A 72089-nucleotide genomic window follows, 5' to 3' on the forward strand; every position below is an offset into this window, starting at 1 on the left:
CTGGGACGGTGATGTGGGTGTCATTCAAAGTATACTGAAACAACTGGGGTGTTAATGACTGGTTGGTTATTATTTCAGCCCTGGTTGTGCATTTAACAAGTTGTGAGAGCCTGGGAAGAACGATGTTCATCTGGGTGAAATCAGGAATTATGAGCAAAGCATAAAATTAACATAACACACCTGAATTTCTGGCCAAACTATTGGCAGTCAAGTTGCATTGTGGGTAATATAGATGCTAGGCTTTGATTAGGGCAAAGAATGCACAAGATGAAAAAGACAGAAAGAGATCTTTGGTTCTACTGCATCAATTTCTTTTTAAATGAGTAAGGCAACGTTATAGTTTCATGGCAATCCATCCAATACCTGTCAAGATATTTAATTCAAAAGCAACGTCAACCTGTTGGTGTCGCTGGAGGAAAAGCCAAAAGAATCACCAAAGGCAGTGGGATCCATCATCTTGAGACCATGATTATAAGTGTTTATATTCATGCAAATTCATCCAATATTTATTGGAGATATTCCAATCTGGATAAAAGTGGCAGACCAGACAGACATTGACATTTATAGATCCCAACAGACTAAATGTTTGTTGTTATCCACTTTACATTTTGGTATATGCATTGTATTGGTATTTTTAGACTTTTATGTTTTTACTTTATGTGAGTGGATTATGTCAAGTAGCTGTGATAAGATAGGAACAGTGTTTGGTGGTTATTCTCTCTATATTTGCCCTTGACTCATATGTGTCACTGTTTTATCACTATATAGAATACTATGATCTCTACACACGAGACTCTTACTCATAAATATTACTGAAGTTCAAAGCATTATTGGAATCCTTGTTTTTTTGTAAGCATTTAAACTCATCTTCAGTTTAGAAGAAAACAAGGGCCAGGGTTTAACATTTGAACAGAGACTTATTCAAATTCATCTAATGCATTTAGTTTTAAGACTGAGGGAGGGAAGGACAAACACACACACACATACTGTAAATAGGGAAAATGTGCAAACTGCGGATCAGTAGTCAGAGTCAGATCTCTTTGTAGCGATGCAACACTGTCACTCAGGCAGAAATCATTTGTGGGTTTTCTGCAAACATAAACGTTTGTAGTAAATGTTTCTACTAAATGACAAGCCATGCCTTGGCTGCAGGTTGTATTCCACTCACAGCAGGTTCAATCACTTGGTTAATGAAGTGTTTCTATTTGGCATAAAAACAATGAATAGGTAAAAGATAATTAGAGATTAAAATACAAAAAAAAAACAACAACATTTGAATAAAGTAATAATGAAAATGCAATTTTGTAATTAAATGATGACTATTAAAAAAAATAATCAAACACTGTCTAAAGATGGTGGTGCAGGCCTCACATATGAGTTTTTTCTAAAGAGAAATTCTGTCATAGATGCTAGCAATGTGATTGAAATATTGGATAACATTACCTCTTTGGGTCTAAAACAATTATTTACTATATTTACTTACTTACTGAGAAGTTTAGAGGGCAGATCACACATTGTCACAAGCTAAATTCAACCACTGGATGAATCTGCTAAAATTTATAATTTACATTTTATTTAGTAAAAAAGTAAAATCTTATTTTGAAAAGCATGTGGTTAAAGTGTGTAAAGTAGCAGAAAATGTAAATATTAAAGTGTCTAAAAGTTGTGCATTATTTGACCTCTCACTGCTGGTTTAGTTGTCTCTATCCATCACATAAGACATCGAAATCTAAACACAATGTGTCTTACTATACTACTCCCTAATTTTTAGCAGTGTGGCACGGAATTAAATATTTATGTTTTTATTAGGACTTCTTTATATATATGATGCTGCCAACATTTGTATACACCCCTTTACAAAAGACAGTGGTTATAAGGAGCTGTATGTGAGTGTCATGGAGGATGTAGGCCACACACATCATTTGTTGGAGCTGGAACCGTTCTTTTTTTGTCTGCACCAAAGAGCCAGAGGAGTTTAACTCTTTAACCATCTGATGACCCAAATAAGGAGTGAACCCCTGCAGAGCCGAGGCTAAGCTGAAGGACTGACACACTGATACACTGGATGTAACTCCCCCCTCCCTCCACACACACATTAAAACACAATTTCACAATGGGCAAACACACACAGTAATACATTCAAATCTTTATTGATCCATAGTTCAGATCACTGAACAACGAATCAATGCTAACAGCTAAAATGAAATCCAAATTTTGAGTTTTTGAATGACTGGGGCAGTTTGAGGTCGAGGGAAAGACGTCTGGGAGGAAGGATATTTGGGAGAGAGAGTTTTAAGGTTGTAGGGGGATTTGGGGCTGCACGGGGGGTGTCTGGGTTAGAGGGGTGGGAAGTGAAGACAGCAAGGCATGGGTGAGGAAGGGGTGAGGCCAGCAGTGTGAAATAGAGTGTGGTGATGACACATGAACATGATCCTGTCAGCTTTTGAAACCGTCCTTATAAAGAACAGAAAATAAAATATAATGTAGGTTAATATAATTGATAGAACTGTCAATGACTTCAGACTGGTCTAAATGTTATTTTAGCAGTATTTTGTATTGACTCTGAAAGTGTTATTCACAATCTCAAAGGGGGAAATAAAAAGCCCTGCTTTTTTGATGCCACTTGAATAAAACATAGCAGGGAGAGAGGACGAAGGGTTGAGAGAGGAGGAAAGAAGAAGGAGGGAGCTGAGAAGATGAAGAGAGAACAGAGAGAAAAGAAGGACAGAGGAGAAATATCTCAGCTCTTTACTGTAGTTTTGCTGACAGCAGTGGTTTTATATCCAACACTTGTGCCTGTTTGTGCTGTTTCTGGTTTTCCCAGTGCAGGTACGCAGTGATGCAATAATACATACCAGCAGAATATATATGAAGTTATTTATAGTATTTAAATTACTCATGAAATCATTCTCCATCCATCTTATTTCTCTTGTAAAAGTCAGTTTACTTCCTAAATGTTCTGTTCTCTGTTCAGAGAATTAGTTTATTGATTTGTAATGTTTTTTTACAAGTTATTCCACTTTTCCCAGTTGACAAAAATCAGAGTAAAATCGGGTTCTTGCTGCTCCAGTAAATAAAAAAAAAACCCCTAACAGGTCGGACATAGCATGGATGTACAGCGCCATCTAGTGGACTAAAGGCTGTTTTGCAGCTTTAATGTGATTTGAGCCATTTGATCTCTTCTGCTTTATTGATGTTATTGGTATTAAGTATTAATCATATTGACATTGCAATAGGCATTTAGCTGCACAATCACTCAGAATAAAGTAAAGTAATTACATTAAAATAATATTAAGGTTGCACAGAAAATACATCAGTACAAACAGTACCAGCATCACATGTGTTTGTGTAATTACACAGAAAGTACAACAACAACAGAAGAAGTAATTACAAACTAAAGACAGTCTGTGTGTTACTTCTGACCACTGCTGGTTTACAACACGTCATCAGAGTCAGACAGCAAACTTTCTGTTACACTGCAACATTGTTGTACACATAGAGTATACAGTCGTGGTCAAAAGTTTTCAGGATGACACATATATCAATTTTTTACAAAGTCTGCTGTCTCGGTTTTTATGACGACAATTTGCATATACGGAATGTTGTGAAGAGCGATCAGATGAATTGCAATGAAAAATAAACTTACATTGTGAAGAAAGTTTCAGGGCGCCCAAGAAAGTCCGGCAAGCGCCAGTCGTGAGAGCTTGTGAGTTAGTCCTCAAGAGGCGAGAGGACAAACAAAACAGTCAGGATGTGGCCCAGAAGTTAATTGATGCCAGGGCAAATTACAGAGATGTTGCAGGTTCAGCACTGCAAATATTGCATCAACTTAAACTTTAGATAACTTTAAAACTTATGAAATGCTTGTAATTACATGTCAGTATATCATACTAACATCTGACAAAAGATCTAGAAACACTGAATCATTTTCAAAAGTATCAAGTACTTTTTCTGTGACTGATATGTTATTATTATATATGACATATCATTAATACTGATGTGTCACTGCATTTTTTATCAAGAAGAAAAAAATTATGTCCTGATTTGTGCTATTTGTGAAAAATTTGAATCATTTTGCAGCTCTCCAGACCTCAAACAGTTTTTTAAATGATACCATATGAAAAGTTTAAAGGGGAAATATTTCTCAAAGGTTTGGAACAACTGGTTTAATCTTTAACAAAGTATTGTCTTTTATATGCTGACCACATGTTGTTTTTAGGTAAAATCTTCATCTGCAAAGTATTAACTCCAGCTGTCACGTCAGAGTAGTGGAGTAAAGAGTCTCTCTAAATGACGGTAAAGTCCAAGTAGAAAGTAAAAAAGTCAAGTACTTGGAAATTGGAAATAAATCACAAAAATACCAATTTCTTTACTGTTGCGTGTTAATAACTCATAGCTGATCACAGATTGATTAATATCAGAGTTGATGTTACCCAATATGAGCATACACCAACGTCTTTAAGGCAGAAATTGACATTTTTTTCCTCTTTATTTAAGTTTATTATTTTTTTAATATATGTTTGGTTAGTCACTAATCTAAATTGAATTATTCATTATTTTAAGTTTATTCTTCATATAAAAAAGAATGGACATGACTGAAAAACAGTACTTTTCCTCCGGTGTAATATAATGGACTCAGTAACACACACACACATAAATACACACACACATTCCTTCGCTCACAGCCTCTTACTCTTTTTCTTTCATCGTTCCATTCATTCTGGTTTCCTCTTTCACCTCCATGTTTGTCTGAGCGAGCTTCTGGTGATGCACGCTTCATTGTTGAATCATTTGTTGCTCCCTGTTTTTCAGCACCTCTCCACTTGTTACATTACTTCATGCAAGCAGAGAGAACACACAGACGGACATACATGAGGGTGACAAATGTAAAATTTCCTCCTGGATGGGATGAGGAAACATACGAGTGTGCCTGTCATTGTCCGACCAACAATCACACTGTAGTGAAAGACAGAACATTAGCGCTGGCTTCAAAGAATCGGAGTGAATGTAAGACAAACACAGACGGGAAATGATGCTTTTGTTTCTCTGCATGTGAAGGTTGATAAAGAACACTTTCAGTCTGTTAAAACAGTTCTGAAACGTGTACGTGTGTGTGGGTGTGTGTGAAGACAAACACTGCTACATTTTCACGAGACACACGGTTGACATGAAGATGAAGAACCTGACCAGCATCTTAAAACATGTGTACATAATGCTGGCCATTACACCAAATTCCTGTGTGTTTGCAATAGTGTTTATTGATGCTAATAACAAAATAACACAAAGAGCTAGCTGCTTTAAATCTTTATACATGTCACACATCATCATCTCATCACATCGTCTATATTTAAATTCAAAGATTTTCTCACAATCTCACCATATTAAAGGAACAGTTTGACATTTTGAGGAAAAAGCTTTTGCGTTAGAAGAGTTATAAGAAGATTGCTATCAGTAGTAGCTGGTTAGCTTAGCTTAGCCTAGCACACAACATTTTGAAACCTCAGTTTTTTGTAGAAACTAGATATAATGTGTTTATTAGTTGCTAGTAGATAACTGTTACTTTTCAACAGTGTCAGGCCAGTTTCCAGTATTTATGCGAAGCTAAGCTAAGCTAGGCTAAGCTAAGCTAAGCTAAGCTAAGCTAAGCTAATCATTGCTGGTTCTAGATTTGTTTTTGGTTTTTTAAATATTAGTCATATCATGTCATGTCGTAACGTATCTCAGCAAGAGAGCAAATGCTAATCTAATCTAATCTGTGGCTTATTTTTCCTCAGATTTATGATAACAAGGCGAAAGTAATGTAGTGATGATGGTGATGATATGTCTGACTTAATCTCTGCTGATGTTACTCATCTACACGTTTTCATGTTATGTCTTCCATTCCTTGATCAGCTCATTTTTTCCTTCAGCTGATCGAAGTCCCTGGAGATGACTGGAGCAGAGAACAAGACCACTGAGGGGAGTCACACACACACACACACACACACACACACACACACACACACGCGCGCGTGGCTCAGTTTCACCACACAGACATGCTCACACCCATAAATACATACAGATGAAGCACTCTGCACACACACACGCTTGCTTGAAGGCAGTGCTGCTGATAGGTGATCTGAGCTCTGTGTCTCATGTGTAAAATCTATTAGTATTGTGCAGCCACAGGAAGTAATGCTATTTCCTGTGTTTTACATCTGACTGTATTTATTGATTTATTACGATGGAAATGGTTCAGCAGTGAAGATTAAAGGAGCACATGAAGGATTTGGAGGTTTTCCTGACGCACACACACAACATCGTCCATGTGGCAGCACTAGATGATGGAGTCGCTCAGTATAATGTATTGTGCAGTCAGACCGTCACAGTGTGATCATCTCTGTGGCTCTTTGTAAATTCAGTTCTATAAGATTGATCTAGAAACAGTTATTTTTCACAATAAAAGTTTATGGGCGTTCATGAGAGTCAGTCACTGATAAAATAAATGATTGATTTCAGCTCTTTATAGCTCTCATATTATCTAGTTAGTAATATATCAGTAAACAGTTCAATCTATTTCTATTTTCCCTACGAAGTTTTTTTATTTTTCATCAGCTGATTAAAGGTAAACGAAAACATGATTTAACAAATTAATAAAATAAAATAAATGTTAATGACTGATTTGAGCTTAAAGTATAAATCCTGATATTTCTTTACACTCTTATTCATCTTATTGTCTCATTTCTTCAGTTACAGTTTTGACTCATCTGATTATTATTGTCTTTTGGACTCTGTACATTTTGTCCCACCCATCAGTCATTGTACAACAATATTCAAAATTGTTTTCTATTTTCATTTTTAATTTTAGATCTGTGTCTAATTTTGTGATCTTGTGTCTGTATTTTTCAAACAGATCTTTTTTTAAATATTAAGTTGCAATGAAAACTTGTTTCATTTGTCTGAAGTCACAGTCAGTCAAAGTATAAAGACAAGAAATGTTTCAAAACTCTGTGTTCTGGTTAAATAGAGTAAACAAGTTTTCCAGTGAGTTAACTCAGCATTCGTCTCAGTACAGCAATGCTAGAGCTAATTCTGATGACTGGACATCAAGCTGAGTTCAGACTGAAGAAAAATAGATTTTTAGAGGATGTACAGTATGATATATAAGGATAATATAAATTTGCATTTAAACTGACACACACACAGATGTGTGCATTAGTGGATCAGCTCTAACCCACATTTGCATAAATCATCCACCACCCGAAATAATTTTTTTCCCATTCAAAGACCTGCACTCATATGGACATTTCACTCCACCTCTAATGGTCCCTGCAGGCGTTATTGCCTTTTAAATTGTGTCAAGCAGTGCAAGCTTTCCAGATGATTCATTTCTTGTGTTTTCAATTGACGCATTAGTGTTTTATGATTTACTTCAACGATTACAGCGGCTGCTTTCAGTCATTTTTGAAGTTGGCAGTAACGTCAGTGCAGCAAATATATTGAGACATTTAATCAGATGGAAAATTGTAGCTCTAAACTTGACAGAGGAAATAATATGAAACATATATCTTTTCTTGTTTTTAAACAGCACTGACGGAGCTCAGGATTTATCAGGAGAACAAACTTCATTGTATGAACCTGGACCATGTGTCTGTGTGTGTGATCTTTTGAATGTGTACAAGAACACAAAACATCAACTGACCTAATGAGTGTATGCTGCTGTGCCTTGTGCATAAGTGCACACAGCGTCTATCTTAAGGCGGGGATGATTCACCCTACCTGGAATGTTCATTTTTATGACCTGGCCTGTACTCGGATGTAATTGCATCACTAGTGTGCGTGTTTCTAGCTACAGCAAACATCTGTGATGTCCGTTCATTGTTAGTGGCCAAAAAACATAGACTGCAGAAAAAAAATCAGTAAAATGAAGTAAATATTTTATAATCAACACCTTAATCCTTTTCTTGTTTCCTTGTCATCAGGACCTGCAGAACAGACTGCAGCTTAGTCTATTGATTTAACAAAGGGTTCTGACCCTTGGCATGATCACTCAGCACACACACACAAACACACACACACACACACACACACACACACACACACACACAGGACAACTACACAGGTCTGTAATGATTTCATCATGTAGCAGGATATCCTACCACCACAATATAAACACTCAAAGAGGGTCCAGGGGTCTCTCCTTACTTCCTTCCCCCTGTATCCCTTTCTCCTTCATTCGGTCTCCTCTCGTCTCCTTTGCTCTCTGAACCCAGGACATGTTTAATATTTGAAACGTGACAGCAGCAGCTGTAATGTTTAAATTATAAAGTTATTTTACCTTAAAAAACTAGATCACAGAACAAAAGATTGTTAAACGTTTGTTTAACAGTGTGACACTGGTATTAAAAACTGAATGTGTCACGGTGTTAAAGAAATGAAAGGTGCTACACTGGTGGGGCTGTGTTGGTGTGTTGTATCAGGTACTGGTGAGATGATGTAATACAGCTTAACCCACCCCCCTGAAAATCTTGTCTTTAGTGACCTCAGGTGGTTTAACTTCCCACCTTGCTGCAGTGATGTATTGACATACTCATACATCACTGTAGGGCAAGTTATTAAAGAAATATCACAAAAGGGGGGAAATATACTAATTATCAGCATTACTGTGTTTTGGATGTAAATAATCACTGCCGTGCTGATATTCAGTATAACATCACAAGCTTGAGTGGTATATTGTTTTTATACAACAGTTCTACACCATGTATGAAATAACAGTAATAAATGACAACAGAACAACAGAATTACTTGTTTGTTTATTTAATCATTTGTTTGGCTCCAACAACACAAATAGTTCTGCAACAGACCAGCTGCTTGCTATCATCTATGTAACCAGTGAAAGATTATGAAATATGAGTCTTTTTCTAACCTTGATGTTTCGATGAAATCAAAATCCGATCAATATTATCTGTTCACCAAACAGGAAGCAGAAAAGTGGGTAGTTACTTTTGTGATGGACAAAAAAACAAAAACAAACGTTGCACACACAACAGACAATTAATTAGCAGTGTTTTGAGTCAGTGTTTAATTCAGTGTGTATCTGTAAAAAAAAGTTTTTTTATCTTCATGGATGACTTTGATGCAGAATTGACAGGAAAACTGTCAACATAAGACTTCCTCGATCTCATGTTTCTAGAGTGTGTTTCTAGAGTGTGTTTTTATGGACATGTATGGAGTTGTTAAAATGCAAGCAACTGCCAAACATCAACGCCAAAACACTGACTCACTACAATTCACATTACAAAGTAATCTACCAGTCATGTGCATGGTTTTGGTCGGCCAACTGAGTTGCACACAGAGTTGAGGAAGACTCACTTGTTGTCTGTGTCTGCACCCTCCCTCTGTCTGATTGAAATGAATAAGGGAACTTTAGTCTTGTAGTCCTAAAGAAATCATTTGATTTGGTGAATACGCAGCCTCTTTGCTCCTGTTAACATGATGTACGAGAGGAATTCTGCCTGCAGCAGACTGGCTTGGAAAACCATCATTATTCCTGCAAAGGATTCATTTCCCAACCAGAGTGAACACCTGAACACCTGCTGTTTGGATCTAGCTGGAAGTCATCTTACTTCATTCACAGTTTACACACACACACACACACACACACACACACACACACACACACACACACACATACACACACACATATATATATGCAGTCAGGACAGTCCTAACTCGCTGATCACTCGCTGATTTTGGGTTGTGTGTGCATGTGTGTGTGTAGGATCATGTGGACTTGTTGCATGTCTGGATCAGGCTGTAATTTCAGGGCTTGGTTTGTATTGGCCAACAATGTGAATAAATTACAGAGAGGTCTCATTCCTTCCAGAGAATCGTCTTCCACTCTGCCAGACGGACAGGGCCTCACACACTTCCTCTCTCTCCCTCTGTGTGTGTGTGTGCGTGTCCCACTTGGCCTAACACCTCCAGACAGAGACAGGATATTGATGTCAGTTTCATTTTGATGGCAGTAGACTGAAGGTATTGATTTGGACTCATTTTCTTGGTCTCCTCTCTGATAATTTTGGAAAGTAATATTTTGCTTGTCAATTAGTCAGCTAAGACAATGCAAGCACTCCTTCTTGAAACAAAGTGCAGACAATAACACAAATGTACATTTACTTTAAATCACATGACCACATTATAAATTTTGGTGACACTAATTCAGGGAATGTAATATTAGTTCCACGTTCCAGTACAAGAAACCCAAACAAAGACATGTTCATCATTTACTTTTTCTTTTATTTCATCTCTGTTTCACTGATTAATTTATCCGGCACTTTGATATTGGCATCCAGTCTTCATAGTAATTACTTTTATTGTCTTTGATTGACAACACCATAAACACAAGTTAACAACAAGAGTTCTAATTTATTTTTGACCTGTTATTCAAAGCAACCAAGTGTTAAATTCTGCATAACTTTAAGCTTTGATATCATTTCAACAGGTGAGTTTTATTAAATCTTCACTCTCAGTGCTGTACCAAACGTGTTTTTTGTACCAGGCTGTAAACATGTTTATTTCTGCTGTGAAACTGGGCAGTTTAATATATGGGTTATGAAGATTGACTCACTTTTTGACAGATTTGACAATAAATGCTCTGATAAATGTCAAAAATCTTTGACAGATTTGACAATAAATGCTCTGATAAATGTCAAAAATCTACTTCAAGCTCCACATTAGCTGCTACTAAAATAACACACTGAATGTCTCATGGAACTGTTGACAGTCACACTGCATTGTGGTTAATGTAGGCTCCTGGTGACACGGGAAGAATGTGTTGAATAATAATAATAATAGCTCCACCTGGATCTTTATATATATATATATATATATATATATATAAGATCATAATTCTAAATCAGTGGAGGACACTTCTAACTGAAATGAGAACATGCCTACTCACATCCTTGAAAACATTTGACAGTGAGTTATTCCACTTTATTTTTCTCTCCACTCGTATCTCCAGTAACTCATCCAGCCATAACACCGAGATGTCCCACATAAAGAGAGAGAATAAAGATAACACAGAATGCAGGCAGAGATAGCTGTAAACCAGAAATGTGACAGTGTGTGGCCAAGAGCAACACACAAACACAGACACGCACAAACACACACACACACAAACACACACACCCTTATTTTTCATTGAAAAGTAGCAGCATGTCCTCTGTCTGAGCCTGTAGAAAGATTATCTACAGTGGCTGCAGTGATAGGCACACAGACATGGTAAGAAGTTCAGAAAGCAGGAAAGTGACATTTGAAGTTATCATTGAACAACTATTATATGAAAAAATGGGATTAAAGCTAATTCTGATAGAGTGCATTATCTAGTAACTTTTCTATTTAATTCATTTAATGCATATTTAATATTGTATGTGCATCCATTCATCCATTTTTCATAACATGGGTGGCTGGAGCTGATCCCAGCTGACACTGGGTGAAAGGCGGGGTACACCCCGGAGAAGTCGCCAGTTCATCGCAGAGCACATAGAGACAACCATTCATGTTCACATTCATTCCAATGGGCAATTTAGAGTCACCTTAACCTGCATGTCTTTGGACTGTATGTGGAAGTCGCAGAATCGGGAGAACAGCAAACTCCACTCCATGGAAAGAACTGGGAACCTTCTGTGACCTCTGTAACCACTACACCACCATGCTGCTGTTGTACATGTACTCGTTCCAAGCAAATCAAATACATGGTTAGTTGTTTGTTGATAGATTTAATTATAATAATGATAAAAAGCTTCTTATGATGATGATGTGTATGTGCGTCAGGGGGGTTCTGACTGTGTCACTGCTCAGTCAGAACCTACTGGCCTATTGTTTGTGCACCACCCAGCCAACTGACCGGACGTTTACCTCCATTACCTCGCCGTGTTTACCTCCACAGTGGGCCCAGAATAACCTGTCACTCAGCAGCCACTATTCACCCATTTCCTCCAATAGCGTGACTCTGCTGTACGAGGGGGCGGGCGCTGAGTTAAAACAGGATAGAATGAGGAAAACAAGATGTGACAGAGAGGAGGGTTTCACAAAGGACAGGAAACACAGAGACATGTCAAAGAGAACAGGAGGGAGAGATGGAGGGAGAGATAGAAGGAGGAGAGAGGAGATGGAGGGGGGGCTGAAAGAGAGAAGTGAGAGAGAGAGGGAGAAAAAAGAGAGGAGAAAAGAACGGGTGAAGTGATGAAGAACGAAATAAAGAAAGAGAAAAAATGTTCTTCCTTTGGCTTTGATGTCCACTTTTAGACACAAAGTGGTTTGTTGTGATTATGATATGATTTAATAAACAGTGGTGGCTTGCTGTAAGCTCCCTGACAGATGAAGTGATGAAAGTTTTCTAATAACAGACGTGAGTCAAAGCTTTTGGTTTTGTCCAGGGTTAGTCATCAGATTGACAGACACAGCTTTGATCTCCTGCTTTGATTCTCAGCATCCAGTCCAGAGAACAAACTGAACAATATCACATTCATCTCATTATTTAATAAACATATTCATTATTATAAGTGAATAAACAAAAAAATCACAGAATAGTCTCCAACTGATATACGTTTTAATGTTATCATAACTGTTACCATAACTAATATGGTTGCCAAAATTAGGTAAATAAGTTGTGATTAAATGAAATTATCCATTGAGACAAGAGTTATGTGAAGTATAGATAGAGATAAGTCAGAAATAATAATTATTAAAAAAATGTATAGCTTCAGCCAGTCATTAACACAATCCATGTAATTTTTCAGAATATGTGACACCATATTTTATGGTGCTATTAAAATGGTTCCAAACATAGAGGTCAGGACCCTCCAAAGGATCACAGAATATATCAGGGGGGTTGAAAGAAAATTAAAGATGCACTAATCAGGTTTTTCATAAAATAAAAAATAAATTTAAAAAAAAGAGAAAAAAAGAGACAGATATTTCCTTCAGGAGTTGGTGGAGACCAAAAGCAGAGCTAAAAGAGAGTGAACGTTGGACTTATATTCATCAGGTGACTCCAGAGTTTTGCTTTTTTGCTGGATATCCACCATATTAACTTCATAAGGTGATGAAATAAAGTTGATTTGATCGTAGTGGACAATGAGCTTTTTCTTTAGTCAGGGGATCATTACTTTTTGGTTGAACTAATAGACATCCTGTGATGTTATTTTAAAGGGTCACGAGCCAAAATGTTTGTTAACCACTGATCTAGATATCCCTATCTAAATGTCTATGGTGTAACAGAATCGGAACAATATAAAAAAGATGACTAGACAACAGACAAAAGTCATTCCAAAGGCACATCTATAGACATATGAATTTCTTTTCATGGTTCCCTCAGAAAAATATAAATCAAGTAGGTACGTTTGTAGCATGTGCAAATGTGTAAATGTGCTTTACAGACTGCACACAGTTCAGACTCACAGATGGAGGAAGCATATGAGGAAATGTGACCGTACTAAAATAACCTAAAACTAAAATGGAATGTTTTGTAATTACTATAATATGGTCTTTAAGGTTTATTTGGCTTTACTGTAGTCTCAGTGTTGCATGTTAACATGCTAAAGATAAAGTATTTTCTACAGCTTGTTTGAAGTACACCATGTTTTGTAAAGAGTGACAGAGGTAGGAAGTATCTTGATGGGTATGGAACATACTAGCCAACACACACAGACCTTTAGTGGAATTTTTTGCCCTTAGCTCTCAGATTTATTGTAACATATCTGCGTGTGCCAGTAGAGGAATACAGAAATGGGATGAAAGTGGTCTGTCAACACCAACAACAGGCTTCCAGTGAGTTTGGAGTCTGATTTTTAGCAGTTAGCCAACCAGCTGACAGACAGGGCTTTGAAGCTGTGGCTTCAGCTCTCAGCACCACAGAAAGGCCTCTGGACTTATTTGGAAAGAGATTTGAGAAAAAATCTGTTGCTTTGAGTTTTACTCTTGAGACATGAGTAACATAAAAACTCTTTTTACATCCTCACATGTAAAACTATTTTTGCTGTCATGTACCATTAGCATCTGCATTGACATGTGAGTCAGTGATTAATGTGGAAAAATGAAGTCAAGTATCAAATTATGGACAAAACCTAAAGCGAAAATGTTTCAGCACGAGGTATATGAACAATGCACTGATGTGTTGTATCTACACACACTCTTAAAACACATTTGTTGTATAGACAGAAGGAGTACTCAAAGTACAGTAGTCATGTGATAAAAGAGCTGTATTTGTAGATAGTTGAAGCATGTTAAGGCTGGTAGTGTCGCATAGCTTGATGACACCAGATTGTGGGTTTATGTAAAAAAAACAAAACTGGATGCTAGCACTTTGACATGCAAACAACCTGAAGCACTATATTGGAGAGACTCTACTTGACTGGGAGAAGATCTGGTATTTCTCATTACTTACTGAAGACAATAATATATTGAATTTCATTTATATTTATAGGACTTACCTCACTCTGAGGAAGGGTTACCTCAGGAAACAGTTATCATCTCCCAACGGCTCTTTGTTTGCTCGTGCTCAGATGGACTCACAAATTATTTCATGCATACTGGATGTATTAGGAGTGCAAGGAAGTGAGGGTTTCTTGGGGTAAAGTTTGTGCTGTTCTATTCTCTATAAATATATAAATGCCTATAAATGCAGATCCTGTAGGCAAGGGACCAAGATTATGGCATCAGAAGAGTTCTGATTTTCTTTCATAGTTTGGATAGTACTGACCAAATGTAACCAATCAGCTATTGTGTGACAAGGATTTAGCTTCTTATGCTATTCTGACTGCAAAGAAAGTTGATCTTGATGTTGATCTCAGAAGCTAAATCTTCATCAGACATTAACTAGTTGGTTCCAACATTAGTGCTACTATCCATGCCAGTGTTTCTCAAACTTTTTACATTGTGTACAACCTCAGAAAATATTCTACTCTCCAAGTAACACCAGTATAACAGACATTAGAGAACAGTAAGCCAACCCTGTTCAGCTACAGACAGTTTATATAATTGTGTTTTCTCTGCATAAATCTGAAGTCAAGAACAATAAAAAGTTGATCACAAAAAGAAGGATTTCTTTACAGTAAGTCATTCACTTGTTGTTAAACTGCATTGCCTTTGTCTTTGTTTCAGTGTGAAATGTATATGACCCTGTGGATGTTGTAATGGCAAGAACCTTCAGCCTGCAGGTCCGTGGACTTTTATGACGATGTTGTAAAAACAATAAAATCTCTAGTCTACAAAGCTTCAGCAGACGAATGACAGCTCTATCCATAATTCATGATATGAGTGTTTGAGTTCATCAAAGAGTTTGTAAAGCCTGTTTGTGTTGCAATAAAACCACAGAGATCCAGAAACGTCTACTGACCACAGTACTCTCAGTAGAGCGCTAGCACGCTAGCTAGCCTCTGAGGAGAAAACACTGTTTCCTTTGGAGCAATGAGGGAGCTTTTCAAAACCCGCTGGCTGAAACAGAGATCCAGTTAGTTTTGACTGCAGACGACGGGTAAAGAAAACACAACAGAAGCTGATAATATCTCAGCAACCTACCATAACTGAGCTAGTCTTGCTTTGACCATTAACCCTTCAATGTTATGTCCCTTCATCATCTACCTCAACCTATTGCTGATCATGTTAACTATGTCCTGATGTCTCTAGAAGATGGGGTCAAAGAGCAACTGCCTCCTTTTCCTCTTTTTCCTTCATCACTCTTTCAGAGGGCCAATTTTATTAATCAACAGCAGAGCAGCCTTCCACAAATGTAAAAAGAAAAATGGGATAAATTAGAAGGTGAATCTATCTCAGTCTCGTGTCTGAATAAGTGCCTGTAAAAGTTATGATGGCAGTCTACATTGGAACTAGTAACTATTTCACTTTCAACACAAGTCTGAACTAAATGGTATCAGATTAGTGTAAAAGCTATGTGGGAGCAGAAGGTTTAATATACAGAGAAACTTGTCCTTCATACCAAGAACTCTTTTTTTTAAAAAACTTAATTATCATCTAATTTGCACAAAGTGAGATTAATAAACCAGGAATCATTGCCAATGTACAGCGATTCAATATCTACATCATCCTGTTGAGGTTTATTTTGCAATAATGAACAGCTCCCTGTTCATTATGCTGCTTATTACATGGCCACTTACTAAAGAAATCAATAATTTGCCATAAATATTGATTTAAAAGTGGTTTTATTGCCTTGCAGAGTCTGTGATCAGAACTTCTTCCATTCATGCAGACTGTAGAACTGACCAATCAGAATCAAGTATTGTATATATGAATAGAGACCTCTCAGTCTGACACACTGGACCTTTAAGTTTTAATCACCACTGACCCAGCCTGTAAGAGAACAGAAAACACCCTACTCCTTTGATATTTAAAACCTAGTCACCTTGTCTTCAGAAAACTCGAGCACACACACACACACACACACACACACACACACACACACACACACACACACACACACACACTTCAGCCTTAATGACCAAGATCATCTTAAGCTCCAGGACGACTGTCACTACAGTATCAGTTAATGGCAATCCTGATAAAACTCAACTAAATGAAATCCCTCCAGGTCCAGAAATGACTCCCTGAGGCCCAGGAAACATCAGTTTTCTGTGATGATGTCATTTCCCTCTCTGTCAGAGCAGGCCGCCATCCAGCCTAGTGTTGTGTCACCGCACAGAATACAAGTAATCTGTCATTGGCCTGTGATGCTAATAAAGCCCAGATGTGGCACTCCTCTGGTTCCACTGGACCACGCCCCCTTTACCCTTTGTTGTCACATCAGTACAGTACCCAGAATCCCGCTGTTTATTTTGATTGTCCTGGTGATGGGGTACTGTAGCTGACATGAAAGAGGAGCTAGAGATGATGGGGAGAACAGAAGTGGACAAAAAACCTCACGTATGCGTGCACGTACACACTGATTACCTCATTGGCTAGTTGGTTGACGGTGAGTCGCAGTCCAGTCCTGTTTTTTGTGTGGTTACACAAGAAACTGCACATGTGTGTGTGTGTGTGAGTGTGTGTGTGTGTGTGTGTGTGTGTGTGTATTCATATGCTGATTTGAGAGACTTAACAACCTGTTGAGTTTGAGAAACAACAGTGCTAACTTGAGATGCTTTGTTCTCTGTAAGCCTATTCTATTGATTCTGTGGCCCTAGATGGTCCACTGTTAAATTATTATTTTGGCAAATAACACAACACAACATATAAGGTAATTTTTATTTCATATTAGATTTTTTATTTCAAAATGCTCTTTCAGAAGTCTTTTCACATTTGTATTTTATTTCATTACTTTTTTTTTGTTATGATGTTTTCATGACAACATTATTTACTTATCTTAAAAGTACAATATGTAAGATATCTACTGTATTAAATCATAAAATTAATATGCTATATTATCGGTTTTTAAGGAAACATGCTAAATTGAAATACTTGCTTGTTGACAAAAATCTGAATTTACTGCCTAGTCCGTCTCTTTTTGGCCTTTGTTATTTTGATCAATTAGTTCCGTGTTCGATATCCGGGGTTGCCAGGTATGAAACAAATTTGCGGAAAACACAGCGCACTACAACGATGGAAGCAAGGGAGCGCATCAGTTTGGCAGAGATGGACTCTACAAGACCTAAGACGCCTTGTCCTTTTTCAAAGAGGACTAGCGACCTGAAATGTTCAAAAACACATAAATATTGGAGATGCTTTGAAAGATGGAGACTGCTTAGGACCCAGAAGGATTTTAAGACTGATCTTGATAGTGCTCAGTTTGAGTGGTATTTGACGGCTATCAATCACCGGAGGAGACCTCCACCAGTGCTCTCTTGCTCTCAAACTAAACTTCTTCGTGTCACTATTTTACAACGTAAATCACGAGTCAGAACCTGATTCATAAAAAATAAACAAAGCCAGAACACAACAAATAGAGTTTAGATAGTTACGTTTACGTTTCATTAATAATTAATATTTAACATGTTGTGGTTTATAGTATCATCATATCTGTGAATAGAATCAGAACAGTTTAAACAGTGTTTCCTTTTTGCTAAAAATCATCCATCATCATCTATAGCCACTTATCCTGGGTCACAGTGGGGCTGAAGCCTATCCCAGCTGACTTTGGGCGAGAGGTGGGGTACACCCTGGACAAGTCACCAGCACACATAGAGACAAACAACCATTCACACTCACATTCACACCTACGGGCAAAAAAAGTGCATGCCTTTGGACTCTGTAAGGAAGTCGGAGTACCCGGAGAGAACCTACGCAGACATGAAGAGACATGAAGAGTCCAGACAGAAAAGGTTTGAACCAGGAACCTTCTTGCTAAAAATCATATTATAAATTTCTATGTGTTGTATTATTATTCTAAAATTCCTGTGTAGCTTACAAAGACTTTATCAACTATTAAGTTTGTCTTCTTGCTTGTCTTTTTATGATGATGAGACTTTTTTTCTTATATAACTTTTGTCATTCATGTACAGGGAGAGCAGGCGAAGAGCATGTATGTGTTATTGACATTTATATCTGAAGAAATAGAGGTTAATCTACATTTGTCCATGTGACTGGAATATTTTTATTACCAGCAAAACAGAAGTTTTGTGTTGTAAAACTCCCCATTAAAATGTGTGAAAGTATAACATGTAAATATAGCAATGAAACATGTCTAAGAATAACCAACATTTTCATGGCCTTTGATAGGAATGGGGGCTTTTATTTTGAAATTTGCAGTCAGTGTTTTGAAATAGTCTTAAGACAGCGATCAGGAGTGTTGTAGCTTTGCAGGGGCTGCTGCAAACCTCCTGCCAACAGAACAGTGATTAAACAGAGCATATACAGTCATATACTTTAGAGGCACACTGTGTGTATAATTGAGTCTTTTAGGTCCTTTTACCCTCAGCCAGGAGGGTCAGCATCTACTGTGCAGGGCTGGAAAATCATTCACAATTAATAAGAATAAACACTGTCACCTTGTAACACACCATGCTGCCACACACACACACACACACACACACACACACACACACACACACACACACACACACACATACACACACTGACCTCCCTAATTGTAACCATCTGTACAGTTTCTGACATGCAGAGTGAAAGGACCACCATCTTCCAGTCATGTCCTTCCATCCATACCTGTCACAACTAAACACTTCCTGTCAGGGTCAGGTAACCAGTGGAAACATGGCGGTTGGCAAGGAAAGTAGTTTCTGCCTCTCTCTCTCTCACACACACACACACACACACACATAGTCACATCCAATCTTTCACTAGCGACTCTCCCTGACATCAAGCTAAGTAATCTCAGATGCACACACGCACACTCACACACACACATCACGTATGGTGACACACCCGTACCATGACACTGACAAGAGGCAAGATAAGCACGGCATGTCATGGCCAAACCAAAAGCAACCGCTGCTGTAAACCAAAAACAACTGTGTGTGTTTGTAGGATGCTGGGATGTTTTTGGCCTGGGAGGGAAACCAAGCCCACGGACAAACACAGCCACAGCTCACGAACCCTGACGTCATCATGATAAACTCGCCATGGTGCACTTCTGAGGCCAGAAAGGGCTCTGACCTTTTTTATTAGACATTAGACACTGCTTGTTAGATAGATGATAGATTAAAGAATGCGCATTACATACACTGATGCAGTTCTGCATGCTCAAACTAAACATGAAGTTAAATGAAATATTCTTGTTTGATTTTATCAAACCTGAGTTAAGCCTGGTTTTGATGTGAATCTGATCGTTTCAGGCAGATGCAGGTTAAATAGAAACACAACTAATCCTCTTTGTGAATGACTGTTTGACTAGTTCAGGTCTGACAACTAAATTGTGCACCCACTCTCATGAAGGAGCAGGTGTCCGCCATGGATGTGTGTGTGTGTGTGTGTGTGTGTGTGTGTGTGTGTCTGTCCAGAGCTCTCAGACCTTCTTAACTCCTGGACGTTTTTGCACAAATGTAAATGAAAGCTGCATCCTTAATCTCATGTAATTGTGCATTGTGCAGGTAAAGCATGACATTTTGGATTTTCAGATGTGATTAACTTGACTTGGTTACCTGTCAAAGTCTGTCATATAAACTAGATTGTATTGGGATAATTGTTTGAGAGAAAACAAAGTGGTCTAAAACAAAGAATCCTTTCAATGTAAAGTCTTGGTGCCACAATGTTGAACACCAAGAGAGCTAATGCCCCCACCCCAAACAAACACCCCTCCTTACTCTCTCTTAATAGATCAGCAGATGCTGTCTGCAGGAGTGCTGTCCTAAATCCTCCAACACCATGAAGAGGGCTGGATTAGGGAGCAGTGGAGTGGAGGGCTCTGCCACAATGGTTAAAATTAAAATAGTCGGCTCCCTTGTGGAACAAATATTTCAACAAAGTATTAGATTTGTTTGCATGTTATTACTCCTAAACATTAATGTATGGCTTTATGTGAAAATGAATGTTAGATACAAACTCAACAATGCCAATTTAACATATACTTAAACATCAAAATGTCTAACAGTCTGGTTGATTCCTGCGTTTTTTTGACGATGACACCTTCATAAACCCTGAACTAACCATCAGACACCCCACAGACCTGAGGCTTCATTTATAAAACAACTTATGATTAGTTTTAATCTTGTGTATGTCTTTCTCATTTATAAAATGCTACTTTAACATGGAAATGATCTTACCTCTCAACAAAGTTTGGACTTCTAGCTTTCAAACAGTTAAAGGTGTGAGGTTAACTTCCAGATGAGGTGTTTTAAATTAAAAACAGGATGCAAAGTTGTATGAAGATATAGATGAAGATACAGTACATGTTCCCTGGCTTTAATTTACTCTGCCATTGTCATGATCTCTTCTTCCAAAAAGTTTCTCTTTTTCTCCATTTTGGTTCCTCATGTGTGAGCAAAGGGGATATTGCTGATTGTACAGCAGGTGCTGTAAATATTCTTAGAACCTGTGTAAGAGGTTTTTTTATACTTAGCATATTTTCTGCATCCAGCATTAAGATGCCATTGCACGTGATTTATTTATTTATTTTTTCAGATTCAGGATGTGAGTTAAACCCATGCCTCTTGCTGTGAGAGGTCAGTGATAAGAGGACTGGACGTTTGTACCGAACGTTTATCTGAATTTTTACATGAATTAAATGAACAATGCCAAAATGTGAGTGTGCAAAACTGAGTGCAGACATCCATTGTGCCTTTTAGAAAATGTTGAATTATTTCACAGAAATTTGACAATATTGTGTAAATTCCAGCTCAGGCACAAACAAAGCTTTTACTGTTACAACAGACTGAGGGATGTCTGGTTTTGTTTGAATGTTCTCAACAATAAAAGACCCATTTTAAACTCTAAACAAACATGTTGGTGACTGAAACGGTGTCATCTTGCATTTTACAGTTATACTGCTCCACATGTTTCATTTGATCAAAGTACTAAACAAGAGGAGATGATCAGATAGATATAATTACAAATGAGTTTTTGGGCTCAATTTCTAAATGTTGCTGAATCCTTCAGTTTTCAGATTAGTGAGCCTGTTTTACACTTTCCTCTTTGAGGTTAAACCCAGTCCATCCCACACATCTATGACATTAAATTATCCTATAGACCCACTTTAGAGGTCTGGGGGGATCAGGTTGCAGACGTATGCACAGATAAGACCCAAAGGGATTCTTGCTTTGCCATTCACAAAGTGCCCTCTGAGAATGTTTTCATTCATGCCTTTTTGACCCCCGGTCTTTGCTTAGCCGTCGTCTTCACTTAAAGTCTGACAGGGTAATAATGGACAAGGGGGTGCCCTCGAAATTCAAGAGCACTCTCTGTTTTCTGTGTTTCTTAAGGACACATTCAGAGTAGATATAAATGTTGGTTCAAAAATCTTAAATTTTAGAGATGAAGGACATAATACAACATATTATACAAGAATGATTGTGTTTATTTATATATGTACATACCGAGTGTTACTTCAATGTGACATGGGGAAAAAAAGAATTGCAGGTAATTTAATCCATGAAACTGTGTTCTAATGTACTCTGAATTAATCAGTGAGTGTTGCTGTCTTGCTGAGGTGCCCTGGGTGCTGCTGGTCAGACGGTATGGATGTCTAAATAAATATAAGTCAGTCCCCTCTCAAAGCTAGACCTGTGCTGTGTTCATAAAGTCCCTGATGGCAAGAAAGGAAAAGATGAGGAATACTGATAACAATGTCAATGTCTCTCAAAGGGAAAAAAAGATTTGGTTTTATTGAAGCATTGCACTCTCATTGAGCTGTGATCAATATTTAGTTTTTTTTATTTTTATCTATGAGCCTGAATTGATGTTTAGACCTTGATGGGGATGAAAAGATTCTAATTTAATAATCAAACTGAGTCAGTGCTTCAATATGTTAAAAAAAGAAAATGAAAAGAGAGATTAAGAGAAAACGTTAAAAGAACAGACAGAAAAAATGTCATAATCATCATCATGCTCTAAATAGTTGTACCTTTGGGGCGGGTCCGTTCGGGTCCGGGTCGTTGGTGGGAGGTGCACCGCGCTGCTTTAAATGACAAGAACAAAGTTGGAGCTCTGCGGTGGACAAAGTCTTCAAGAGCTGGGAGAGAGTGGGTGGACAAGTAGGAGCACAGAGGACTAATAACATCAGGTCACACATCAGGCTCCCGGTGTGCTGCTGTGGAATAAAAACATCTGGATGAACGGGGATGTACCAGAGGAGCCGGCAGATGTTTCACTGAAAATGTTTAACTCTGTCTCCAACAGCCTGGTGAGTGGATTGAATGAACAGATGTATTTTACAAGGGTTTCATTAGGTCGCATAATATTGCTTCTGCAGCACAGAATGGAGGCACGTTTTTATTTAACTTTAATCATTTTACAGGCTGGGAGGAACTTTTCTCATGTTTCGCAGATATTGCTTTGCACACTTAACTTTATTTTTGTTTAATTTCTCAGAAGTCATTTACTTTCACACAAGCATTTTCTTCCTTTATTTTGAAGTGTCAAATATTTAGAAAATGTAGGCCTTTGATAGAATTAAGTCATCATTAAGTCTGCTAATAAATAAGTGGGAGTACTAATGCTCTAAACTGCCGATACTTATCCAGCTATTAATGTATTAACATAGAAGTGACATTAACATTGTCATGGTTATAGTAATATAGGCTATTATTGTATTTAACTACATGTATTTAGAATACAGGCCAAAAAACACAAGTCATATCAATAATACAGGGCCAGATTCCAGGATTTATTGTTAGGTTTAGTATTATATTCCGTGCTCTCTTAATGAGGTTAATTAAATATCGTAGCCTGGCTTACTGTGCCTGTATTAATATATTAATTATCCACCCAACAGCAATCTCTGACTATTGTAATAAAACTCAGTTATTCCAACAGCATCTTCCGTCCAAAATGAAGTGATGATTATTGATGATTATTTCGATGTTAGTGGACAGGCTCGTCTGTTGCTACAGTGTTAAAAAGTCAGTATTGGTAAACGTGTGAGCAGAGTTTGGACAAACGTCGGTGAGGCGCAGTAAGCTCACCTGCTCTTTACCCGCCTGGTGGCTCGTTATCATATGCACATGCGTGCCAATCAGTGAAAAGGACATTCAGCTGTGCGCGAGGCCGGTCTCCAAAAGAGCCCATGTAGTATTTCAATATTGTACACAAGAAAACATTATTATTATTATTAAGAAATATTAAAGAGCCATACAATATGAAGATGTGGGCCTTTGGCCTTATGTTAATAAAATAAAGTCCAAAATGTCGAACAAAAAGTTTGGGCCGTCATATAAGTGCGCGCGGTGATGACTGCGGTTGCCATGGAAAAATGACTGGGACGTTACAGGGTCGTTATTGTGTCCCGCTCATCGGTCCGGAGTTGTCGCTTACATCATGTCGGATGAAGAAGGGCGAACGACTGAGGCTGTTTACTCGCCGACCCGGTGCCAGTTCACTCCGCTGCAAGGAAGTGTTTTTGTGGACGGAGTGCGTGTTTTCAATATCAAACAAATATCACCGTCATTTTATAGAGTGTACGGTGTCACAGCAGAATGGCGCAAAGCTCGCGCACTTCAAAGTGCCGCCAAATAAATCAAACATTTGAATTTGTTTACTCTTATACCGTCTGTCTGAATGTGGACTGTTATGCTAGCAACTGAAACAAAACAGCTTCATTTAGGATTTTCCCTAAAAAATTTCGGACCTCACTGACCGGCTGTCTAATTGTTACTCCTGACAGGGTTCCTCTGGGCCTGATGATATTTTCGAGGAGGACTGCTACTCTCCGTCCTCCCTCTCCTCGACCTCCTCCTCCTCCGTGCCCACCGTGGCCTCCCTGCAGGGGAAAGCCCTGTGCACCTCCTGCGGCCTGGAGATAGTGGACAGATACCTGCTCAAGGTCAGACTCCTACTGAAGCATTGACAACACTTTAAAATGAATCGGACATAGTAAAAACCATAGTAAAACCAGTTATCTAAAGGGTCTTTGTGTGTAGCTTCATGGCCTGAATCTGTCTTTAAAGTGACTGTATTTTTATTGCTTTAATTTAGACTCTTCATTGGGTCAAGTTCCTACATGGGGAACTTTTTTTTTTGTAATTTCACTGCCTATTTTACTTGAACAAAATAATTATGCAATTTTAATATTAATGTAGTTTGTGGAAAATATTTTTCAAGCCTGTTTGTTTCACAAATTTGATGACTGAATGATAAATTAAATCAGATGTTTTCAAAAACGATTATGTTGTGAATTTGAATTATAAATTTAGATTTATAAATTGCTAACTAACACCATTTTAATTTAAAGACATACCTGATTTTTACACAAATGCACCAGAGTGCACAAAACCTGCACTCAATTAGTTTTTGGTTAATGTTAGACGATGGTATCCTCATAATTACATTTCTTGATTACAGATCATTCTAGTTTTTCTCTAGTAAACCCAAAAAGCTTTATGTATGTGTGCTAAGGAGCTCATAAGAATGGTGGTTATGGTGAATCACTACCATAATCACCATTTGTGGTTATGGTAGTGACCACAAATGTGCCCCTCTTTCTTTCGTCCACCTCAGGTGAACAACTTGTGCTGGCACGTGCGCTGCCTCTCATGCAGTGTATGTAAAACATCACTGGGGCGACACGTGAGCTGCTACATCAAGGACAAACAAGTCTTCTGCAAACTCGACTACTTCAGGTGAGTCAGAGCCACAACACATTTACAAATGACACAACCCTTTACATAATATGCAGAAATGAAACATATGATGTGTCTCTTGTTTTTATAGCAGTGATAAGGCAGTCATTTTATTTGTGTAACCTCCCCAGACTAAACATTTCATCATATTATGATTAATAATGATGACATGGTTCCACATGGTCCATCTGAAAACAAACATTTCATGTGGTCTGTGTTTGTGTTCAGTCAATTGAGCTGCCAAAAAGCACAAGAAGAAAGAGAAAGTGTTGGATTACACATGTTCTGTTAATGAGGGAACATGAGGAATGTGTGCTGTCTTTTGAGGTGCATGGTCATGGTGGACAATGTTATGGCGCACCTACTTTCATTTGGGACACCTTATGGTACATGTTTGGGGCACACATCTACTCCTCATCCTGTACTGGAGCAATCCAGTGTTTGTGTGCGGATGGCTTCATATGCAACACATTCTGACACATGTAAGTAATAAAGGGTGGAGCAGCCCTCTGTCGCTGAATAGATTTTAATAAATTATTGAACAGCAGAGACTGGGATCAGTGTAAATAGTGGCAAAATTAAACGGACGTGGTTGAGGGAAAGTGGGTGTAACTTAGTCAGAGTATCTCTTTAACTATCATTGATCGACCACCTGATCACAACTCCCCTCACCTCACTTAAACTTCAGTGACTATATCTCCGCATATTCTACCTCTCGTCCTGTTTCCTGTCTTTCTTCAGGAGATATGGGACCCGCTGTGCTCGTTGCGGACGTAACATCCACTCTAGTGACTGGGTGCGTCGGGCCCGAGGCAGCACCTTCCACCTGGCCTGTTTCTCCTGCACCTCTTGTAAGCGGCAGCTGTCCACTGGGGAGGAATGCGGACTGCTAGAGAACAGGGTCTTCTGCAGGCCACACTATGACATTATGATGGAGAATATCAAACGTGCCAAGGAGAATGGTGAGTATGTGGATGGGATATCTGCCTCTGGTTTCTGCTGACACTCCCTGAATAATCAGTATAATTCAGACCTCATTATTAACCCACTGTGATACTGTGGTTACTTTTTTTTAAAATACCAAAACATTGATGCCAGATACTCATGATTCATTTATAACTAAAGTAGGTTAGCAATGCTGTCTTCAGGAGAATCAAGCATGTCATCTAACAGCCTCATGTCATACATCAAATATTTATAGATAATATTGATATAATAGAATATAATTAAATTAGATACAAAACCAGTTTAAATGGAATACAAATGTAAATGACAATTTCTAATCATTTAAATGTGCTGCAATGATTTTATGATTTTTGATTTTTGACTATTTATCATTAAAACCCTCTGAAATGAAAATAAGACTGCTTCAGCCTAAACATGTCTCACCTTTTTAAAAAAAAAAAAAAAAAAAAAAGGTGAGGCCCACAGAGAGAGAAACAAACCCCATCACACGTGTGTGTGTGTGTTTTATTTAATTTTTTTTAAAAAGAGGATCCAAAAGAGGACGAAGAGGTGACAGACAAAGATGAGTCCAGCACCATGCCCAGACCCGCAAAGAGGGCCAGGACCAGCTTCACTGTTGATCAGTTACAGGTGTGTGTGTATGTATATTTAATGCTGCTGCTGGACAGGTTGTCTTGTTTCCCTTTCAATGAACCTTGAACTCAGGGCTGCTATTGGGTTACTGTGGTTTCCTACTAAAGTGTGTCTGATCAGATACGATACACTGAGTAGTAGGGAATATGTGCCTACACCTCACTATGACACATTTGATGTGTTCATCTGATTTTATTATTATATTTCAGCAAGCTGAAGACAAGAGTTGGTAATACAAAACAGAATAAAAGGAGAGTACATGTTTAACTCCTGATTGTTCGTGTTGCTCTGTGTCAGCTGAATGTGTCAATGGGTAGAGTCAGTATAACAAATGTAGGAGCCAGTGACGTCCGGACACTTGTTTTGATGTTTTCTGTCCTCTAGTGGCAGCAGTAGTTAATGCATTCTATTTGAACAAATATCACTATTCAGTGCAACCTGATGGTGCTGACCCCCACTGAGGGTTGCCAAGGCTTCATGGGGTGTCTCTTGATTTTAATGGGTGATATATACAATAGGTCTTTACCTCACACCTGAACACAAGCTATAGTCACAGAGCCATCACTGTGGTTCTTTCAACTTTTGAAATACAGGGTGAGGCTGTTTAGCAGAGAACAATTGCCAAGCATCAGAAGACAACACTGAATGTGTAAAGAAAAGTACAAAAAAAGTCCTATTAAGTACACAATACAGAGGAACAATTGTATAAAAAGCCACACTATGACATGATGGAGAATATGGAATGTACCTAGGATAATGTATGTGGATAGGATGGATGACGGGATATCTGCCTTTGGTTTGTGCTGACACTCACACACGGCTGCAGTTAAAAAAAAATAAATAAATAAATAAATAAAGAAATAAATAATATAGAATAATATATATATATAATATATATATATATATATATATATATTTATATATATTATATAATATATATTATATAGATAGAATAAATCAGGAAAACTCATCTGATGCAGTATTCAGGAAATAATCTGCTCAAAATTCATCTAAATCAGTCACTTGACACAAACTTCCTGCTTGCTATCACTAATTTGAGGGTAATTGTACAAGGTTGGGAACCAGTGATCTAGACTGTTATAACAACATTATCAACTTTAACATTTCAACCATGTAAACACATGCCCATCTGTCATCTCTACATGTGCAGGTGATGCAAACTCAGTTTGCTAAAGATAACAACCCCGATGCTCAGACTCTCCAGAAACTGGCAGAGAGGACTGGACTCAGTCGCAGGGTTATTCAGGTAAACACTGCTCTTAAACAAAATTTTGACTGAGGAGCTGACTTCAGCAGTTGATCAGACAAAACAATGATTACTTTGTACTGTGAAGCAGACTACGACTCCAGTCCCGTTAGACTCAAGAAGATAAGACACTCAACTTTTGTTTATCAGTGCACAAAAATAATGAAATTCAGCTACTGGTTAGATTATTTACAAGAGCTTGCGAGTTTGTACTAACAGCCTGGAAAAACAACATATTGTAAAGTGTTCACATGCATCATAATGAACTTAGAGATTTCTGATTTCCCTTCATGTTGTTTGTTAAATCCCCGGGACTTCTCCTTGTCCACTATGTTTCATTCAAATTATGTTTAGTTTCATATTTCTGAGGAACCAGAAGGAACCGCTCCATCCAGACCAGTTCTCAATCCCTTCTCCTCCATCCAGGTTTGGTTTCAGAACTGTCGAGCTCGTCAAAAGAAATACATCAGCCCAAATCCTGCTCCCTCAACCATGATGACATCACTTACTCCTGGTCAGCTGACACCAGCTTTGATGGAGGATCTGCAGTACACCACCTATATTTCCCAAGATGCACCCCTCCTCACTACACTGACTTATATGGATGGTAAGAAAAATAAATACAGTCGTAATGCTTTTTACAGAAAATAACCTCACCTCCACAAACGATATATAGTGTTGATAAAATAAATGATTCCATACCTGGAAGACTTACATTTTCAATAGAGGAAATAAACGATGGCATTGTCTATTAAACATGTGCAAAATGATTTATTTAAATTTCCCCAGTCCAAACTCCAGACACACTTCTGCTGCAGCCGCTCATGTCCCATTCACTGACACAACTACCAGTGAGCCATGCCTGAGCTGTTGCCCGCCTCCTGAGAAACTGAAGACAATGACTGGCTGATGGGAAGATGCAGAGCAAATCAATCTCTTTAATTTAAAAAGCTCCTGTGAGGATTGGATAACTTTAATTCATAATATCCAGCAAAATAACAGTAATTCAATGAAATGACTTGTTTCAGTGCCTAATGTGTGAGCGGACACTTAAAAACTGAATTTAAGTTAATTCAATCAACAGATTCACAGATGAGAATGTCAAGAGTCAAATATGGGAATATGTGAGATGAACTTTTTGTTAATATGTATGTGTTATGGATTTCTTTGTATTTAATTTATTTGGAGAATATAATGAGATAAGGCACTTTGTTGGTAAATGATGTAAATCTAAAAAAAAAAGTATAGATTTGGTTTTCAGTTAGCTTTTAGAGTTTATTTTAGGATGTGTTGGAGGTAAGGACCGCTGTCAGTTTGGGCACTCAGAATGGTTCATACAGCAAATTAAAACCACTGAAGATCATACATACTCTCCTGTTCTTTGCCAAGCTTTGACAACAAATGTGTATGGACATCCAATTGTGACCGTCTTCTTTTTGCAGTGCCCAAATCTGCTGCTCTCAAAATGTCCACACATCTAATTTTGGATGAACATTTGTGAAGATGATTTTCAGTAGAACGTGTGTTAAACACAGACTAAAAGCAATACAGTGTGTAAATGTTTCCTTTAGATTATGAAGATGACCGTAGAAGCTATGTATGGACTGCACTCTGGGAATAGATGGACTTTCATGTTTAATATTTGACATACTAGAAATTAAAGTTCATGGCTGCACCACAAAGCGTTGCTTGTTTCTTTACTTTGTGTTCTTCAAAGATGCTGCAACTTGTGGAGTACAATTTTAGATATTTTCAGTTTTTCTAATGAATTCACCTTTTTTCCACTACAGTCATCGTTGTGTAGCATGCAGATTAAGACTTTACATAAAAAAACAAAGTCTCATGATGCATTTCTGTTGTTTCTGTGGTGTCTGATAAAACCTTTTCAGTACAGTGTTGAGTGCAAAAAAACAGAATTTTCAGTTCAGTTCATTTTTTATAAGTTGGCCTTGATATTTCATAGAAAAAAAGCTTTTATCCTTCTTGTTCTCTGAAATGTTTCCGTCATTTTACTCATCGTAGCTCAGTTATATAGTGTTTTGGAAATATACAGGGAGGTGAAGTGGGCTCCTGTCTAAATGTATCAAAATATGAAACTCCATGCGAGCAAATTCCTTGTTCGGTCACAAATGTTAACAGACACAGAATATAGGATATATATATATATATATATATATATATATATATAAATATATATATATATATATATATATATTATATATATATATATATATATATATATATATATATATAAAATAAATAGCGCAAAGATGGTAGATTTAACAAAACATGCCCAATTTGTCCCTGCAGCGCCTTCTGATGGATAAAAAGTGCTACTCTTAAAGACAGCTTCATGCACACAGGAGTGCATTCATGGTATAACAGTAAAACATAAATCTGTGCAGAGTTTCTAATACGATCTCTTCAGAAACCTATGTTTGATGTTAGGCATACAATGTCCATGTTTCATAAAGTCTATGGCCTCTACATGTAATGCAATGACGTCATCTCAACTTTTATTTTGAAAAACACACTGGCCGGAAGTGGCGCTTGGCATTTGGCATGCGCATAATAATAATACCGAGGAGGAAAAGCAGCAGCGTTTCGGCGACGGCGTTACATTGTAAACATTAGGAACCCGGGCGACTTCGCTGCGTCGTTGGGATGGAAATATAAGGTAAAGCCTGGCGGAAAGCTTCCTGTCACTGTCAGCTCGGACTGACGGTAACTTACTCATCGTTAGCGTTCAGGGTGAACTTCTAACATCAGTCCGACCTGATGCTCACTCTGAGGCGGCCACACACACCCGACATGACGGCTAACGAGGGGCTGCCTTCAGTTGGCTGTGTTTCGTGTTCTTTGCTTGTACTGACTCACTGTGTTGTGTTGTGTTGTGTTGTGTTGTGTTGTGTGTGTTGTGTTCAGGGTCGCCTGTGGATGTTACCACAGAGCTAGCGGTAGCACATAGCGTTCCCAGACACCCTAACTCGTTAGCTAGCAGTTAGCTCGTTGGTGTTTAGACTCCTGCGTGGACACAGATCTTCACAGAAACTCTCATTCTTTCCATTTAGCTCACTGGTTTCTGCCACAGCCGCCCATAAACCTAACTGTAACCCAATTCTTCCCCATGTTATTGGAAAGTGTGATTAATGTTAGCTAACGAGCTAAGTGGCTTCACATCCGGATCTGCTAACAACAAACATTTAGCTCCAGACTTCTCAGCCATGCAGCTTAAAAACAAGCCAGCCACAGGCTGTGTGTGTGTGTGTGTGTGTGTGTGTGTGTGTGTGTAAAGGTTATCGTCAAATTGAGTGATAGGGGCTGACAGTGGGCACAAAGCTGTCGGTACTGGTACGTGAACATCTGATCCGCCGTGTAACAGGATCAGTATTGGCTTCCAGTTTCCCCACTGATCAATCCTGATCTGTGATCGTGTTATCTGAACTGTGCTCCGGCTAACTGTGACAAGCGATTCATAAACACAGAGCGTGTTCAGGATCAGATGACCGAGTATTTCAACAACAGAGGGATGAGATGAACCCACTCACTCTCACATAATGCAGAGAAATGATGTGTGCCATTCCTTCTCTGAACCTCACTGTACTGCACTCTAGTGTTTTGTACAATAAGAGGAATCAGAGCACTCAGGTTTATTACTTAAATGTAAACCGCAAACTTTAAGCCACCAAAAGAAGAAGGTGATTAACTTTATTGATCTGTCAACCAGTTCAACAGTCTGATCTCTGACGTGTGTTGCAGCTCAGCCTTGGTGTAGAGTTTAGGTCCATTTTTGGCACTGCAGGGAAATCAGAAGTGTAGAAACATTTTTACCGTTCATTATGACAATGTAAAACTTTCAACAGCGGCCGTGATTCTCACTGTAACGCTGTTTTGTGTCAGCAGAGAGACACTGCCATGTGTCAAACACACAAGTGTCACTGCCGCTCTGTAAATATTCCCCCCGAACAACTGCAGCTTGCACCCATTCACACGGGGCAGCACAACAGGTGGACGTGCAGAATGCACACGCGGAGATGCAAGTGCTCTGACCACATGCTTACATCCTGTTTTCTCTACAGCCGCACCAAAAAAAGCACTCCTGTGTCAATGTCGGCGTTAAATGACTTAACATGTTTCCACGGAAACGCCCGACATCGGTAGAACAATGTGGGAGACTACTTGTTGCTGTAACTAACCGGGAAATGTAAATGCTCCCATCCAGCGGGTCATGGGACGTCTCGGGAGGCTCCTCCAGCTCCGGTCTCTCATTCGGATGACAGCAACACTAAATTAGATTGACTAACTGGGCTAAGATGACCAGCATGCTACTGCTGATAGAGAACGGATGGTGCAGAGCCAAAACTTTCTGTTGAACCTCATGCTTTGGATCACTATTGTGATTGTTTGGGTCACGAGGAGCACCAAACTGAACCAAACGGCCCACGTACCATTAAACCCCCTTTTTTCAAGAGCTTGTGATGTAATATGATTTGGTTAAAACTTGTGTGAATAATATATCTAACCCTGTTTAAGTATGTGTTGGCTAACGTCAGCACATGATCACAGCCTCTCAGTGACTTCAGAGTTGTTTTGAAGACATGTTTATGAGCCTGTCAAGAAACCTGTACATCACACACAGCAGGGTTTATTGCAGGACCATGCTATTTGACTGCAGTGTGACAGGTGAACAGAGTAATTGTACAGGTGTGTCTAATAAACCGACTCTTGTCAGCGTGCGCCTCAGTCTGATCTCCAGCTTTCAACACACAGTTAAATCAGTTCGAGGAAGCTGCAGCTTGTCGGTCAATGAACCGAGCATGTTTTCTAAAAGAAGTTGCAAAATTAGATTTAGATTAATTCAGTTCATGAGTGTAGCAGTGTTTTCACTTTCTCTGATTTGTTGTGTTGTCTTTTGTAGGTTAACCTCAAGGAGTGGAACCAAACATAGTTCTTCAGTGCATGGACGCAAAGCCAATGCGCAGGTAGGTGTGGCGTCAAAGTGTGAGAATGTACACGATCCTGTTGCAGGATGAAAAATGTGGACTGTTAAACTACAATGTGCTCAATCTTAATGCTTCAGCTGAGCAGGTGGGTGTCGAACATCCACGTAGGCTGATTTTTTTTTTTTTTTTTTTTCTTCTTTTGTAACTGAAGAGAGAAAACTGTCCACTATAGTCATGAAGAAGAACAAACCAACTCCTATGTCTTTGTAATGTCTTTGTTCGTCATGTGTGAGGTGAACACATGACATTTCCACACAGTCAAAGCATACCTGCTCAAGGTGTAGTTATAATATCTGAATGCACCACACCGTGTCTCTCCTGTCGGGCTGCTCACAGCTCTGTCACGCTGGCAGGCACTAGCCGAGGTTTGTATCAGCGCCTGGTTCAAAATAGTTCAGCTGACTCCACTGACAATCGGAGCGGTTAGTTTTTTCTAGTTGGGCCATTTTGAGATGTTACCAGAGCAACGTTTGCTTATAAATAAAAAGCCCAGCAGATCAGTGCTGTACACCTACAGTAAGAAGCGACAGATCAAAATGGACGGTCAGCATTGAGATCACCTGAACTCACATGACCTCGATGATATCATCGTTTTTCTTCCTCCAGAACCAGAGAACACGTCATAAAACAGTTTTCTCAGGCTGAGTCGTTCTCCTCGCGATGAGTAAACTGATCTGCATGTGTAAAAGAGGCGGGGTGCCCCTTTAATATCAGCACAGTGTTGCCTTACAGACTGTCAGACACAAATGTTGATTTATTGAAGTTCTGCTGTGTTGGATTACATTCCATTGTGTAGTGGTTTGTGATTATTTGGTGGAAGCTGAACAAGTTCATTAAACGTTATTTGTGGTCGAAGCTTTGATAGTTTCCAAGCAGCCTCACCTGTAATGATTAGACCACATGTTTGCCTGGCACTGTGAACATGATCTGAAGTGAACCAGAATGATCCTGTGCCCACCGCTCTAAAAACACATAGACCTACACTGACTGCTGGACTGCTGTAGATAAGTTTACACTGGCTATCTAGAGGCCTGTGACCCAACTATATTTGGTTCAGCTGGTCCACAGACACTGTGACAGTAGATGAGGCGTGTGTGATGATGGATTCACAGGTACACTGCCATAAATAATGTATTCACAAGAACTGATGTCTAAAGTAGCATTTTCCAGAGAACGGAGTGTGGCAGAGAGCTCAGATTAAAGACTATATTTCATCCATGATGGTCGTGAACTGCAGTAGCCTACAAAAGCTTGGCTACTCAGTCATTTGTAGATCACAACATCCTACACACTCCATTTTTCTTTCACCTCCCCTGAGCTGAGCACGACGAGCCGCTAAAACGTCCAGTCGTTTAATCCTTGCTGCCCCGGTTGATGTTTAGGGCCACCAGCGCACGCCAAGACGCCACTGGAATGGACATCACCAGCCGCTGTACTCTGGGGGACCCCAACAAGCTCCCTGAAGGGGTCCCCCAGCCTGCACGCATGCCTTACGTCTCAGACAAACACCCGCGGCAGACCCTGGAGGTGATCAACCTGTTGAGGAAACACCGTGAGCTGTGCGACGTGGTGCTGGTGGTGGGTGCCAAGAAGATTTACGCTCACCGCGTGATCCTCTCCGCCTGCAGCCCTTACTTCAGGTACCGGGAGACGAACATTGTATTCAGCTCACAGCTGGCACAGGATAATATATCTGAGAAGAGTTCAGGGGGAGAACATCTAAGTAATATCTCTTGATTTGTGTTCAGGGCGATGTTCACTGGAGAGCTGGCGGAGAGCAGGCAGACTGAAGTGGTTATCCGCGACATCGACGAGAGAGCCATGGAGCTGCTCATTGACTTTGCCTACACATCACAGGTAACAACAACCCCAGCAGTGAACTGTGTTTCACTGATATTAGAGGTTGGCGCTGTGTTGTTGCCACTCTTGGTGAGAGTGTATAAACTTATTGACCGCACGCAAGCAGATAGAAATCTGGCAAACACAAGTGGCGCTAAACAGCTAAGTTCAGTGAGTTCTCGAAAAACAGGTTTGAGTCACTTGCAGGTTGTTTGAACAAATACTAACAAGACATGGAGCTCTTCAGATCAGCTGGTGGTCTGTGACAGAAAGTTCAAACATTTGAATTTATTTAATAAAATGTGCATTCATGACTCGGAGCGTCAGGAGGGACAAACAGGACTTCCAGGAACATGTGCCTCATTTAGACTTTTACATAATTTGTTTTACATAATTGAGTTACAGAGGGTGTAATTAGGATGGTTTGACATTGATCAACACAGAGAAGGCTTACAAGTCTAAACCATCAGTATGCTGATTATTTGTGTGTGATCAAGGTAGGTTTGACTACACAAAAGATCAGGGCTGTCTCTTTGTAGTTTCTGCCAGAAAACTGACTAACCAACAATCTTCAATTTAAACGAACATTGCAGACTCACAGCAGAGTTATTGAGAAGTTCCAGTCAGGAGAAGGATGCAACAACATTTCCAAGTCCTTGTTTATCCCTCAGAGTGCAGTTAGGTCTGTCATAAAAAATTCAAACAATGCAGTGCAGCTGTACATCCGAGCATCACTGAGCATCCTGCAGAGGCCTGTAGAGACCGAGACGGAGACAGAGCTGCAGGGTTCCAACCCGAAACTCTGCAGACAACACAGCTCTGCCTCACTAGTCGCAGCTTCGTGGCTATATGTGAAAATGTCCCGACCTCCGTTGCCCCTAGGTGACCGTGGAGGAGGGAAACGTCCAGACGCTGCTCCCTGCCGCCTGCCTCCTCCAGCTGGCTGAGATCCAGGAGGCCTGCTGCGAGTTCCTCAAGAGACAGCTGGATCCCTCCAACTGTCTGGGCATCAGGGCCTTCGCAGACACGCACTCCTGCCGCGAGCTGCTCCGCATTGCGGACAAGTTCACCCAGCACAATTTTCAGGAGGTAAGAAGTCACAGGGCTTCCAGAAATGCTGATAGATAATGAAGGCGCGGAAAACATTCACACACAAGTTTTGCACATCTCACAGCACATCTATGACTTATTATATTTTCTTTTACCCCGTCACGCTGCTGTTAGAGCTGCTTTCTTTGTCTTTAGTCTTAAACACCTAGTCCAGTTACCACAGGGCCTTTGCGTGTAAACTGCTAACTGCTTCTTTCGGTGTCTGTTTACACACTGCAGAGTGTCACACGCTAACACTTCAGCTGGCTAAACTGCACACTAACTAACACAGGTGTTGGTGTGATTGTCTGTTTGTCCAGTTTCACATGGATTGTAAATATGGAAAAAGCCCAGACAGTCTATTGACTCACAATTATAAAGAGACGTGTGCTAACACAATACAGGAGAAGCTTCTTAGGTTCACACTGCTCCTCAGTATGCTGTAGCAGATTCTGTAACAGCGGAAAGTGATGGGACACTCTTCTGTCTCTGAGGTTTTACACAAACCTCTTTTCATTTGTGCAGCTTGTTGTGTGTCAGTAATAACAATAAGCACAAAGATAAACTTCTTTAATCCTTCAGCGGTAATCCTTCTCTCAGGGATTTAAATGTTGGTTTGCAGCTTGTGAGTCAATAGAAAGAGGAAACAGGCTTCAAGCTGAACTGTAGAGGCTATGCACACACACACACACACACACAGTCTTCTTGTTTTTGCTGAATCACAAACACTTTATGTTAAACGTCTTTTAGTCTGTTAATCTACAAACTATACTACTACTACTACTACAACTATATATCTATTTTGAACAAAGTTGAAATTTACATTTGGCATTAATTATTACGACATTTTTCCCTTGTGTTGTCTGATTAGACGTCAGAGGAGGCAGACTGATGACTCACCTTATTCTTCACCTGACGTGGTGCATGTGATACGAACAGTTTAGATTTTAGTTGTGGCATTGTAGCTCCGACACAGATGGCCAGATGACCAGTGGTAGGTGTTAGAGGTGGAGTGTTCCTGTAGTCTTGGTAGAGACGCGTTGGTCTGCATTCGTTCTGTATTCATCGTCTCAGTAGTTTTAACAGCTACATCTGCTGGACTCAATATATTATTACATTTTCTTTAGTGGCAGTCACAAAAGATTTTTATAATAGACCTGTTTCCAGGAAGACACAGATGGAGTTAATTAGTGTTAATTATCCCGGTCAGTCCTACCAGTGAGCTGTCCTGCTTTAACACCAGAGTCCTGGAACTGGTTAAAGTAAACCAGATGAAGCCAGTATTAATGTTTGAATTGTGTCTTTTCTTGGTATTCCATGTCAAGATGTCGTGATGAAAGACACGGTAGTTATGTGGTGGTGTATGGACTGAGGAGGACTGACTTGTTCTGCTCTGCTGTCTTTAGGTAATGGAAAGCGAAGAGTTCATGCTGCTGCCGGCCAACCAGTTGATTGACATCATTTCCAGCGATGAGCTCAATGTGCGGAGCGAGGAGCAGGTTTTCAACGCTGTGATGGCCTGGGTGAAATACAGCATCCAGGAACGCAGACCACAGCTCCCCCAGGTTTGTGACCACAGTGGGCACTGCTAGTCTTTCCGCTTGTTACTGGCACATGGTCCAGTCATGTATGACACTCGGCGTAAAAATACTGATGTGGGGTTACTGTGTTCTTTAGGTCCTGCAGCATGTCCGACTGCCGCTGCTAAGCCCCAAGTTCCTGGTGGGCACCGTTGGGTCAGACCCCCTGATAAAGAGTGACGAGGAGTGCAGGTGAACTTGTTTGTTTCATTCTTATTTCTTATTTCTTCTAACTCTAAACAGTGAGAGGAGAAGCTTTTACCTCGACATATACATCATGCACTTGTTCTTTGTTGTTTCAGAGACCTGGTTGATGAAGCTAAAAATTACCTGCTGCTGCCACAGGAGAGGCCACTGATGCAGGGCCCCAGAACCCGGCCGAGGAAACCCATCCGCTGTGGAGAGGTACTCTTCGCAGGTCAGTACATTTTTGGCAGCAGATTTGGCACCACTGTAGAAAGTCTATCATGCTGACCTTGTGTATATTTAACCTTGTCTCACTTCCCTCACATCTCCTTCTCTTATAGTTGGTGGTTGGTGCAGCGGTGACGCCATTTCCAGTGTTGAGCGCTACGACCCCCAGACCAACGAGTGGCGGATGGTAGCGTCGATGAGTAAACGGCGATGTGGAGTCGGTGTCAGCGTTCTTGATGACTTGCTTTATGCAGTGGGAGGTCATGACGGCTCGTCGTACCTCAACTCTGTGGAGAGGTGATCACTCCAGCTTCGTCTAGCTTTTCTTTCGAGATTTTCACTCAGGTTTTATATTTCATGCTGTTACGTCTGGCCTAGGGGAACTGAACACAACACGAAAAGAACGCTCACCTTTTTCCCCACTCCCAAGAATGACCAAGGTCACAGAGCTGCAGTCCAACAACAGATCATTTATTCGATGATTATTATTATTATATCAAAAGTGGTAGTGTTAGGCTTCAGGGTGAGCATGGCCCAAAACAACAAACAAAACAATCTGACCGAAAACTAACTTACCTAACCAAAACAAGGAAAACAAAATACAGGTTTCTAACCTGCCTCCCTATGAAATAAACAGGAGAAAAGGGAGATGAACCAAAAGAGCTACTCACACCTACAACTACCTGGACTGCTAAGCTAAAGTCTGCTAAAGCAGACAAGTACAAGTTCACCCAGCACAACACAATACAATACAGTACAATACAGCCTGGTGGAGTAGGGTCAAGAGAAGAGAACGAATGTCTCCAGCGGCAGCTATTTATAGCAGATCCACCAGTCCATTAACCTATCGGCAGGCAGCACCTGGATAGACACCTTTTAAGGGTGGAAGCACCACCCTTAGGCAGGGAGAGACAATAGCACAGAAAAATCACACATCAAGACCAAAGTACACTAAATAATGACCCTGGGTCATAACACATACTCTGCTTGTCTTTTCTACTTTGCTGAATCAAAAAAAAATCTCTTTGGTCCATTTATCGTATCCAGATATGATCCGAAGACCAATCAGTGGAGCAGTGACGTAGCCCCCACCAGCACCTGTCGTACCAGTGTGGGAGTGGCTGTCCTCGGTGGTTATCTGTACGCTGTAGGCGGACAGGATGGAGTTTCCTGTCTCAACATTGTAGAAAGGTATATGTCAGAACTTCCTGCTTCCTCTTGTTTCCTCGAGGTAGTTCAGGATGTCTTTATGATGATCTGGATAATTTCTAGAAGCTTCCCATACACTTAATGTTTGAATAAGACCAATCAAGGATGTTGTTCTTGTGCTTTAGGTATGATCCTAAGGAGAACAAATGGACCCGTGTGGCCTCCATGAGCACCAGGCGATTGGGTGTAGCTGTGGCCGTACTGGGGGGGTTCTTGTACGCTGTAGGAGGGTCTGATGGGACGTCACCGTTAAATACAGGTATGATACTGAGTCATATGATGAGTACAATATTAAATTGACCCAACAAGAGGAAAGGTAGAAGCCTGTTAGACTTGAATGTTTGTACACAGCATAGAGCGACACTTTATCTCTGCTTTGGGTGTGATAAATCATACTTCATCAAATGACTGTTATCCAGATTTTTTGTGTGATGTTTAATTACGACAAAGGTCAGTGCTGCTTGTGTAGGGAAGTTGGGAAACATCTGGGTTAGGAAACAAAATAAAAGTAAACAAAAAACCTGGCTTGTCTTTCCAACAATCAACGACTTTGGTTTGGTTGAAATTAGGGCTGTCAGTCGATAAAAAATAAATTAACAAATTAATCGCAAAAATTTCTGTAATTAATCGCGATTAATTTATCAATAAATGTATCAATAAATTAATTGCATTTTTCTGAGACTGAAGCTTATAATGAATATTTATTTATGTAAAATGATAAAATTAATGTAGAATAAACACAGAGATATAATAATATATTTAAATTCATTCATTTTATTGGCTTAAGGTGCACATATGCACAGTGCAAATAGAAAAAAGCCAGAATGAGGAAATATACTGACGAGTGCCACACTCCTGTAGTGTAGACTGGCGAGGTCCCGTGGAGGTAATTTCAGCAGGGTGTTTTGCTTTGAGGTGATATGTTAAAGTGTGTTACTTCTGTGGAATTTAAATTCGGCTTTGCAAACTGTGCAAATTGCCTTGTTTTTGTCCAACGAGCCGTCGGGCAACTTTTTAAAATGAAATGTTCCCCCTAAAAGTCCGTCCTTATCCATCTTTCCGCCATAGACTCTCCTTTAGTTAGGATAGATCAGTGGTCCCCAACCCCCGGGCCGCGGACCGGTACCGGTCCGTGGATCAATCAGTACCGGGCCGCACAAGAATTAATTAATTATTTCTGTTTTATTTAATACGGTCATTTCGAAATAAAAAAAACGTTTCAAAATAAAAGACCGCTCGACTTAGACTGGGACTATAATAAAGGGGGACTTACTACTTCATCCACAGTTGGTAGGAGAAGAAGAAAATATTACTTAATACTTAATATTTTCTTCTTCTCCTACCAACTGTAGATAGAGTAGTAAGTCCCCCTCTATTATAGTCCCAGTCTAAGTCGAGCGGTCTTTTATTTTGAAACGTTTTTTTATTTTGAAATGACGTATTTCCCCCCCCCGGTCCGCATTAAAATTGTCAAGCGTTGACCGGTCCGCAGTTAGGAAAAGGTTGGGGACCACTGGGATAGATCATAGACATATACATAGACTCTCCTTTAGTTAGGATAGATCATAGACATATACATAGACGCCTCATTGAGCAGGTTGGTCCGTTGCTGCGATACGTTAACGTGTCCGCCATATTGGATGTGGCAGATCTGCCGTAAACTAATACAAGGAAATGGACTGAACTTCATAAAGCGCCTTTCTATAAAGTGCTTTAAGTGAATGCCTCTTATACACCCATTCCCACACACACTAATATATCTGGGAAACAAAGCTCTACTTTGCCACATCCGAAATGGCGGCGACGTCGACGTGCGATTCAGCGCTCAATGCGATGTCTATGTATATATGTCTATGGGATAGATGTTTGACCGTGCATGTGACCAAAGGTTATGGGTCAGCCGCCACCGGAAATAAACAAAACCACGTTAATTGCGTTAATTTTTTTTAGCGCGTTAATTGTTTAAAATTAATCACCAAAATTAACGCGTTAATTTTGACAGCACTAGTTGAAATATATTCCATAAAGATGCCCCCATTAGTCACACAAACTTCAGAAAAGGGGGTCCAAGTTGAAAAATGGCCAGGTTCCCCTTTACTCTACTACATCGTTAGTTCATTGTCAAATTGTTCTTTTTTTGCTGTTCTCTCCTTCTCAGTGGAACGTTACAACCCTCAAGAGAACCGCTGGCACACGGTGTCTCCGATGGGAACCAGGAGGAAGCACCTCGGCTGTGCGGTCTACCAAGACATGATTTACTCTGTTGGAGGGAGAGACGACACCACAGAGCTGAGCAGCGCAGAACGATACAACCCCAGAACCAACCAGTGGTCTCCTGTAGTCGCCATGACATCCAGACGAAGTGGGGTATGTATTTTTGGGGGGTTCTGTGTGGTTGATAAGAGGTTAGCTTCAGTTACTGCAAAATCTGCAAGAGGTTGTCAGTGGATGTCAAGGTACTGAAATGGTTATTAGAAAAGCTTTAATGTGTGTGTGTGTGTGTGTGTGTGTAGGTGGGCTTGGCTGTAGTGAATGGTCAGCTGATGGCCGTGGGAGGCTTTGATGGGACGACGTATCTCAAAACTATAGAAGTCTACGATCCTGATGCCAACACATGGAGGTATGTGCCACATGAAAAGCATTTAGATTTATTATTATTATTTATTACGGGTGTCAGTGTGGACATGAGAACTGCTCTGCAGTCTGTACGACATGATTTAGACCTTTAACACACACTACAACACAGTTCTTCTACCATGTTCCTGTTAATTGATGTTAAAGAGGGATTTTAAGCTTTTCATTCCCATGTCACATTATTTGCTGTAGCTCAAATAAAGGTCCAACTCTCCGGTTTGCTGAGTACAATTTTCCTCAGTACAAATTGACAGTGTTTGTTCATGTGTACATAATTCGCTTTAGCAAATGACTTCCTGCTGAGACATCAACCATTTTTAAGTTGTCCTTCCCATTCACAGACTGAATTTTGACTGGTTTTGATGGTTGGTTATCATTGACAGGTCTTAAATCATTCAGAGTCATCGGTCTCTGAGTTTTTTGTCCCCACCTTTTACATTGGGAGTGAATTAATTTTTATCCACATCTTGTGATAATCTTACTATCAACAGTTATTTTAGAAACTTTCTATCAAAGAATCACTTCCACGGAGGTCTATAGATCACCACAATGACAAATTCTTGTCATGTCAGTGAATCATATTGATACGTTATTGATCACTGTGGGTGGTCATCCTCTTAAACATCATGTACGCATCAAAATGTTAAAGTCACAGTACATCTCTTGACATACTTGACCCTCCTTAAGTCCCGCTCCTTTTCGCACTGTGCTCCAATCACAGTTTAACCTCGGTCAAAATGTTCCGAGTACTGGCTCATGAAAATTAGCTTCTGGGTTAGGGTTAGATCTGTGTTTATGAAACTGAACTGTTCCTTCATTTGATTCTCGCTCACTCTTTCCAGGTTATACGGAGGAATGAACTACCGCCGACTAGGTGGAGGGGTGGGCGTCATTAAAATGACTCACTGTGAATCCCACATATGGTAACACCAACCTCGCCCCCTCCCCATGCCCTCCCCGCATACACACACACACTCAAACACTTCTCATCACGTTGCTATGGATGCCTCTTTTCACCGACTCTCGTGCCTCCAAAAGAGACGCTGTAATTTATGCAAGGATGAGAATTAAAAAAGAAATATGTGGGTGGAGACGAGATGGAAAGAAGAACAAACTTTGAACTCTAGTTCATCCCCCACCACACTATGAGGTCATTAACTTTGGAATACCCTCGTTGTCTTCACTGATTGACCGCGGTCACCATGACGTGCACTGAAAGCAGAAGTCTACCAAGAACCATTAAGCTTCCAGTTTGGAGAGGACAGTCCTTCTCCAGGTTTTCACCCTCCGAGCCTCCCAGTCTGGGACATTTGATTTTTTTTTCGTGTGCGTGATGGCTGGAACTCAACTTGAGGGAGTTTAGCTTACATTTCTAAGGTTTAAGAAGTTCAGATGCATCCACTCTGATACACAGGAAAAAGATGAAAGCCTCCATCGTCCCCCCTTGTCCTAAAAACGCCAGCTCCCAAATCCGGGCTGCAGACCTCCACCCTCATCGAGTGGATCAGAGAACCTTCTGTTCAATGTGTGAGATCGATTGTTTCCTGAAGATACAGCATTGCATGCTGACTGTCAGAGGTAAATCTCTCATTCTTTTTCTACTTTTGCTTTCGGCTTCGAAGCACACATCTGACTGTGGCTGTTCTGTCTCTGGGCCTCCATGTAGCATTAAACAGTAGGAATCTGTCAGGCTGTTCTTTTCTGAAGGCATCTATACGTTCAGGCTGGATATCCACAGAGAAAGAAAAACAGACTTTATAATAGGAAGCATTAGAAGGCAGGATGTGTGCGGGAAAGTCACTGCTACTCAACATTTTCTCAACAAACTTACAGATGAGTGAGTGAGTGAGTGTGTCTCTGCTGCTACACTTTACCAGTGGCTAATTTGTCTGTGTTAACTTTTGTGTTTGTAGATTTCAGTTCAGATACAGACGGTTTCATCGAGTTGTGTCGCTGGTTCATCGTTGGCTCCAGTGCTGAATCATAAAGGTTTCAGTACGCTTCAAACTAGCTCCAGACTTCACGTTATCACGCGTAGAAATGACAGATTATACAAAACAATAACTAAATGGCGAATAGGGATGTTCCTCGTGGCTAATTTCCATTAAAGATAAATTAGAAAGCGTTCAGAAAACAGTCAAAATCGAGCTGGATTAACTCTGTGGACAACAAAACATAGATGACATGACTTCGATGATGATGTTAAGTTACAGAGGATAATGCACCACCTTTCACACAGCAAGCTAAAGTTGCGTTAGCAGCAGTAAAGTGGCTGCATAAAGATGCCACAGCGAAGTGCTGTTGTACCGACTGATATTTCTGGTGTCGACTAGTGAATTGCATGCATTGCATGCAATCCCAGTGGCAACATTCGAAGGTCTGCTGTCATAGCTTCCACATGGCTGCGTCACACTTAGTGTACCCTCTTTAGGTTGTACTTAAAGTTCTCCTTTCACACGTCCACACACCTGGTCAGCCATCGACATTGCTAGACGCATACTGAGACCTGAACAGTGTCACATACTGCGTTTACTACATGGCCAGCTTGACCTCAAAACTCAGAATGTTTCAGTTTTTTATTGTTTTGGCAACAAATCTCACAAAAATGACCAAAACCAACAATGAGTTAGTCTCACAGCATAAAGCTTTGCTACCCTGTCTGTGGTACTGATCCCCTGAAGCCTTTTAAGCACAAACATGTTGTTACATTTCTACGAAAGGCTCAGTGATGACCTGAAACTTTTTTTTCAAAATGTCAATCAAACAGAAGGAAACTGCTTTTGTTTGGGACTATTTTGAGTTGCGGATTAATCCACATTTGGTGTTCTAGTGAGTGATTATGTAGGACTGAGTCCAAAAAAATGAGTGCGTGTGTGTTCATGTTGCATCAGTGATTACTAGTTTTTGGACATGAGGCTCTGAATACACACAACACTTGTTAATAGATACATTGATAGTTAGTTGACAATAGGAAAATATAAAATATAATAATTTTAAAGTGATCCTAAATACTGTGTGTTGTTCTGGAGATTGAAAATTAAAATCTACAAACACATTACTTTAAAACACTAGATTACTTCCCCCTTTCCACAAGAATTCTAATGTTGTGTTTGTAGCGTCGGCTGTAAACTCCCTTACACTTGTTTTGGTGATGAACACTGGAGCCAGTGATCTGCCGCGGACACATCTCCTAACATTACTCCTCATATTAACCTCCTTTTATCAAAATGAAGCAAGAATCTGATTTTTTCTTTATGCAACTGTATGTATGTATGTATGTATGTATGCAAGAAAGTTATTAGTGTAACATTGAAATTTTGATGGACTTTTTAATGTCAGAACTGAAGTGATTTTTCACCACAGCACCGAGGCCCTGAGTCCAGTTGAGAAATGTGAACACGTTAAACATTTATTAACCCGCTGGAGAGGACAGAATTCTTTAACTGTGGATTGTAAAATCAGAGCAGAGTTCATATAATCCCTGATATCAAAAACCAGGCAGCAAACTCCTCTAAACGTTTTTTTTGTTACGTTTTACACTTAGAGCGTCAAAGTCTGACAGATAGACGTGATAGACAGATGCAGTAAAGCATATTTATCCCAGTTTGTTGTTAACAGAATGGACCACATTAATATAAGAACTGTGTATGAGTTGATAAAGTAACAGTTCCCTCTGTAGTAGTCGGTGATATTTCAAATATTTCTGTCACACAATCATGAGAAACATGGATCCTTTTTGTTTTGTAGTCACAGTTCCCACATTGTTGTTTTTGTACATTGATGTGTGCTGCTCATTGTGACGGCTCCACCTGCTGGTGGACAGTCATAGTGCAGCACTAATCCAGATAATAAAAAGACAGTTTTCTAAGTGGTCCCTGGTCGTAGAGCTGATGTCATCTCAGTGTGAAACAGAAGTGGAGACGGACACAGTTTGAACAGAAGGTGAAATTGGTTGGGATGAATCTTCTCGGAATATTTTGCACTGTGATTATCTCTTTATTTTTTATTTTTATCATATTTTATATGGGTGTTCAACTTTCCAGATATGGGGGGGGAAATGGTCAAATCATACGTCAACTTGGGAATCAGACATTTCAGGCACTTTTCACACTGACGATGACAGATTTATTTCATAGCTGCAACACTACAACTTAAACTTGCTTTGTGGTCACACAGTCCATCGCGGTTCTGCACTTTACATTGTGTGTGTGTGTGTGCGCGTGTGGAACAAATGCATCACTGTAATGACAGGCAAGTGACTGCACACACACACACACACACACACACACACACACACACACAGAGCGGTTATTATGCATAATTTGAACCAGATTTCCATCACCCAAATATCGGTGTTAATGTTTAATAATAGGGCAATTCTAGATTTTTGTTGGGTTTATTTTTCTATGCTAGAGAGTTCAAGCGGCAGGATCACAGCTTGGTCACGTACATGTGCAAAATGTCCTGTCCTGTAAACAAATGTTTATATTTGGGATGTTTTTGCAGTCACGCAATCTTAAAATTGGAGCAAGGCTCCGTGACACATCTTCTATACCCCAGTGTGGCAAATGTAGTTTTCATCGAATAGAAATCTTATCCCTGTTTGACGATGCAGTGTGGCCGGCTGTGCATGCCTGCTTCTTGAAAACTCTCCCATGAATATGTTGCTACGTTTCACTGCCACACAATTACAAGGAAATCCCACTCAGTTTAGTCTAAACGTGGTATTACTTTGGTTCGAGCCCTGTCACTGTAAAATAGCTTTTCTCAAAAGTCAAAGCAGCTCCGTGACGGTGCTTTTTTTTTTTTTTTAGAAAATCCTTTGCGTTTCTGCAGTTTATTTAGCTATTTTCAACCCACAAAGGCACAGGGAATCTGGTGATAGAAATATTGATTGGATTGTTCAAACCAGTAATACTATGTTTGGTTTCCCAACCTGAGTGGAGTTCTCCTCTTAATAATTTAAGCTACTAATGATGCATTGTGATAGTGATGAACAGAAGTAAAGTTCAGTCAGTAGCCGATGTTCAAAAATCTCTTGTTTTGAGCAGCCTCTGTGCAGCATGTCCAACATGACCTCTGGTGTTTGTTTTCATATATAAAAGAGCCGACTCTCAGCTCTGGACTCACCATGTTCACTATGACAAGGATTAAACTTTTTCCCTGGAAAAATAAAACACACGTGTGTGTCTGGTTCTTTGTGAGGTCCAAGTACTTTTCTGCAGCAAAAGGAGGAAAATATACAGTTTACAAAAACTGCTTTCAAATTATTTTCTTCTTTTGAGTGAGGGAGGAATGAGTTTTCACAGAAATCATCTATTTTGGTCCAACCCTGGTCTGAAAACCACAAAATACCCACAAAGGGAAAAAGTGTTCTAGTCAGAATTATGATGGCCATTTACAAACTGCACAATGCTCCTGGAGGCGAAGTGTTGTTTGTCCTTTCAGAGAAAATCCGCCATAAACTAAAATTCATTTGTCTTCTGGTATTGCTGACCTTTGTTTTAGTCGTAAAATTGTACCAGTAACTCTGACAGATTTTAAATTGACTTCTGATAAACGGGTTCACATCAGGCTCTGGTGACAGGCAGCTCGTTTGGACGTCACATCACAAACAAAAGTCATAAATCATCACAATGTTATCTGGAAAGAGCGTAACTTGCTTGCTGAATAAATCCGATGAAAATAATACAAACATAGACTTTTTGGACTTGTTTCTAGATATTTGCCCTTACGATGTAAACTTACTGTCGTCATCACAGCTCTGGTTGACATTCTCCGGAGGGTCCTCTTACAAGCCTCATCCCTGAAGTATTTTGGCTTGGTCTGGTCTGCTTGTTAACCTAAATGTAATGAAACCAGTGGAGCTCAGTGCAGAGATGTAGCCTCTAGAGAACTGCAGTGGTTAGCCCGACCCCACAATGGACGACTCAGCAGGGAACGAGTGAACCAAGGCTTTCAAATGATGTTAGGACAGCTGTAAAGCTCAGTCATGATTTAATCCCCCAGACCCAAGAAAAATCCTTTTCCCAGCACTACATCTGCGCTCTAACAACTCACTGTAAATTCTGTTTTCTGACAGAATTTGCGGGGGTGATGTCAACTGCGATGATTCATGTGATGGGGACCTTACGCCTGTGCTCAGTGTGTGGATGTACAATCACACACCTATACAGCAAAGTGTCTGAGGAGAAAACAAAATGATCACTTGCTGCCTAACAAATCCCACTCACTGACAGATGTCACCACAACAAGACAATCTGTGTTATTCACTTCATCCATTAGTGGTCATAATGTTGTGGCTGATCGGCGTAAATCTCTTCATTCAGCTCGCCATCACATTTCAACCCTGCCGGTCCTACAATGGCAATTTGGACAGATAAATAGAAAAGTAAAAAAGTCTGTATAAATTATTGTAAAACAAGCAAGATAGATAGATGGAGCACATTTTTCAACCATATATAGGTATCAGCACATGGTGGTTACTTTGTTGAGCGATGCTATGGCAGAAGGGACTAAACTCCTGCCATAGTGTGTTGGTTTACAGGGACCTGTATCTGTGACCAGAGGGGAGTAGAATGAAGGAGGAATTGACAGGATGGCTGTGATCAGCTCTGTGTGCGATGGCTTTACTGAGAAGTTGGCGTTGGGGAAACTTATGAGTTTGGAGACGCGATGTGTGATTTGTGTGAGTTTGACTATTGGAGGCAGGGCAACAGAAAGTGCTTTGAGTTAACTGATGGCAGGCAGAGTCTTTGTTGGCAGCGTTTGTGGATGTCAGTGGTTCGTTGATCAAAGTTCAGTTTATTGTCCAGGCTAAGTCCAAGGAACATTGTAAAAAATGTCTGTAGATTTTACGGTGAAACTGCTAAACAATGACAGTAGAAGACTGTAAAATATAATAATAATATATGTGTTTTACCCTCTGCAGGAAAACGGTCATATTTCAAAACCTTTATTTATAGGGCATTTTAAAAGAATGTATACAGAATAAAGTAGTGTTTTATATTAGAGATTGATAATTATTTAGTAAACACTAATACTTAATAGCTTATTTTACAGACCGTCATGATTTGGCAGTTCATAACCATAAAATCTACAGACAAACGCTGACCTTAAACGTGAAATCAACAGTATAATATCCTGTTACTGTAATATTAGAAAAGGTTATGCTGTATTTATTATGCTAAAATGCAATTTTTTTTACCGTAAAAACAACTTTCTTTTTTCTTTACAGTCTATTTGACACGCTCCACAATCTCTTCAGTTTCATTATTGATGCATGTGGGGGTGTGAGCTGTGCAGTTATTGTTGGAAGTGTAGATGATCAGTTATTTTGTTTTTTCAATGTTCATAAACAGTATAAAGAACTGAACATATAAAGAAAAAGATAAACACTGATATTTGACAGAATCATTTAACTCAACTTTTCCAGATCTTTCGACTTCATCTTCACCGTCTTTGTGGACCAGTGTGAAGATAATGTGTAAATGTTCATCTTGATATTTCTCTGGCTGGTCGATAACCTTTGACCAGCACTCTGTCAATCAGTTTGATGTTTTCGTGCCGTGCACCACTTTGGCCCTGCAGCTGTGCACCCGTAAACTCTCTAGGTTGCTTCAGTTCAGGTCTATAGAAGCTTCTGTTGAATTGATTCTCTGGCAGAAACAGCAGGCGACTTTGATTTAGTTACAGATCAGTAGCTTTTTGTCTCCAAACTGCTGAAAGGATTTTTGTCTAAAATGTCAGAAGAGAAAAGGGATGGATGTTCAGTCACAGTCAGTCAGCTAACCAACAGAAAATGTTCTCTCCACCTAATCTGGAGCCAGAGCATTCAGCGATCCTCCTGGGGAAAAATGGAGTTGTTTTTCTTTTTCCTGTTAAAACTTTTTGTTATGTCAGGAAGAAAGAAGGACATTTGTTTCTGTTAGTCCATAGAGGTTTCCTCTCTCTGCTACAGACGCAGTGCTTACTTGTGTCTCTTTATTATATTATCTATCTTATATTATCAGGCACTCAACACTATACTGCATATGTTCCACATATGGGCAACTATTTTAAACTCTGAAGTTTCAAGACGAAACTATTTTAATCTTTTAAATCTGTCACCTTCTGTTGATAACAATAGTGCTTCAGAAGGTTTACATACAGTTTATTCAGGTTTACATGCAGTTAATTCAGACAATGAACAGAAGTAAGTCTGAGAATAACACTTTTAAACAGTGGTTGGGCCAGTGGTTTAATTGAATTAAATACACAAAAAAAACTTATTAAATAAATAAAATAATTAAGACATCCCACTTATATTAAGAAAATCACTTGTTGAACTGGCAAAATCATGCTCATATTTGAAGGTTCAAGCTTTCCTTTATGTCATTCTACAAAACACGGTTGCAGAATGAATTTTTAATCACTTTTTGCTGCCAAACAAACAAACATTTTTTTATGCTGCAGTGTGTAGGAAGAGTTGAGGAGTCTGGAGTGTTTTCACTCAAATTTGAGCATTTTTGCTGTATTGAAGTGCTCTTGATCAAAACACTCACATCACAATCACATATTGCTTTTCTGTGGAGTGAATGTAAGATTATGTAAAACAAAGCTCCAAAGATAAAATGACATGCAGAAGTATAGCAATTGGTTTCAGACATATATCATACAGCAGATCATTTTTACTGTAAAGGCTCCACTTAAAACAACATTGTTGGACTCAAGGTCAAAATCAATGAATCAGAACTACAGATAAGGTCTTTTCTTTATTGCACACTTTCCAGCAATACAAGTCAGACACTGATGGTTTAGTTTCTGGTGTGATGCTAATGTAGCCTGAAGGCTCCAGATTTTCCTCCCTGTGACTCCAGAGACAAGGCCTTTAGACAAGAAGGTAAAGCCGGCCCTGCAGTTGGTTTCACACTGTGTGTTTTGTTTTTTGGGAGGTTGTGATTGGATTATTGGATTATTGTGTGTTAACTCTAGGAAACATGAATGAACTTGTGACAGGTGCTGTTGGTAGGACAGTCGGTTGCTACGAGTATGAATATTGACTCATAAAAAGTATACCCGTACCACATACTCATTTCGTACTCCACATTTCTGCCATTCACTTGACAATGTGTACCTCAGTTTTCCTGTTCTCTTCGCCTTAAGTAACCCTGCTCCCCTGCTTGATTTACATCCCAGTTTCTATAAGAAATGTGTAAGCCTTGGTGAAATATTGGAATTGATTTGTATTCCAGCAGTCAGATAAGTTTACACACTGCTACCCTCTTCTCTCCCGAGCTGCTCTGCCCTGTTGGGCTCAACTCTGCATCTAAATGAGGAGATTTGACAAAGGAGAAGGAAAACCTTAATATTAACTCAAAGCACAGATGGCATGACATGATGATGACAAACCCGACGCAGATGGAAAATGCACCAGCTAGCTTAAGACTGGAGGCAAGGCAACCTGCCGCAAAACTATCATGTTAAAGTTTTTAATTTTTACATTCTGTAGAGACGTCACCTTCTGTTTCCCTCCATACCTCGCCATCCACCTGTCATTCTGCCATCTGTGCTGTCTGACTCGTTGACTCACTGCACATTTGGTATTTTTTAAAAACGCAGTAGAGGGACAAATGCTACAAAGACCACCGATGGCATGTACAAATCAAAAATATATCATCACTGAAGACGTGCGAAGGCTTTCTCCTCGTCTCTTCTGACCTTCTGAAAGTTTCTGGACTTATTATGAGCAAACAAGTTACATTTAAGAACATCAACCAAAGTTAATATTTTTGAGTTGGTTGCAGTCTCAGTTTAGGCACACTCTGGCCTAGGTCTTACCCACGACCCCACTTCTCTTGCCCTCGGGTTACTGGAGTACTTTTCTTAGACTTGCACTCTTTTACTCTTTTTCACACTGGTTTTAACCTTATGCACCTAATCCTCTATTTACATGCCTCGTATGGCTCTTTCCTCTTCACTTTCCATATCTAACCCACTATCAGTGTGATTACTGCATGCATGCAAACATAACTACAAATCCAAGTCTTTTTGTGTCTTTTTACAATTAGTTTAGTTAATTTCATGACCACTTTGGTGAATCTTAGACATTACTTATTGAATTTAATCCATGGTGAGACTGAACATGGATATTTGGCAAAAAGCCTGGTCATCTCTGATCTTACAGTGCTGGTTTTTGTTCCCCACTAGGACGACCTTTGCGGTGGTCCCTGTAGGTACCACAGGCTCCAGACTTCTTGCTGGTCAGGTCAAGATCAGTGGACTGATGTAGAAATTATGTAAATTTTGTATCCAGTCCTGAGATATGAGTTCCCCCCTGATGAGTTGCCACTTCAGTTTCACATCAGGTAACAACATACTTTCAAGGTCTGTTTTTCTTACTGTTGGCCTCCAACCAGTAATTAAATATTTTTAAGATTTCAGTCTCTCCCAAAAGAAATCTGCCAAGATGCATTCTAATGGATGATTTATATTTTGCAGTACAATACCACCGGGGGGCCTGAAGCAACTCTCCATTGCGCTAGACATTTGGATGAACCATAGGGAACGTTTACAGAGAGGCTGCTGAATTAACGTCTTTACTTTTAAGGATGAAAAAGCTGCTACAGCCTGTAAAAGAATAACACAGAGACACGTTCACTGTCATGAAATTTATTACATCCATTTGGTGCTGAGGCCTAAACCCTGAACCCTCAAGAGAGAATAACATGTTTCTTTTTTAAGGGGAGGTATTACCTCTTGATTCCACCAGGCCACTCTGCTTTAAACATCACCAGGAACATTTCAGAAACGTTTTGCCTGCCAGACTCTGTTGACGTGCTCAGGTTTGGATATTATTCCTTGGTTTGTGTGCTCCTACCATGGGTAAGGCTACATAGTTAAATGGTTTCTCTTTTGTCTTTGGAATGAAGCAGTATGAGTTGTGCCTTTAATGAGCAGACTCAATATCTAGTTTCAGTGGTCTGAGTTAGACAAGTAAAGTGGGTCTTCTAAAGGTTACTGTCTTTTTAGTACAAAACTCTCTCCCATGTTAAACAGCTGTAAACTTTCTGCAAGCATTGGGACAGTTTGCACCCAAAGAGTTTTGAGTTCTTCTGAGATCAACATGTGGACTGAGTGTGGCGGGTGTTGGACTACACCATGGTGAAGAGGGCCAGAAGGTGAAGCTTGATCTAGGTTCCAACCCCTCGCCTTGGTTGACACCTTTGGAATTAAATCACCCATACAAGGAACTAAGATTGGTTTCCTCTGCAAGGTGGCTGACTTATCCATAGAAATAGAGATAGGGTAAGGAGGTCAGACATCTGGAGAGAGCTGAGAGTGGAGCGGATGCTGGCACCTGATTGGGATCCTCCTGGATGCCTTCATTTGGAGGTTTTCTGGGTACATCCAGTTGGTTAGAGGAGACGATGGGCCAGATCCAGAACATGATGGATCTCATAGATCTCATCTGGCTTGGAAGCACCCCAGAATCTGCTAGGAAGCTAGGAGCTGGAAGATGTTGACCTGGCATCAGGCAAATGATAAAAAAAGGATGGATGAAAGTAATTAGTTGTTTAATTTCTTTGTCAGATAATAAAGTTTCCTATCACATTTCAGATGAAGTAATAAGTGATTAGGAAACTAATAACTTTAATTTACTACCCCAACACCACATATGTTGACAGGTTATTTTCATCCCATAAAACCCTTCGTACATGGCTTGCCTGCACAGCTTATAGCCATTGTCATTAACTAAAGCACACAATATAAAAGATAATAAGTGCAGGAAGAGGACAGCTTGAGCTGTTTTATTTTAAACCGACTTTTGTTTTCTGATGCCTGGTGGAGGCTTTGCTTTGTAGGAGTGAGATCAGTGAAGTGTGAAATGCCAATAGGCTTTCTATACGTTCTGCTCTGCTGTTCCCTGAAGGCACCTGAGGGTGGACAGACACCAGACACACCAACAAACACACACTAAGAACACAATAAATGAAGTCACTGCACACACACACACACCTCTGTTTCTGTTCCAGCTCCACTTTCTCTCGCTGTCTCCTTTTAGTACACTGAGCCAATGTCTACAGGCTATTCTTTACTGAACAATCTCCTGCTCACTCCATCTGTCTCTGAAGACACACCCTTACTCTAAAATATACACTAAACTATGAAGGTTTGGCTCTGGGCAAGAGTCCAAGCAATTTGAAATGCACTTATATTGCTTTGCGTCTCAGCTGGAGCAGGCTTCTGCTCTCCACTGCGAGGGTAATTCTTCAACTCCGGATGTACTGAGAGAAATTTATTCATATGTTTTATTTCTTTTTTGTTTGTTTTATTGTAACATTTAGAAGAAATCATCATTTTACAATCATGGGTTTTCCATAACTTCTTCCATCCTTTGTACTTGGCCTCAACTTTTATTTGGTTTTGAGCTTCAATGAATCGACTGTCTCCATTTTCGTCTCAAATCGGTCACATATTTTCTCTTTTCAAGCTTGGCATTTGTTGCATAAAGATCTCGGCAGACTTTTATCTTTGTCTTTCTATGTTCCATCTTCTCTTCTTCTCCTTGTACAGTTTTTAGGTGCAGACAGGTGAGGTGTTTCAGGTGGCTCTGGGTCAACTACCCAGAATATGTGTACAGAGCTCGGTCGAATGTCTTTTGGTGACTGTGGTTATTTTGTTCCCGTGAAAGAACTTCACTTTTAGCAGATCTGATTTAATCCTTTCTGTGTTTGTTTTTAATCTTTCTTCTGTGCTCTTGCGTAACCCTCAGGACCCCAGAAGAATTGGAGACCGTTGCTGCAGTTCACTCAAATTAAGTTTTTTTCCCTACTCAGTCAACAAACAGCTCTATCTCCAAAAACAGAAAGAAATTGACAAGTCATCACAAGTCATTTTCATTAAAAGAAAACATGTACCAAGTTTTGAGTCAACACTTAAAAAGCACAGCTACATACCTTATGTGTGTAAAATTCAATGCAGCCTGGTCAGTCCTCCCTGCAGACTTTTCAGCGAACTGATTCCCAGAAAACAGTCTCTGTCTGGGCTGTCTCAGTCGGTTAAATCCAACTTTGTTATAATAGCATGTAGTAGGATAGTGTCTTTGGCAAGTTATGAGAACAGATCTTTTTTATGTGGAAAAGTTGACTTCCATAAGATTGTAAACCTGGGGATGCTTTGTTGGCTCAAACATTTTAGACATAGATATGATGTACATTACTGGTTCCAGTTATTGATGATAACTAGTTCAAACATCAATAAACATAAACAACTTAAACATCAATACAATAACCATGGACTTTATTTTCCATGTTTTACACACTGGGAATGATTTAAAAAGACTGGTTCTCTTTATTTTACTCTTGCAATTGACCAACAGAATACTGTCTAAATGCAGTACACACATAGACTGCATACATATGTGTGTGTGTGTATGCCACTTGGGATTTTATAGCATCTATTTGGCAGTTATAACCTAAACACTGAACCAGAAATACAGCCCACTGCCTTGTCTGTGTTGTTATTGACCAGCCCCTCCACAAGGGAATATATTAGAACCAAAGGTGTGCTCTTAAGTGAGAAGAGGGTTAAGGTTGTGTTTTATTCATCTGCTACAAACAACTTTGAGATTCTGTATTACTGGCCTTAAAAAGTCTCTTCTGACTTTCGTTGAACTTGTTTTCCAGAAGTGTAGCACAGAGAGCTTTTAATGGTGAATACAGTGCATTAAGTTAGCTTTGTGATAATAAATAAAGAATATATTAAGTTGCATATATGTGTGTATGTATGTATATATAAATATATAAATATAAATATATATATACATTCTTTATTAGACAAAGAGCTGGGATTTCTATCTGTGTCATTCACCTTGGAGTCCAACTGAAATCATACTGCAGTCAAAACTAATGCAAATTATAGACTTTTAATAGTTCTGAGGCAAGCAAAGAGACTACATACATACATACATACATACATACATACATACATATATAAACAGACTGATGTTAAATTTTTAACCCACTATGGATGGCAAGTAAATTCGATGTTGAGTCTGCAAACTGACGTTTACCGTCTTTGTTTGTAACTTTAATAAGACCCCACTTTTTTCTTGCAGCTGTTGCGTTCATGTCGTATCGTTCAGGGCGTCACCACAGTGGGGAAAACTATTCACACACACTGTCATGTGTTTCTTGCGGGCTGTATTTTGTGTTTTGACAGACTATAACTGGTACCGCAGCTTAAAGCAACATTGTTTGTTTTCTACTATTAAGTAACAGATTTTAAAACATGGTACTGTAATCAGGTGGATGGTGTCTTCGTCATTCTCTGCACCCCATATGTTTGTTTCTGCACGATGTAACTTTGTGCTCTGGATACGATCACCCGCAAGAAGTACGTCACGCTTTACGGCACTAAGTCACACACCAGCAAAGGGTTGACAGAGGAAGCTAAGAAAAAGAAATGAGAGAGTGATCAAGCAGGAAGCTGCCAGACAAATAAATCTGGGACTAACTTTTAGTCATTCCCCAGATTCAGAACACAGAAAACCTGTTCTATGGAGACAACAGAACCCCTGTTAAATTCAACTGATGTGGGCACAGAAAAAACCCAGGGCCACATTTACAGGAGCATTTAACCTGCAAATAATAAAAAAAAGGTGTAATCCAGTGCTTACTCAGCATCCAATCTGTTCAAGCATGTGGAGGTAAGTTCATTTACAGCACAGCACTAAAATTAAACTTGCTTTATAGCTGCTAGCCAACAGCGTATCCTGTGATGAGCTACTAATTGTTCTAACTATAAACAGTTAGAACACGGCTGAAAACTGCTAAAAACAGGTAAAAATTATTTATTATTTCAAACATATTTTATATTTGCTTCTTTTTGTGTGCATTGTCAAACAAATACTGTTGTTTTAATATCAGACAGAGCTGAAAACAATGTCACAGCACAGAGATGTGGGCCTCATCGAGTTCAACAAATCCATACCTATTAATTACTCCAACATCAGTAATGACTCTCTGCATATTCTGATAATTAAATGAATCAAACACCATTTTAACCAGTATTTGAACATACACAGTTTTATCAGCCATAAATTCACGATACTAGACCATTTCATGCCCCCCTCAGTTCAGTTTGGAACTTATGGACAGGTAATATTGGAGAAACTATGAAGTATCAACCCACCCTCTCCCTTCAGGCCTCAATCCTCTAAAACACATGTGCAATGATTGCACATGTGACAGGCCAGGCAGTCATTTAATTCACATCAAATGAAATGATTGGATGGACGTATTACAGACCTGAGAATCCAGCTCAAATCAAAGCCAGTGACACTCAACATACACCAATCAGCCATAACATTCAGACAGGTGAAGTGAATAACACTGATTATCTTGTTATCGTGGCACCTGTCAGTGGGTGGGATATATCAGGCAGCAAGTGAACATTTTGTCCTCAAAGTTGATGTTAGAAGCAGGGAAAATGGACAAGCATGAGAATTTAAGCGACTTTGACAAAGGACAACTTTGATGGCTAGACGACAGATCAAATCATCTGCAAACTGCACTTCTTGTGAGCCGTTCTTTGTCTCCAGGTTGCACTATGGGAAGAAGGCAAGCCAGGCGGGCAATGCTCTGCTTGGCAACTTTGGGCCCTGCCATTTATTTGAATGTTACTTTGACGTGTACCACCTACCTAAGCTTTCCCTGATGGCAGTGTCCTCTTTTAGCAAGGGCTCATGGTGTTGACTTTGCCTCCAAATTCCCTCAGATCTCGGTCTGATGGAGCATCTGTTGGATGTGTTGGACAAACACGTTAGATCCAGTTAAAGCTTCCACTTAAAATATCTGCTGCTGATGCTAGTTTACTTTTGCAGTTATTGCATTATTTGCAGCAGACTTATTTAGCTTGCCTGTCTGTCTGAGCTGTCTTAGGATCATCCACCAGATCTAATGTCGGGCAAGAAATTATGTGGAAATGTTGTGAGTGTCATGGGTTTTCTATAGACACTCACACTAGTGAAGGAAGTGCATTTGTACTGAGCTTTCCTTCTTTAAGTACACTAACAGGACTTCTAAACATGACTTCAAATTACTGTTAATTATGCTCTGTGACTGCAGGATATGTAAATGAGCTGTAACTAAGAGCATGTTAACATTTACATATCATCAACTTCTGACACGGTTAATGGCACAGAGCAATCTCAGCATTCATTTGGTGTTATGATTCTAGCTACCCAATAAATGTCAATCCAATATTCACTCTCCTGTTAGCTCGATTTTTAGTTTCCAACTTTTTAGGGGACATGTTTGATTTGGCTCCTTAGCTGCTAAATGTTTTAAGTTCACCAGTGAACTTTATCTGCTGTGCAGAGAGGTTTCTAGCTAAGAAATGGATTTGTTAGAAATGATGTTGATGCACATGGTAAGAGAAACTGTAGATTTAAGGTTCGTAAGTTCAAGACATTGAGCTGAAAGAGTCTGACTATAAGACCGGCTTTCACATCACACATAGTTGATCCATTACTAGTATACAATGTTTTAAGTGCAGGTATGTTTTCACAATTGCCACTTCTCAAGAATCTTACATTAGTTGAAAAGATTCCCTGTAAGGCACACTTTATGTATGTCACCCTCTTGTTTACAGTATTTACAGTATATATGGAGTTGTAACTTGAGGCATGAATTTCTTGGTGCTTGAACAGTATGCTGTTATTTTTGAGGACATAAGCATATTCGATGGCACTGTAAACTTACGAAAACAGTAAAAGTAAAAGTAGGCAAAGCCTTTTTTTTTTTTTTAAATATCTGGTTCTGTGGTTTGGTTTCAGCTTCTCCTTTTCCATGTTCTTCAAGAACATAATGAAGGTCACTGAGTGATGATTATCATGATGGGATGCTGATTATGGAGAGGGCTTTAGAGATATTCTGCTGCAAATTGGTCTAGGTCAACATTGATGATGGGAAAAACAGAACTCCTTCTGAAGTGTTAAAACTGCTGGAAAAAGTGAATGTGGCTATAAGGCTTTAGAGCCCCTGTGTTATGTTAAGCATTTAAACTGCTGTATTTGAATTTACAAAGAGTGATCGCTGCTGGAAACACATAAACTAAATTTCTGTTTAGCCCTGAATAATTTTTAAAACAGATTTTAACAGGACTGAAAGCAACAATATACAAGACTTCACCTTGAGGTCCTCTGCCAACACAGTGTCATCTTGATGAACTGTTTACCTTGAAATGATACCTTGTCTGAGGTAACTGGCAGAAAATAAAGCCAGATCAGATATTATAGAAACAAACGGCAAATGAAGGCATTCTGTTATAAAAGAAAACTCAGACAGTTTGTGAACAGACCTTGCTATAGCAGTGACATTCAGTTCATTTTTCAATTAAGGCATCCAGACACAAGGTGACAGGAAGGCAATTAAAAAGTTTACTTGAGTGAACATTGAGCCTCTGATACTCTTTCAGGCAAGTGTTGTTTGTTCATATCCTCATAAATTCATACAGCAACAATGGTCAGGGCTCTACATTACACTTGTATTTGATATATCTAAAAACAGATATATGCAAACCAGAAAAAATGGTTCACAATCCAGTGTGCAACCGCAAACTGCTAATCGTTGAAAAACTAGAAGTCACACAATCTACCAATCTCATAGTTTTTTGTGATGTGATGGTGGGAAAAAGAAAGCATATAGACAGGCTATAAGTTCATAGCTTCTTATATTATGGTGTATAGGCTATATGTTAAGATTGTAACCCTTATATTAGAGAGATCTGTACCTGTTGAGAGAGAAGAAGCCATCAGACAGGAAGAACATTTTGTAAAAGTTGGGCTGCTTATCACACTCAGGAAGTCAGAATGAGCTAAGATCATCTACGTAATGAGTCGAAGTATCTAGCTGTACTAGAATTCGAAACAATGAATAGAACAATGAATTTCACTTTGTCTGTGGAGGAAGGAGTGAGTCTCCTGATTGCACAACAGACCCCTGAGAACTGCCATGTCACTGATAATTTGTTTTTCTTCATAGCCTTTATTCTTGTGCAATGTTTAATTATTATTTGTAATAGAGACTTTTGCATAATGTCTCTATGTGTTAAGCTTGCGCTTGGCAGGACACTGAACCCACAATGCAGACCAAAAACAGGAGGTGACTTTTATTGCCGAGACAAAACACGAACAGACAAGACAGGAGGAGTCCGGGGGGGAATCTTCAAGGCAGGACGACGAGGACAGGTGAGCAGACGAGGGTAGGCTGAGTGTGGCGAGGTGAGTGTGGAAGGGCTGGAGACAAAAAAACAGATGAACAGTCAAAAAGGAGCTGGTATCCAAAAACATCTACAACAAAGAATCTTCACAGATAGTTTCTTCAGAGCCGGTATGGGAATAGTTACCACGTAAGGTACAACGACAAAACAGCGGAGTCTGGGAGGGTGAACCAGAGTTAAATAGTACAGGAGCTCGGTGAGATGATGAGATGAGAGCAGGTGTGAGTGCAGAGCAGGTGAGGATCAATGAGGGCGTGGTCGAAGAAATAGGTCAGCCAAGCCCAGCCTGCACAGGGGAGACAAACCTAGCACATCCTAACACTATGTGCCCTGTGATAAGGTGGCGACTTGTCCAGGGTGTACCTCTTGCCCAAAGTCAGCTACGATAGGCTCAAGCCCCACATTGACCCTGATGAGGATAAGCAGTTACAGAAAATGGATGGATGGATGGACGGATAGACTTTTGCATTATTGTTTTTTGTGTTGTCATTTGATGTGTTTCGGATGACACTAAGGCTTCATTTCATGCAGAGGAGGGAGAATGGATTGTCATGGATAGAAAAAGCGCAACTCCTTCAGGGCAGATGGCGTCTCTGTGAGCTAGATTTGGTGGTTTGAGGATGCGGTTGTCCAGATCCCGGTGGAGTCTCAGAGTGTTAAGCCCTGACACATGTCCTGACACTGCATGACACAATGTCGTGTTTCACATTTGCAAACTCACTTGATCTGTTCAGTCCTGTAGATTTGGGTACAACATGGCAGCGATCCAGGATGAGTGACAGATACTGAAAATAGGTCTCAACCCCAAGTCCTACAGTGGTCTGCAGGTATGATTACAAGGTAGGCCAGCAGAACTGAGTCGTAATGTTATCCTATGGCTGGTTTTGATAAATAAAGATTTAAATGAAATAAAGAGAGCTTATGCATTTTACCTTGGTGCTGCCCATTTCAGTGAGCCTTCTCTGCTCAGAAGCGCATCAATATTCCAGTGTCTTCTAATAATGGCCACGAAAACAATGAGCTCTTGTAACCCTCTTGGGTGTCACCTTGTTTGGAAAACTGGATGATATTCTGGTATCTTGTGCCAGGGATAATTTTATCCTGATATGGCTCCAAGTGGATATACTGTACTTCTCAATCCTATACACACACACGCACACACACACACACACACATATATGTGAGCTGTGCTGTTTGTGTTGAGCTAAAGTAAGTTTTCTGGTAAACTTTTAACAATGCACATGCTCCAGACTTTAGAAGAACAGTAAGTCAGCCACTACTTGATCCAGACTGAAAAATCTCAACAACTACTGCATATTCATGGAGGATGACTCCTAATGAATGCGGTGATCCCCTGAGTTTTCTGCTGGCACCTCCACCACTAATTTGCAAAATTAGTCTGTAATTTCTCAGTTCATTTTCAATGAAATGAACATTATCCGACACTTCCCGCTTTATTTTCTCAGGTCTATTTAAATAATAACATCTGAATAAATTATCATCTTGAGTCATGAAAACAATATACAATATGAACACGAGCAAACACATCAGGGATGAATCTATCACAGTACTTTGATACCCGCAACCTTGCCACTCAAGTGTACTGGCCTTGATGGAAAAAACAGCCATCTGCAGCACAAGTAGACACAGAAACAACAGTGTGTGTATTGATTTACAAATATATTCATAATCATATTCATTTGCAATGAAAACCATGTATCTCTAAATGTGTTGATTTGAATGTTTGTATAAACAAGAGACGAATGGTTTAAGTTTTGGAATTTAACAGTCTATTAGGCTGTAGAATACAAAATGTTCAAATGGTCAGCCACTGAAGAATATTAAAAATATGGATATCAAAGACACCGAGACATAATTCTAGTCTCTGATACAGTAATTATTTGTTTGGTGATTTGCACTTGAAAAGATTTCAGATTGTGCACGTTGCTCCATCATGTTTGTTTTGACTATAAGCAGCACATTTAAAACTCACTTTCAACATTTTCAATTTTTTTTAAACTCATCACAGATCACACATTTTAGTGGAAGTGTTCTAACAAAATGACAGACGTCTTGTGTCACACTGTTCAAAGAAAATAAAAATACATGCAGGTTTTATTGAGAGCTGTGGGTGACTTGATGTGCAGCAATTAAATGTGTTCAAAGAATTGACTGACGGCACATAAACACTTAAAAAAGTTCTGAGTAATAAACTAATATCTATTGACTGATTCATGAGGAAATATCACAGCAGATCTGTTGGAGGGAAAAGAGACAGAAATCCAAGAGTGTTTAAGTAACGTGTCTTTCTCACACTGAAAACTTGGAAAGGATGAACAAACTCATAAACACCTTCATCCACTGTTTGGTTCCTCGAACAGTGGATGAAGGTGTTTATCTGCTGACCTATCAGAGAACAGAAACACAGAGGTAGTAAGAACCAAACCAAACCTCAGTCTCTCCAGCCGGGCTCTACTCATCCTCAGCAGGCTCAGTCTGTTGCTCGACAACAAAATCATTGGGATTGGCTGCTCCATGGGGAAGCACGTTGCAATAATCTGTTGTTGCATGCTGGTTCAAACCAAGCAGCAACCTCTGTGGCTGTGAAGTGAAGCCAATGCCGAGTGCCAAAAACTGCAGTTCCTCAAATGACCACTTGGATCTAGAAGTGAGTCATTCTCCATAAGCCCCCATGTTAAAAGGTCCGTCCATGTCCTTGTCAATATTTAGATTAGTGAACATGGCAACCACCATACTTACTAAACATCAGCATGTTGGTCATTACGAGCGTGTTAGCATGCTGGGATTAGCATTCAGCACCACAACCCAAATTCATAAACTTTGCTGATGACTTCAGTCTATCAGGATGTTTATTTACTTGCCTTCATCTGACTTGCTGCAACTCTCCGGGCATGATGACTACAAACTTTTGACTGAATTTCACAAGTGAGAGCTTTCTGCTGAATGGCAGATGACACTTCTGACACAGCTCTGTGTGAATCACGTTTGGAGTGCAATTTCCTCGTCAGGAGATGATTTACTTTGGAGCCGTGCTATTCAAAAACCAGACGGAAGTAAACAAAACACGCCTTGGTTTTGGGTCCAGTTTAATCTTCAGTCTACAGAGAAATATTTTGCCCATACTGTGCACACAGAGGCTTCTCAATACACTCTGATTGCCAGAACAAAGTTTAATCGTGTCTTCTTTAAGAAGAATTGCCTCTACATTCTCTCCCACTTATTTTCCATTATGACTAAGGATATGGGAGCCCATTCCCTATTAGTACTGCAATCATAGACCCTGGGCCTGGTAAACAAACGATAAGATTTCCAAATTAGTGAGACGCCCACACACACACGCGTGCACACTCCAAAGTAAATGTATTAGAGATTTTTAATCAGCTGTCTCTTAGCAGGGTTCCACTTTGTAGTTGGTAAAGCCACTGAGATTCAGAGTCTAGCTGAATTACAAAGTATATTAAACTATTACACAGAATGATGAAACCTTTAACAACAGCAATCAAACTGCAGTAATGAATTCATTCCACTCAAAATGGACAGAGCATATCTGTGATGATCTCATAGATAACGTAGACATCATAATTGCTTGGATTCTTTCTGTCCTCATGCGTCACAGATGACCGGATCGCCCTGCTCTCTGCAGACCATTTTAATGTCTCGATAAGGAAATTACATTTGACAGATCCATGTCTTTTCACAGAAATCCTTCTGCTGCAGAACTTAAAGGCACATGCTGTCACTCCTCACAGAGCTCAGTGGAAAGCTCGTGTGATTTATAATTGCTGATGAGCATCAGAAGAGTGAGAAAGTATCCTGTTAATGCTGAGAGGACGCCTCATGTCACATATCCCAGCTATGATATCCATGTCTTAGATATCTTTTTTATTAGTTTCCATAGTTACAGCCACCATCCTATTATAGGCTTTTGTCTTCAAGCTGAAAATGACCTTTTATGTTTTCCTCAAGTACTGTTAGAAACATGTAATGATGCATGAAGAATGGAGAGTAAGACACGAGGCACCGCTCAGATTTTATGAATTACACATGATCTTTCAAACCTTGACAGACTAAAAAAAAAAAAAAAAACTATAATCCAATACAGTGCTGAATAAATTCTGCTTTCATGAAGCTTATAATGTTTCTCATAGACACAACTCAAAAAATAATACATATAAATACAAACTAATTTACATCATCCTCAGTTTATTTAGCAGGCTGTATTTCTTGAGTGCGGCCTGAAAACGTTTTTTCCACTATCTCACACCACATTTCCACTCGTCTGTTTTGTTTTGAACAGTGCACTATAACTCAGTCTTCTCATGTCCTCCTTTTGTTCACTGTTTCAGTAGCACCCAGTTAGAGAATTAACACCACTACCAGTTATTTTTGATGCACCAAACTGCTAATGTTTGCGTAACACTAAGCAAACAGAAGACACATTCATTTACATTTTCTTTTTTGGATTTATATTTCTATTTTGGAAATATATTTAAAACTGAAATCTTTGTTACAAACCACCAGATGACTTTATTATTTGTTTTACCTTCCTTACCATCTTCTTTGGCTGCTATTAAATCAGACTGAAACTATGCTCTGCTGTCACTCTTGTCACTGATCATTATTAGCCCCTTTAATATGAGGAGTACCACAGGCATTAATTCTTGGTCCACTCTGTCTCTGTATACATACTACCCCATGGCTACATGATTGATGACACAAAGACATAATGATTTGTCAACATTTTCTATAACTTTGAAACGAGACATTCTATTTGGTTATTTATTTTTTCAACTTGTTAAAATTCTCTGCCTTAGACCTTTTCCAACCATGAAACATTGCAATAAACAACTTTATTGTTGTTGCTTCTTGGCCTCCTGCCAAGAAGAATAGGTGCATCACTGAAATTATCTATAAAAAGCATCTTAGAATCTGTTTTTTTCAGATCTTGTTTTTATAACTTTTGGTTACATACTAATCTCACCTTGTTTTATATGTTGTCTCTACTATCTCCCACTTTCTGTTTTCTTGTTTTAAATCACTTTGTAACCTGTGTGCTAAAACAAAAAATTCGCTGAAGATAATTCTCCAATATCAAACTCTGTTCTGCATTATCACACAAGTGCAGGTAATACTTGATATTGATTGTGTGGCTACATCAAACATCCTCATTATATACATTTAGTTTTATGAAAATCTATGAAAAGACATATTCCATAATTTGTTTGTAACATCATGCTAGACTATTATAAGTAGCATAAATAGTATAATGCTCTTTTTTCACAGTTGAAAACAAGCATGATTTATTAAAAAGCTCCAGTTTGTATTTCTAGATGGACCATAATCTTTTCTCTCATTTAAAGATATCTGCACAGCATACAAAGTATGAGATTATATGGAATACATCACTTGTTGTTTCCTATTTCTATCACATTCCAGGACTGTATTCTCACTCCAAAATTGGCCATGAGACAAAGTTTGGACTGAACCCACAGAAACAAAACAGGGCACATTCAAAATTTTGTTGTCTTAGTGAGAGAGAACTCTAATTTAACTTTAACAACTTAGCCCTTACAGAAAAACCCACATACATTTCACAAAAAGCAGTACCATGTGGAAATCATGACACATTGGACAATTGACTGAAATGTTCCAAAAGTATGTTTCACATGTGGTTCTGCATGTGTGAAAATCATCTGTTTTTTTCTGTAAGGACCTATGACTGAGGTTAAATCACAGTTGACTCTATCACTACTAGAGTAAGGAAAGAGCACTTTCTCTGGGTTCAGTCCTGACTCATTGTCCATTGATACTATGACTACGTCTTGACTAAAATTTTGTTAGATTGAGGTCCCCCGAAATAAAAGACACTGTCTTGAAAGATAAAGAAGAAAAAGAAAGAATACAAACACATCAAACTCTATCCAAACCAAACTCAAATGACACCAACTACTGTTGGAGGAAGAATTAAATCTTGGTTGAAAATTGTTAGTTTTTATGTTTCATTATTTTACATTCATTGCATACATACTTTTTTGTTTTTTGGCACATCAGTATCTTTGGCCAAGTTGAGTTTTTGCCTCCCACATTTCTGTCAGAGAATATACTGAGAAATGAGGAGACTTAACGCGTCAATACATATCAGAGGCAGAGTGACGCCTCAGTATGTAATCAGCACTAAGCTGCCGACAGACAGGACTGTAAATGCCAGAATACATGTGTAATACATGCATGTTTATATAACAGTATGTGTCATCGCACTGCACTTCATGTTAATTAGAATCATGAGCAATACCAGTGATTACCTGATGTGTTCCTACACACATTAACTGTTATACTGCTGCATTGTGAACTGCGGAGGAGTTTCAGCACATGCCAATTTAGATCCTTAAGCCTATCAAAGATCCCTGCAATGAAATCAATGGCAAGTGGCTGCCTGTTTGCAGTAACTTGTCACTTAAATAGTCAATACTTGCCAAATAGGCAATGGACTCAAAAGCACCAGCGATTAAAACACCATACAGGGATGTAGATCTGTTTGAGTTCAGATTCTACTGTATTTCATATAGTCTGATTTGTTAAATGTTTACAAGAACCTGTTGTTTAGTCTTTAGCAGATCCTGATATTTGACTGTTGAAAATATTGCTAGGTGTCAGAAGCTAAATTCCAAAAATACTGTACAGCCACCAGTCCCTTGACTTTAGGGTGAATCCTACTGATCTTGTTCACGAAGAATCTACAAAAGTGGCCAACTGCTGCAGTGTTCGTAGAAAACAGGAAAAACAGTTGTTGTTGTTGTCAGTGGTGATGGACAGGATAACCCTAAACCATGCCCCTGAAAGAATAAAATTCCAATCTTGTCCATGTTGATCTTTGGGTGGTCCCTTGGGTGTCCACTTCAAGATATACCTTGTTAGCATAGAATTGGTAGCAGAATAACTCCTGTTACCAGGCTATGTCGTTTAAGCGCTGCGCCACCTGAAGTGACCTGTCACACCTTCTTGAACAATGCAGACAGGTCTAGCATATGAGGGCAGAGGATAGTCCGTTTGCTCTAACTGTGTAAAGCGTCTTTATCTGATGACTTTATTAGCAACAAATGCCTGAAATAACTTCACTTCAATGACCAAAGGCAGAATGTCCTCTGAGAAAAGAAGATGGAGGCAAGTGTGATATGCTTTAGATGGAGAGCAGATGTGGATTCCTCTGAGACTGAAAGCGTTGTTTCAGCAGGTTCTCCGAAACATCGGTTTATAGTCTCTCTAGCCTCCTGTGGCCGAAGTAATTCTGACATTAATGTCCCCAGAGCGAGGAGGTTGGGATGGATAGATGGGTCAACAAACCTCGCTTTGTTTTTTTCTTGTAAACAACTGTTTTTTTTTTTTTTGTAAAGCATGACCAGGATTGCTCAATAACACGTTTATTATTGTCACTATTATGACCTTAACAAAATACTTTTTTAACCCAAAACATTATCTTTTCCTAAACCCAAGCAAGTGTTTTTTAAGCCTAAACCCAATCCTAACCATAGCATTGTCACATCGTAAATTTATATAATTTTCTATTATCAGGTTTTAGAAGGCACAGGGAAATTATGTAGTCTTCATCCTGCTCATCCAGGGCATTAGCTTAGCTTCTATGTGTTGTTTCAGAGGGCATGGAACGTGTTCTTATGACCAGAAATGACTTGACAGATCTGTATGATGGACGAGCTATCTTAGATTAACTTGACCAGAGGCTCAACATATTGGACATTGTATTTCACACACGTTTTGGTTCATATTCTGTGGAAGACAGCAAGGTAGAAGCTTTCACACTATTTTGAAGGTATTTAGGGATTACACGACATTTACAGCCACACTAAATCAGCCAAACAAGCAGAAACTGTCTATTTTAAGATAATTGACATTGAAATTTCCACTGATGTGTGTTACAGTTGCCCTTTTGTTGTCTTCATAACCGTGCAACAACACCTGTTGTCTCAACTGATAGGTGGGCCTACCTTTTGTCCTGCAACAGGCCCAAAATTAAATTTTTTTTATCATTCCTGATCAGTTTCTTTCTCTCCCTGTGAAGGCTGGATGCTGGTAATTTACAGCTCTGGCTGAACATACAGATATCTGTTTTTAGAGATTAGCAGAAATGTCTTTCTTGTCATTCTTGTATATTAAGTTGCTAATCGGGATCACAGAGACAGTCTTGGCCTGGATATCTGTTATTCATTTGCTGAAAATCTGCTGGCTACAGTGGAAACCCAGAAAAATTGGCCGTTGACCCCAGAGGATAAGTCGTCAGATGGTAGCCAATGGATGCCAAGATTAGTGTCCAGGGAGTAACTGCTCCCGTCCAAGAAATACATATTGCTCGGTAAAACAACTTGTCTTTTTTTTTTTTTTTTTTTTACCTCTGGTTTTGTAAGGATTAAACATACTAAATACAACAAGTAATATTTAGAGGTGCTGGCAAGCAGAATTTCTTTTCACAGAGGGAGGCTAGCTGCTTCCCTGTTTGCAGACCTTAGGCTAAGCTAAACTCTGACTGTTGGCTGAGGCGTTGTATTTACCATACAGACATGAATGTGTCATCCATCTGAACATCTTTGTCACAATGAATAAGAATATTTTCTGAAAGGCTGACCTTTCCCTTTTAAGAAATTTAAAATATAATGAAAAGAAATGTGATAAAATGTGTATGTCTTAGTTTTAGCCTTGTAGAAAGAAGAAGTGCATCTTATGCCGGGTTTGCGGGTTGGTAATGAAAGATGTGGGAGAGAAAGCAAGAAGACTATAATGACAACCTGATGAGCAGAAGGAAGGAAAACATCTCTCAGCTGATTTAAAGGAAAGCGAAAGAGAAAAAATGAAATTGAAAATGTGATGAAATTGATCCATGTTTTTTTGGGACAAGTAAAAGATTCTTTTCTATAAACTGTTCTTTACTCCAACAGTTGAAAAGAAAATAAAGGATTTCACATTCCCTGCCAAGCATCCTCACCAATCATTTGGTTTTATTTGGTACTGAAAACCACTTTGCAAGATTGTACTGGATGAATAACTGATTTTTTTGCCAAATAAAACTGGCACAGCGGTGCTTATATAACCCTGCAGAGCAAAAGAAAAAATCACTTCAAAAGTTTTTTAGTTCAGTTTGGGGCAGCTCAAACAGTGTCATGACTTTGAAAAATGTACCCAATTTGTCTAAAATCTGGCGATAAAAGAAGTTTGGCCATGTTTTTTGAATTTGTAGAATTTTGTAGATCGCCTTGAATTCCATTGAACAGGACCGAGATACTGACAGTGCTGCCATTTAAAGCTGCATTGGCTCTTTGTGTGTAGCAGGAATCACTGCAGGCTGTGCTCCAAGTGTTTCAGTGCAGAGACTGTTAACCTTGGTGTGAAATAAGCTGCAGAATGTGAGACATCTCACCATGTAGTGACTAAAGGCCAACGTATGCACACAGCCTATAATAAGTTTGATGTGAGAAATGCTCTGTTCTCACTGACTGCCATTAGCACATCCACTCTGCCAGAAGCACCTCGGTGCAGAAGCAGGTTGAGCGAAGCTGGATTGACATATTGTGTCATGTGAAAAGAAAGATTTATTTCTATAAACACAATTGTCACAGATCATACTAATAAGTTCTGTGAGGGATCGAGCTGGCTGGCACAGGTGGAGTTGAGGTTTTTAATCGACTCAAAAAACAAATCACAAAATATGCAACAAAAGTTCTGGGCTCATAAAAGAGGTCAAACAGAACTAAACTCAGACTATGACAACTCCAGATAAAGGGAATAGAAGTTAACAGACCGTACTTCCTCTTCTAATGGATTTCTGGCAGGCTCCATAAGTCATAACACTGCCATCCACAGTTGGTCATCTGTTGTTTTTTATTTCAGATTTTTACGCACAAGCCAGTGGAGGGTAAATAACTTTAAATTGTTCTTCCAATAAGTTAGAAATTCTTTTCAGGATAAAAAGTCTTTAAAGAATAAGAAGACTATCGCAAAAACTGAGCATAAGGCTGCTGAGGCAAATGTGCGTTGTTCATCTGACTGCGACTTGGCTGGTCAAAGTTCAAAGTGGAACTCTACAAAGAAAAGAGCAAAATTCTATATTGTTTGTGTGGCCGTGTCATTGCTAAAACTAAACCATTTCTAAACCTAAGAGGGTCACAGAAAAACACTCTCACTAAACTAAAAATAAAGAAACACAAGATAGATACTAAGATTAGATAATAATGTAGCTTGTTCAGGTAACCTGACTGCTCCAGATGGTTTGTTACACGGAACCATCTGAAAAGTTGTTGGAAATTGTTTGGAAAAAGGCAGGCGCCTAAAAAAAATACAAGTGATTGGATGAACCATCTGCCACCAACCAATCGGATCAATGAACCATATAACATAGTCAAACTCTAACTGAAGCCAGTTGGAAGAAGACTGAAAACATCTTTTCCACTGAGAAAAAGTCTTCAGTTTTGTTCTTGGTTCTTCTTTCAATACAGACATACTCTCTAGTTATAACTGATACTAACATCATCTATGCTAACCTCTTTATCAAACAGTCTCCATTGGTCCAAACCACTATGGAGCACAATGGACTTTTGTGTGTCAACCCAGCTTCCTCTCAGGATTACCTATCAGATTAATTCATATTGTGACTAGGAATGTATACTGTATTAACTTATTGTATTTACTCATTGTACTTGATTGTCATTGTTAAAAAAAATAAAAAAAATAAATAAAAAAGACAAAGTATTGCGAACATATTTTTTCTGGACAGCTCTGGCTTGGAGGTAGAGTGGTTTGTCCTCTAATCAGATGATTGGTGGTTTAAATCCTGTCAGCCCCAGTCTGCATGTTGAAGTGTCCTTGGGCAAAATACTGAACCCCAGATTGCTCCCGAAGGCTGTGCTATCGGTGTGTGAATGGTTAGCTCCTAAAACTGATGAGCAGATGACACCTTGCATAGCAACCAGTGCTATCAGTGTATGAATGTGTCTGATTGGGTAAATGAGATATGTAATGTTAAAGCACTTCGGAAGACTAGAAAGGCGCTATATAAGTACAGTTCATTTACCATTTAAACATTTTTCTTTAATTTTTACCCAATTCACAAACAATCAAAGTAAAGTGTGGAGCAATAATCCTTCTGCATTATCAAGCAAGTGTTATTACATTTTAATTTAAATATTATTAATAGTATTATAGCATCACAGACAAGCTGAATCAGTAATGTCTGTTAAAGAGCAATATCTATCTAAAGCTAACAAAGCAAAGCATCATTAGAAAACCAAACAAAGCCTTTCAGGCTTTGTTGTTCTCAGGATCACCATATGGGGGCAGCATAGCTCCACAGTATTTTATCCTCTCCATTATTTTGGCCCTTATCAGGGACAGGGTGACATTAAGGGAAGCAGTTAAAGGTTAAATACTTTTCTCAAGGGTGCTCCATATAGTCCCTCACCATACGGTAAAATCCTCACACAAGAAGCTGCAACCTGCAGCTCACAGATCGCCGTTTTATAACACCAATAACGGCTGGACTGCTGCAATTCAGCTTTAGGGCTGTATGCTAATCACCTGGCTCAGACTCATGTGTAATTATTTTGCCAGTGATGTTTAGTGTAGGAAGATGTGATATTTTTGGAGGGAGGATTAGGGAGTTTTAAGGCTTAGAAGCACAGCATGACTGTTCATTCCTCAGCATATCCTCTGGTGCACTGCCACCGCAACAATCTTCTATGTTCACTGCAGTGTAACAAAACCTCCTCAGTTATCACAACACTACTAATTAAAAAAGAGACGTTAAATGCACGGGATCTCAGTCTGCATGTCTACAGACAGGATGAATGAATCTGTCAGATTGAAAGCATGCTTGGGACATCAGACTACAAAAATATTGATGCTCCACTGAGAAATATCTCCCCCTGTTTAATCTCTGACTGAAAAA

General features: G+C 39.4%; 2 protein-coding genes and 1 long non-coding RNA gene across 4 annotated transcripts; 2 read left to right on the forward strand and 1 right to left on the reverse strand.

The window, feature by feature from the left end:
• Positions 1–22032: 22032 nt before the first annotated feature.
• On the reverse strand, positions 22033–24342 carry LOC113746499 (uncharacterized). Its single transcript, XR_003462932.1, has 3 exons — positions 24242–24342; positions 22511–22696; positions 22033–22192 (listed from the first exon to the last, which is right to left on the reverse strand). It is a non-coding gene; the product is annotated as an uncharacterized LOC113746499 (long non-coding RNA).
• Positions 23822–29545, forward strand: LOC104937197 (LIM/homeobox protein Lhx8). 2 transcript variants are annotated; one of them, XM_019256932.2, is made up of 8 exons: positions 23822–24015; positions 24269–24427; positions 25102–25223; positions 25968–26185; positions 26716–26819; positions 27994–28089; positions 28516–28696; positions 28879–29545. In XM_019256932.2, the coding sequence occupies exons 1-8, from the start codon at positions 23923–23925 to the stop codon at positions 28953–28955; spliced, it is 1050 nt and encodes a 349-aa protein (XP_019112477.1). In that variant the 5' UTR covers positions 23822–23922; the 3' UTR covers positions 28956–29545. The 2 variants fall into 2 exon arrangements, with proteins under 2 accessions (XP_019112477.1, XP_010751684.1); XM_010753382.3 differs by having other exon boundaries at positions 23823–24015; positions 25965–26185.
• A 1087-nt stretch (positions 29546–30632) lies between these two features.
• klhl20 (kelch-like family member 20) lies at positions 30633–47034 on the forward strand. Its single transcript, XM_027282962.1, has 14 exons — positions 30633–30766; positions 33008–33071; positions 34475–34732; positions 34841–34949; positions 35814–36020; positions 37427–37585; positions 37698–37792; positions 37903–38018; positions 38128–38311; positions 39062–39205; positions 39349–39482; positions 41382–41590; positions 41737–41843; positions 42700–47034. The coding sequence occupies exons 2-14, from the start codon at positions 33049–33051 to the stop codon at positions 42782–42784; spliced, it is 1830 nt and encodes a 609-aa protein (XP_027138763.1). The 5' UTR covers positions 30633–30766; positions 33008–33048; the 3' UTR covers positions 42785–47034.
• Positions 47035–72089: the final 25055 nt, after the last annotated feature.

This window comes from Larimichthys crocea, chromosome X (genome assembly GCF_000972845.2).
Source record: "Larimichthys crocea isolate SSNF chromosome X, L_crocea_2.0, whole genome shotgun sequence".
NCBI classification, from domain to species: Eukaryota; Metazoa; Chordata; class Actinopteri; family Sciaenidae; genus Larimichthys; species Larimichthys crocea.

Coding starts and splice junctions, on each gene's coding strand:
- LOC104937197 (XM_010753382.3), top strand. CDS start 23,923: ATGTCGGATGAAGAAGGGCGAACGACTGAGGCTGTTTACTCGCCGACC. Junction 24,016..24,268: donor GAAGTGTTTTTGTGGACGGA/GTGCGTGTTTTC, acceptor TACTCCTGACAG/GGTTCCTCTGGGCCTGATGA. Junction 25,224..25,964: donor TGCAAACTCGACTACTTCAG/GTGAGTCAGAGC, acceptor GTCTTTCTTCAG/GAGATATGGGACCCGCTGTG.
- klhl20 (XM_027282962.1), top strand. CDS start 33,049: ATGGACGCAAAGCCAATGCGCAG. Junction 34,950..35,813: donor ACTTTGCCTACACATCACAG/GTAACAACAACC, acceptor CGTTGCCCCTAG/GTGACCGTGGAGGAGGGAAA. Junction 39,206..39,348: donor TGTCTCAACATTGTAGAAAG/GTATATGTCAGA, acceptor CTTGTGCTTTAG/GTATGATCCTAAGGAGAACA.